The sequence below is a fragment of the Lissotriton vulgaris genome, chromosome 4_1 (assembly GCF_964263255.1).
Source record: "Lissotriton vulgaris chromosome 4_1, aLisVul1.2, whole genome shotgun sequence".
Taxonomy (NCBI): domain Eukaryota; kingdom Metazoa; phylum Chordata; class Amphibia; order Caudata; family Salamandridae; genus Lissotriton; species Lissotriton vulgaris.
This window is the reverse complement of record NC_141691.1, coordinates 1,330,570,181-1,330,642,269: the sequence shown is the minus strand read 5'-3', so window position 1 is coordinate 1,330,642,269 and position 72,089 is coordinate 1,330,570,181.

Sequence of the window (72,089 nt, the reverse complement as noted above, 5' to 3'; positions counted from 1 at the left end):
TGGAGTTTCTATTGCCAGTAAGGAGATGAGAGCAACCATAAGGCCCCTAAAACACCCAGAGCAGGCTATTGCGCATCCTAAGGATGTGCCGCTCACCAGTTTTGGTGGGTGAGTGCCTCAGGCTGTGCTGATTGGTTTTGATTGCCCAAGGCTGCGTTGGGTTCTGCCTCACACCTCATGCCCTGACAAAGCAGGGTACAAGGGAGGGCATAAGTAGTTCATACTTTATCCCAAATTATCAAAGTGTCACTGCAAGGTGTCAACTGGGATAATCACTTAGGAGCCCTTCTGCCAGCCTTGCAAGTTCTTGCCCCCAGTGTGTGCAAGTGCCGCTTGGGCTACTCCCTAACGAGGGAGGGGACCCACTGCAGGGCCTCTGGCCTCTAAATAAAACAGCATGCCCAGTTAATCCCCCACACACGAAATCCTACTATGGTTTTCTTGGAGCCTTCAGCAGGAAAGCTGCCTCACTGCGTGCCGCTGGGGTTTGCTGTGGCAGTCAATAACAGTCAGGGTTGTGTGACAGGCCTGCATTCAGTGCTACCTTTGGGCCTTAGTTCAGTCCCTTAGTCACTTGGTAGGTGCAGGAGTGCCCAGTCCTCCCCCTATCGAATGCCTAGCCATGTGTCCCAGCAGCCAGTGCCCTCCAGAGGCCTGACACAGTCCAGGGGGCACAAGTAGAGAATCTCTATTCATGTGGAGGCACACCAGTACTTACAGATCATTGGGGGCACGCACAGTCTCAGTGCACCAATTTGAATAGGCTAGAGTCCCTGGGGCGGGGCACGAATGAAGGGGAGGTCCCTCAAACAGATGTAGTGTTCACCATGAGAGTGGGAGGAAACGCAACAGGTCCCTAGGTCAAGGAGGCTACCTTTGACATAGTGCAAGTGCTGACTGGCTATAGGGAATCTCGCAGTACAGCCTCTAGGGCTCAAGGGTTCCTACCTGCAGCTCCGCCCTTGGCCACCTGCCATCAAAGTCTCTGCCTCATTGTCCACTGATGTAGGAATGGGGCTGCAGGATCGGTATCTGCAGGGGCTGTCACAGGCCACATGCCATGCAGCTTCTAGAGCTGAGCCCACTCCCCAAAAGGGCTATTACACCAGCATTCAGGGCCTCTGTAGGCTGCTCCACAACTGCGCACCATCAACATCCTGTCACTGCCCACCATCCACAAGCCCTGGTTCCGGCCCAGACCCAGCAGGCTGGACTAACTGGCCCCATCACAACTCTGCAGTCCCCTTGGACTGAGGCAGACACTTTGATTCAGTTTCTTCACCACCCATGCCAGCCCCAATTGCAGTTGTGGCCGAATGCTGTTCTGGCCTCAGGTCCAGGACAGGTCCCCGACTTGTGGTTCCAAGCCGCACTCAGTTAGAGAGCTGGCAGATCGTATCTTCACCGACTCAATTACATGAGGTGATTCCACAACTCCATGCTGTATACATTATTTCTCACGGGCCAGTGAGTCATGGATTGCGGCGATTGTTAACGGATTGTGGGTCATGAAGCAAACAAAGCTAAAATGCACCCGCCACCTTGCCTTGCCTGGCCTCGCCCGTCTGGCCTCGTGCAAGATGGCTGCATTATAAAAAAATCTGCCAAACCCGACCTTTTCAGGAATGAATTGCTGTGCATCCGCTGCCAAAACTTAGGGAAATATAAGTCCCCAATTGCTTACACCACAATGAAAATGACATAGCCTGAAAAAAGCCAATTCCCATACTGCCCTGAGGCAAGGTAATACTGGAGGGCTTGGGGATTACTGTTGGCAGACTGGGAATAGAGAAGAACCACCACTTCCAGACTCTGTCTTTTCTGTTGTTCACTGACTAGAAATTCCCCAATTGGAGCAGGGAGGTGCTGGTGCTGCCATGGCCATTGCTGAGGCCCAGTAACCCATCTACGCTCACATTTGTGGGCTGTGGCCTGCACTCCTTTCATGTGGTGACTGAGATAGTGGAAAAAGGAGAAGAGTCTGATGATGAGAAGCACATGGGTGCCTTTGAGGCGATGACTGTGGAACTCTCTGTGGTATACAGGGAGTATTTAAGCGCCTGATTATGATATAATGATCTGCAGGCCTTAACTCAAGTGCCTGCACTGGCCAGAGGACCTTGTCATGACTGATATGTTTTCACTATAATCTACACCTGTGGCATACAATGTACCAGCTGTGTTACAGCTCATCCCTATTCATAGGAACTGTCTGCTTTTTCAAAAATACTACATAAATTGCTTTTCATTATCTGCATTCATTGCTTTCAACATATGGACCATCCACTCATCTACCTACTAGTATAAACTCTCTCCACAATTGCCCCATATCAGTGGGGAAGACATAGAGGTAACTTCTTTATTTTCAGAGGTGTGTCAAGGAAGATGGTCCAGTAATATGCCGCATCAACCAGGTCTCAAAAATACTTAGCCCCCACCCCGAAGAGATCATTATTGCAGAACTGAAGCCCATTAAGTTCTCTATAATGATGGTGAAGGCAAGCAACAACAGACACTCACAAAGAACTTAAAGGCATGCATGCAGAAGAGGCCTCCAGACACCAATGATTGAATGGTAGCCAAACTGAAAGAGAAGATGACAACAGTCACAGACTGGGAAGATTAAGATCATAACAGGAGTGACAACATTCACATTTTTCTGAGACTCAGCACTTTCTTAATATTAAATTTGACCAAACCCTGGAATTCCAAAGGACGCACTGAACCTGTGTCGGACAAGTGATCACTTAAGATGCTCTAAGGCCAATAATTGCCTATTTGCTGCACCATGAACTTACAAGGGCAATATTAATACAGCTAAGCAACACAGAACAAACCAATATTATGGCCACATGATTTCTTTCTCTCCAGACTTCTAGCAAGAATTAATGTGTTTACAAACCTTTCTGGCTCTATGCTCTATTCTTAACAAAAATATTAGGAAAGGACTATTGGACCCTTCAGTGATAATTGTTACCTTGATGGTAGATCCAGAGAGTATCATAATTCTAATGAACTGGAGCCTTCTTAGAAGCATTGGAAATCCATTATATGGATAAAGTTCTTTCCATCCAGCGTGCATGAAGGCAAACAGACCCAAACAGATTCTTTAATTGAGAGCTCTGGACAACATTGGAAGACACGGGATGTGGACTACCCATTGAATAGAAGTAAGAGTGCTGTCTCCAGGAAGCCACCTGGCTCCTCCTTAATAGAAGGGGAAACATCAGGATCTCCCCATAAAAATATAAATAGTGGTAATTGACTTTTAACTAAATGGTAACTTCACTTACATACGGAGATTCATTTGTGAATCATCTTGAGGCTTATAGGGGCAAATGTATGACATTTTTTAGTTTGCAATTCTCTAAATGCGATTTTTTGTGAATCACATTTTAAGAATCGCAAAACGAGATGTAAATAAAAATCGCTAAGAATTAGCGATTCCCAAACATTCGCAGAAATATATAGCGACCCCGCAAATAGCGATTCCTTAATTGCAAATTCGCACTTAAGGAGTCACAAAAATAGAGAATCTGCAATTCAGATGCAGCTTGATGACATCACACCCAGGAAGTGTGACTGCCCATGCTGCACCTGGTTGCTGGAGGCTGTGTCAGAGGCTGGGAGGAGAGGAAGACAACTGAGTACTGCAATTGCAACTATTCCTAATGGATCCTCAGGAGAAAGAAAAGGACATGGAAAGGCTGGGAGAAAAAGAGAACAGTATTCAGCGAGAGGGAGCAGGAGGTGCTGATAGAGGAAATGGTACACAGCCATGAGTTGCTCTTTGGAAAGAAATCAAGAAAGAGAAACATATGGTTGGACATACTGGGAAAGGTCAATGTAATCAGTCTGACCCAGTGCTCTGTGGAGGACCTGCGCAAGCAATGGTATGATATGTGCTCCAGGTCCAAGGACAAGGTGGCAACCAGGCTGGCAGAGGCTAAGAAGACTGGTGGGGGAATTTCAACTGTAACAGAGTCTGCACCCCTTGAGGAGTTGGTGGAGTCCACCCTTCAGCCGAGAGCATCAGTGGTGTGGCTGACATTGACAGCTCTGACCCTCCCAACACCAGACAAGGTAAGATGCATGCCAAATCATGCCTTACACATCACAATCCCAATAACACACTTAGGAAAGCACCAACATAAAGTACATATGATACTCCAGTACACTTTTCCCAGCACACCCAGCAATGCATCATGGGAGATGTAGTCATATGCATCATACAGTGGAGCAATGAGACACAGCAATGTAGAAGCAGTTTGAGTAAATTAGTAAAGGCAAAAAACGCTGGACAGTACATAGCTAACGCAAAATCAGAACACTTTGTTCAGTGAACAATGCTTAGCAGAACACAAAATTAAAATGTGCCTTTTCATTCACAGTACCACCTGAAACATAGGATGATAGTGCAGGAGCTGAGGAGGCTGCACATACAGTGGAGCAGGCAGGGCAGGACAGCATAGATGAAACCACACTGACAATACCTGTCCCACCGGTATCAGCGTAACGTTGTGCCTCAACTACCACTGTTAGAGGCAGAACCACAGTCTGTAGGGGATGATGCCAAGGCTAACCCGGGCCAGTGTGCAGCACAGGTCCAGGAACAGCTCACTCTGCACCGTAGGGAGGAAACATCTGTGAGACGCAGGCCAAGGGCGAGCACCAGCACTGCTGCTGATGAGGAACACACAGTGTTTGCTGGACTAGAAGGCAGCATGGTCAAGATATAGTACCTATATTGAGATCAATATGGTCAATACACCGGCAGCTGGTCTCAGTCAATCACAAACCGTGAGACATGAGGGAGGGCATCAGGGAAATGACTGGCGCAATCAAAGAACTGTGTGCCACGCTGAAGCAAGACCAGGCAGCCAGGCACAGAGAGAGACAACATCTCTACAGCCGTTTGGACACCTACAGCAAGGCGGTCAACTCCCTGTGCACTGCCACGTCCCTGCTGTCACACCGCTCATTGAGCATGCAAGATGAGATGGCATAATTCAGCCAGGATTTGGCCAAAGGCCTGGTGCTGGTGATAGCATCGTGGAGCAGCTGCAGATAGCTACCACAGTTGGCACAGGACTCCTGGGCTCAGGGGATAGCGAGGAGCTGTCAAGCAGGAGCAGCATCACCCCACCAGTTACCGAAACCAAACTGGAATGGCATATTGAGCAATAAAACAATGGATTGAGACCCAGATCGCTGAACTGGGGTGAATGTATGACATTGTTCTACATTCTTTCCATCAATTGTTCTTTTTGCATTTGTCACCCCGAGTTCGACGGGTATGCCCAGACGTGGGTCTTGTGCTCTCCATGACACTGGAGTCAAGCTATCCTGGCTGATGAGAGCTGAAAGCTCAAAACCAGTCCTAGGATGCTTGTTTCCAGTCCAGGAAGGACCTGGCCTGGCAGTTAGGGCTCGATTGTTACCATTGGGCGCAGGGTCAAAACTGATTTCCATATGGCTGGGTCCAAACTGGAAGGGCATGGTGAGCAAAAAAAGATGGGTTGAGGCACAGATTGCTGTACTGGGGTGACTGTATGACATTGTTCTGCATTATGTCCATCAATTTTTCTTTTTGTATTTGTCACCCCGAGTGGTATGGGTATGCCCAGACATGGGTCGGGTTCTCTCCATTTCACTGGACTCAAGCTATCCTCGCAGATGAGGGCTGAAAGCCCAAACCTGGCTCTAGGATGCTTTTTTCCAGTCCAGGGACGACCTGGCCTGGCAGTTGGAGCTGGACTGGTCCCATTGGGTGCAGGTTCAAGACTGATTTGCATATGGCTGGGTCCAAACTGGAATGGCAGATCTCTGTACGGGGGTGAATGTATGATATTGTTCCGAATTTTGTACGTCAATTGTTCTTTTTGCATTTTTCACCCTGAGTGGGACGGGTATGCCCATGAGTCCTGTGCTCTCCATGCCACTGGAGTCAAGCTACTCTGGCTGATGAGGGTTGAATGCCTGAAACCAGTTCTAGGATGCTTGTTTCCAGTCCAGGGAGGGCTTAGCCTGGCAGTTAGGGCTGGACTATTCCCATTGGGTGCAGGGTCAAGACTGATTTGCATATGGCTGGGTCCAAACTGGAATGGATCTCTGTACTGGGGTGAGTGTATGACATTGTTCTGCATTCTGTCCATCAATTGTTCTTTTTGCATTTGGCACCCCGAGTGGGACGGGTATGGCCAGAGATTGGACCCATGCTCTCCATTCAACTGGAGTCAAGCTATCCTGGCTGATGAGGGCTGAAATTTCAAAACTGGTCCTAGGATGCCTGTTTCCAGTCCAGGGAGGAGCTGGCCTGGCAGTTAGGGCTGAACTGTTCCCATTGGGTGCAGGGTCAAGACTGATTTGCATATGGCTGGGTCCAAACTGGAATGGCATGGTGATCAAAAAAACGATGGATTGATGCCCAATCCCTGTACTGGGGCGAGTGTATGACATTGTTCTGCATTCTGTCTTTCAATTGCTCTTTTAATCATTTTCACCCAGACTGGGACGGATATGCCCAGATGTGGGTCCTGTGCTCCCCATTCAACTGGAGTCAAGCTATCCTGGCTGATGAGGGCTGAAAGCCTGAAACCAGTCCTAAGATGCTTGTTTCCAGTCCAGGGAGGGCCTAGCCTGGCAGTTAGGGCTGGACTGTTCCCATTGGGCACAGGGTCAAGACTGATTTGCATATGGTTGTGTCCAAACTGGAATGGCATGGTGAGCATGAAGACGATGGATTGAGGCCCAGATCTCCGTACAGGGGTGAATGTATTACATTGTTCTGCATTCTGCCCATAAATTGTTATTTTTGCATTTGTCACCCTGAGTGAGACAGATATGCCCAGACGTGGGACCCATGCTCTCCATGCCACTGGAGTCAAGCTACCCTGGCTGATGAGTACTGAAAACCGGAAACCAGTCCTAGGATGCTTGTTTCCAGTCCAGGGAGGACCTGGCCTGGCAGTTAGGGCTGGACTGTTTCCATTGGGTGCAGGGTCAAGACTGATTTGCATATGGCTGGGTCTAAACTGGAATGGCATGGTGAGCAAAAAAACGATGGATTGAGGCCCAGGTCTTTGTACTGGGGTGAATGTATGACATTGTTCTGCATTCTGTCCATCAATTGTTCTTTTTGCATTTGACAACTTGAGTGGGACGGGTATGCCCAGACATGGGTCCTGTGCTCTCCATTCAACTGGAGTCAAGCTATCCTGGATGATGAGGGCTGTAAACCCGAAACCAGTCCTAGGATGCTTGTTTCCAGTCCAGGGAGGACCTGGCCTGGCGGTTAGTGCTGGACTGTTCTCATTGGGCACAGGGACAAGACTGATTTGCATATGCTGGGTCCAAACTAGAATGGCATGGTGAGCAAAAAAATGATGGACTGAAGCACAGATCTCTGTACAGGGGTGAATGTATGACATTGTTCTGCATTTTGTCCATCAATTGTTCTTTTTGCATTTGTCACCCCCGAGTGGGATGGGTATGCCCAGACATGAGTCCAGTGCTTTCCATGCCACTGGAGGCAAGCTACCCTGGCTGATGAGGGCTGAAAGCATGAAACCAGTTCTAGGATGCTTGTTTTCAGTCCAGGGAGGACCTGGCCTGGCAGTTAGTGCTGGACTGTTCTCATTGGGCACAGGGTCAAGACTGATTTGCATATGGCTGGGTCCAAACTAGAATGGCATGGTGAGCAAAAAAATGATGGACTGAAGCACAGATCTATGTACAGGGGTGAATGTATGACATTGTTCTGCATTTTGTCCATCAATTGTTCTTTTTGCATTTGTCACCCCCGAGTGGGATGGGTATGCCCAGACGTGAGTCCAGTGCTTTCCATGCCACTGGAGGCAGGCTACCCTGGCTGATGAGGGCTGAAAGCATGAAACCAGTTCTAGGATGCTTGTTTCCAGTCCAGGGAGGACCTGGCCTGGCAGTTAGTGCTGGACTATTTCCATTGGGTGCAGGGTCAAGATTGATTTGCATATGGCTGGGTCTAAACTGGAATGGCATGGTGAGCAAAAAAAACAAGTTATTGAGGCCCATATCTTTGTACTGGGGTGAATGTATGACATTGTTCTGCATTCTGTCTATCAATTGTTCTTTTTGCATTTGTCACTCCGAGGGGGACGGGTATGCCCAGACATGGGTCCTGTGCTCTCCATTCAACTGGAGTCAAGCTATCCTGGCTGATGAGGGCTGAAAGCCTGAAACCAGTCCTAGGATGCTTGTTTTCAGTCGAGGGAGGACCTGGCCTGGCAGTTAGGGCTGGACTGTTCCCATTGGGCACAGGGTCAAGACTGATTTGCATATGGTTGTGTCCAAACTGGAATGGCATGGTGAGCATGAAGACGATGGATTGAGGCCCAGATCTCCGTACAGGGGTGAATGTATTACATTGTTCTGCATTCTGCCCATAAATTGTTATTTTTGCATTTGTCACCCTGAGTGAGACAGATATGCCCAGACGTGGGACCCATGCTCTCCATGCCACTGGAGTCAAGCTACCCTGGCTGATGAGTACTGAAAACCGGAAACCAGTCCTAGGATGCTTGTTTCCAGTCCAGGGAGGACCTGGCCTGGCAGTTAGGGCTGGACTGTTTCCATTGGGTGCAGGGTCAAGACTGATTTGCATATGGCTGGGTCTAAACTGGAATGGCATGGTGAGCAAAAAAACGATGGATTGAGGCCCAGGTCTTTGTACTGGGGTGAATGTATGACATTGTTCTGCATTCTGTCCATCAATTGTTCTTTTTGCATTTGACAACTTGAGTGGGACGGGTATGCCCAGACATGGGTCCTGTGCTCTCCATTCAACTGGAGTCAAGCTATCCTGGATGATGAGGGCTGTAATCCCGAAACCAGTCCTAGGATGCTTGTTTCCAGTCCAGGGAGGACCTGGCCTGGCGGTTAGTGCTGGACTGTTCTCATTGGGCACAGGGACAAGACTGATTTGCATATGCTGGGTCCAAACTAGAATGGCATGGTGAGCAAAAAAATGATGGACTGAAGCACAGATCTCTGTACAGGGGTGAATGTATGACATTGTTCTGCATTTTGTCCATCAATTGTTCTTTTTGCATTTGTCACCCCCGAGTGGGATGGGTATGCCCAGACATGAGTCCAGTGCTTTCCATGCCACTGGAGGCAAGCTACCCTGGCTGATGAGGGCTGAAAGCATGAAACCAGTTCTAGGATGCTTGTTTTCAGTCCAGGGAGGACCTGGCCTGGCAGTTAGTGCTGGACTGTTCTCATTGGGCACAGGGTCAAGACTGATTTGCATATGGCTGGGTCCAAACTAGAATGGCATGGTGAGCAAAAAAATGATGGACTGAAGCACAGATCTATGTACAGGGGTGAATGTATGACATTGTTCTGCATTTTGTCCATCAATTGTTCTTTTTGCATTTGTCACCCCCGAGTGGGATGGGTATGCCCAGACGTGAGTCCAGTGCTTTCCATGCCACTGGAGGCAGGCTACCCTGGCTGATGAGGGCTGAAAGCATGAAACCAGTTCTAGGATGCTTGTTTCCAGTCCAGGGAGGACCTGGCCTGGCAGTTAGTGCTGGACTATTTCCATTGGGTGCAGGGTCAAGATTGATTTGCATATGGCTGGGTCTAAACTGGAATGGCATGGTGAGCAAAAAAAACAAGTTATTGAGGCCCATATCTTTGTACTGGGGTGAATGTATGACATTGTTCTGCATTCTGTCTATCAATTGTTCTTTTTGCATTTGTCACTCCGAGGGGGACGGGTATGCCCAGACATGGGTCCTGTGCTCTCCATTCAACTGGAGTCAAGCTATCCTGGCTGATGAGGGCTGAAAGCCTGAAACCAGTCCTAGGATGCTTGTTTTCAGTCGAGGGAGGACCTGGCCTGGCAGTTAGGGCTGGACTTTTCCCATTGGGCACAGGGTCAAGACTGATTTGCATATGGCTGGGTCCAAACTGGAATGGCATGGTGAGCAAAAGAAATTGATGGATTGAAGCCCAGATCACTGTACAGGGGTGAATGTATGGCATTGTTCTGCATTCTGTCCATCAATTGTTCTTTTTTCATTTGTCACCCCCGAGTGGGATGGGAATGCCCAGATGTGAGTCCTGTGCTCGCCATGCCACTGGAGTCAAGCTATCCTTGCTGATGAGGGCTGAAAGGCTGAAACCAGTCCTAGGATGCTTGTTTTCAGTCCAGGGAGGACCTGGCCTGGCAGTTAGGAATGGACTTTTCCCATTGGGTGTAAGGTCAAGACTGATTTGCATATTGCAGGGTCCAAACTGGAATGGCATTGTGAGCAAAAAAATCCAATGGATTGAGGCCCACATCTCTGTAGAGAGGTGAATGTATGACATTGTTCTGCATTCTGTCCATCAATTGTTCTTTTTGCATTTGTCACCCCGAGTGGGACGGATATGCCCAGAGGTGGGTCCCGTGCTCTCCATGCCACTGGATTCAGGCTATCCTGGCCGATGAGGGCTGAAAGCCCAAACCCGGGCATAGGATGCTTGGAAAAAAAACATGGATTGAGGCCAAGATGTCTGTACTGGGGTGAATTTATGACATTGTTCTGCATTATGTCCATCAATTGTTCTTTTTGAATTCATCACCCCAACGCTGCCATTGTGGAAGTCCCTGTTGCATTGTGGGCTTATTTAAATAGGTTGCTCCTGGTTAATACCTGCTTTGAGTTGGTGGTAAAATCCATGTGAAAAATTGTGAATCTCATGGATTTGCAATTTGCGATTTTTTCATACATTTGTTTGCAAATTCACAAGTTGCGATTACGCTGTTTGCGATGTCCGCAAAATGTGTGTCGCAAATTGCGAATTTGCAGTGATTATTTGCAGATTTCAGGCCTTGCAAAATAGGTATTCACAATTTTTGTGAATACCTAATTTGCGATGAGAACCTATGTTATACATAGGACAAGTCTATTTTGCGGTAGCAAACACTGTTTTTTTGTGATTCGCAGTGTTTGCGGCCGCAAAATAGATTGATATAAATGCCCCATAATCTTGCTTGTCAAGCTTATTCAACATTCTTGGCATACCCCTATCTTGAAGTGCAAGCCAATAGTATGGTAAATTGGACAAGACAATCCTTAAATCACAGTAAATGTTTGATCACAGCACACTCAATTCAAAGAGCATTGCCAATTCTAACTTTTAGCAAGCTTCCTTATTATTATTTTTCTTTGCCAATGTTCCCATTATATGCTATAAATTTGCAATTATTTTTTTTGCCTAGTTCATCTTATACCTCATACACATATTTTCTCTACTAGTAACACAAACTCAATACCTTAGTAGCACAAAATGCGAAGAAACCTCTTCATTTGTAATCCTCTTTGATTATTTCAAAGAGCCCAGGTATGCCCACTTCTATACAGATCTCATCTACTACGGATCTTGTTAGATTAGGCCCATTGATGCTCACACAATGGCATGTTTTTGTTAGCATTCACTGTACCATTTTCTTCTCAGACTCCGTTTTGTATGCTGATCGAAACTAATCTTTCTTAGTACTGAGAAATGCCCTTTGCTAAGTTTTGTTTCTGCAATAAAGAACTGTTAGTGCCAGTGCATAGGTTTCCCACTAGATAAAGGTCCTCTCCAACCTGTTTGGCAGCTTGATCGCAGCCCAGGGTGAAATGGCCTTGGACTTTGCCGGGTTGTGCAAGATATGAGGACAGTAACCTTTTTTTGTCTGTCACTGCCCAATCACATCTGCCTGGAAAATTCCACTGTGGGCGTATTCTTACCTAATCTTGAAATGTACATAATGTATCTCTATGCTTACTGTTCTTTAGTTCCATCTGTAGCACTCCTTCGAGACTGTGCAGAAGGGCCCCGCTCTGAGCGTATATGAATATACAGTTATTGGCGTATATTTTCCAGTGTCTCCTCGACTCTTCATTTGGTACGAAAGGAAGAGAGGTGGTCAGTGGTGACCCGGGTGACCCTTTGCCGGTAATTCACTTAAATCTCAATGTGATTACCATGACTGTTAAAGGCTTACATAGTTATTTAGAGTAAAAAATGCTAACTTATCTCGCCTCCAAAATAACTGAAACAGCTCTAACACAGGAAAGAGGAAGAAAAAGGGCTGGAAATGTGCCCTATGCAACACAGCCATCTTGTAAAAAGGGCGGATGGTCATACTGCTCCATAAAAAAATGGGGGGGGGGATGCATATGCAAGTCCCGGTCTTTCCCTGTTGGTAGGCTAGTCTTCGTCACAAGGGGAATCCATCCTTCCGAAGCAGTAGTAGGATCGAAATATCCAATAGCAACAAACCCACCCTTTTTTTCTGATATGGTCAAGCTGTTTAGCAGAAATTGATCACACCAGTGTTATCTTGGGAGGACACTGGAACATTACCGAAGCCCCAAAGACAAGAACATCTTACACCCTAGAAAAAAGACAACATAAAGATAGACTATTAATCCAGGGTTGTGGGAATACATGTTCAAGTCCCATGTTTCTGGAACGAAGACTAGAATTGATCACTATCTGATCCCTGCTTCAATAATCGTGATGCTAACAGACTGAAGAATACTTGTTAGTGGCATATCAGACCACTCATCTATATACCTGAGAATTTAACTTGCACTTATTCAGCCTGGGAACCGTCTGTTTAGGATATTAGTATGGGAAATCAGAGACCAAGAATAGAAAAATATATTACGAGCATTTTTTGTTACATCATCACCAAGATTGTCGGCAGCCTGCGAAGTCTACAAGAAAGGTCACCATTCAAGGGTTCCACATTTGATCATAAAAAGCTAAGGAGTAGTAACAGCAATTGGTACAGAAATTTCAGGTGCAGTAAACAGAAATATCCTCGTCAGACACCCTAAAATGTTTAATCCGTGCAAAGCTAAACTGGAATTTGCTTTTCACGTCAGCAGCAGAGAAATTAAATGTTCGCAGCATGAATAAGTCAAAAAGGCTGGCATGCTCCTTGTGTTACAGCTGAAGCAGGAGTCACTACGTTTCGTTTTGTCTAAGAACCCCGGAAAGTAGGCTGACTGTGCTCCCAATACAGGTCACAGATTAATTTGCTGGGTTCTATTGGGACCTATATACCTCCAAAAGTGCTGACATTGACCATACGTCAGATGACAGCTTCTTTGATTGTCTGTATCTACTCATGCTGCGAGGTGTAGTGGCAAACCAGCTGGAGATGAATTTTACCAAAAAAAGTAATACAAGACACAATTAAATCCATGCCATCAGGGAAATTTCCTGGGGAAGTCGGATTTCAGTTGGAATTTCACAAAATAAGCATGAAATGTCTCACCCAGCTACTTTTAAAATCTTCAGAAATGTGGGGGGAAAATAGAGGACTGCTACAGGAATTCACATAAAGCAACCTAATACTTCTTTTTCTGCTGGCACTGAAGCACCATGTGGGAAAAAAACTGTTGTGGCTGGTCTTGCAAATGAGCAGTGGGACGGGGTGGGGGGTAAGGGTTGAAGAAATACAATTTAAAAAAAATCACTTATCTGTTGGCCAGCCGCCAACTGTTTTCCATCCTCTTCCTGGCTTCTCCTGGAATAGGAAGCAGCAATGCTGTCATGGAAAGGCATTGGAAAATGCACATACTAATTTGGCAGGCGGTGTCTGATAGACACCGCCACCATAGAGAACCCTTTTCCGCCCGGTCGCAAGGCGACTGGGGCGGAAAAGCGGCAGACAGTCTTTCCATCCGCCCCGGACCCCCATTCTGGCACGGATGGCGGGCGGATCATCCCCACCAGACCGACGGTGGCTACCGCCAGCCTCGCGAGGGCGATCCGCTCGCCATCCTAATGGGGGCCTTAGTATGGTGTCACCACTCCTCCCATGTGAGCAGCCCAGCCCCAACCCACAAAACTGCCCCAGCACAGGAAAAAAAATGGTAACATCATCACGTTATTATCAATTTATTTTACCTTATTGCTGTGCTGAAAGGCAGTGGGGCGACGTTCCTCCTCCTCAGTGGAGGAACTGCCCCTGGAAAAAATTATCCCCTCTGCATCCATAAGGCATACATCTAGTGGCAGGTGAAGTGAAGCTGCTCCTTTACTCAGGAGATATGTTGTTTTTCTTACAAACCACATTGAATCATTGCCTGGGGTCCTGGGCGTTGTATTGCAATTCAGCAGGTTCCCTGGATACATTATTTATTGGGCAAGTGTGAGGCACTACCTTTGAACTCCTCCACCAGATCTTCCTCAATAGCAGGCCTACCCATCAGATCGTCTACTCTCATGATCAAATACAAACAAATATATATTGGCAGGGGTGTGAAGGATCCTACTCGATAAGACAGTGTTTTACTATGCTAGGCAGTAAGGTCTGCGCTTGTCACCCTTGGATGGGGTGCTGATATTCAAAATGGTGGCAGCACCTATATTTATTTATATTTTTGAAAATCTCCTTCTGTCCTTTTCCAGAACTTTACAGCAGCATATTGGCAAGTTTGCCTAAGGATTATAAAATTACAGGTGACTATAAAATGTGAAGGTCCTATTTTGCCTCACTTGGACTTATACGATGCATATCATCTCGACAATCTTTTTTCCCGCTACCAAGGAGCCGCCAGACTAGGTAGAACTGGAGAAGCATGTGATGACGACTGAATCAGGCCTGAGCTTACTACACAAAGATGTGGCAACCTCAACAGACAGAATACATATTGACAAACTCATAAACAACTAAGGGGCATATTAGCAAGAACCTCGTTAAAATTATCGCAGTTTTAGAGGCAGGAAACTGTTAAAATGGCGATAATCGACTTGATGATATGCGTTACTGATTTCAAATAGAAGCCCAGGTTAGATGTTCGGCACATCTAACCTGGACTTCTATTGGAATTCTATAACGCATATTAGCAAGCTCATTATCGCCGTTTTAGCAGCAGTTTCCTGTGACTAAAATGGCAATAATTTTAACGAGGTTCTTGCTAATATGCTCCCAAAAGTGCACAGGCTCATACATGCATAAGCACCCATCTGGAAGAACGCGCCGATAAGACCAGTGCATGATACACTGGAATGGGTGGCCTGATAATGAAATCAAAACACTCAACCGCATACTCATGGGAGGTAGGATTTAATTCTTACACCGAGCTTCAGGAAGAATTTCAGTTGGACCATTTAGAAAAGTGGAGATATATGCAGATGATTCAAAGTTTCTCACTTCTGGATTCACTGCCCCAATCAGCAATACATGTGTGCCTCCCAGGTAGGATCAACTTCAAGGGAGTCATTTCTGGCATGTAGAATGTTTTCATTCAGGAACTTCATTCCAATTCATTGCAACATCATTTTAGGGTGAACTGACAGGCTAAACTTACCAAAAGAAGACATTCTGGGTCACATTACTAGAGAATCATGACCGGATACTGGCGAAGCTAGGCTGAAATTGTGTTACTTTAGGCTATATCATGGCCGGCCTTGGTAGCCTCAAAGACTTGGCTTGCCAATGTGTTGCGAAACTCAAACTATTTGGGATGGGGGAATCCAGAGGAGATATGAGGCATGTGTTTTGGCCATGCAAGCCATTGCAAGCCCTCTGCAGTAAAGTAGGGAGCACTACGAATACTTCAAATGGAGCAACACTAAACCTTTCCTCAGCACTTATTTTTATGCATCACACATCGGAAATCCTGTAACTGACCCGACTCAAGGAAAGATGGAATTGATCCAGTGCTGGCTAAAATGGGCACTTTGAGAAGATGGAGACAATGTCATCCAACTACACATACTGACTGTTTGCAGGACATAACAATGGCAGCGACACATGAAAGAACTATTTACTAGTTTATGGATCTGACTCATATTTATGAGAGCACATGGGCTTCCTTTCTGTCTCTCTTATTCTAATCAACACTTGCCAGTGAAATATGTGTGTCACTTTCAGTACTAAGAGACCATACTATAAAACAAAATGGAACAGTTTAAGTACTGGATCTTATTGCAGCTTTTCTGTTTGGAAATTAGAACAATGTTTTATTGCTGACACCCTTCTTTCCTCCACCTCTGTTATGTGTGATGTGTTAGATCTGTAGTAATTAGAAGCTGGATTCTGTTTTGTCTTTCTTCCTAAAAGTGTTTGATCCTTCTTCTTAGTTAATCTCCTCGTGGAACGAAAGATGTCGCTTTCATATAGCTTATGTGTGATTCAGGTAAACTTGATTTAACCTTCCACTGCTATTGTCACAGTAGCTGCATTTGGATTACGTCTGATGATTTTCAGTTTTTCATATGAATGATTACTGTGCATATTGTAAATGTGGACATCCTTGAAAACCCATAAAATAATCAATGCAAAACAAATATAGCAGAAGAACAGAAACAACATTAACGGCTAAAATGCAAGTGGCTGTAGTTCGCATCACACATGATTTCGTACTACTTTTTAGTGCAAAATGAATCATCTCATCTATTTTTGGCCAGACAGGCATTTTGGGCGATTTTACATAATTTAAGAATAGAAATTACTCGAGTTTGTAATCGATTTAGTAAATTGCCAATTCATTAGAATACAGGGCATGTCATTTTCTGTCACATGCTTCTCCTAGCATTCATGGCTGCATGGCATTTTCAGGCTGCATTAAACTATTACAATTTTAAAACAGTAATGTTCTGGTAGGAGTGAGCAATACAAATCTAATTCTCAATATATAGGTAACCTGGGCTGAAAAGAACCTGGAATTGAGGTTTATTTTGTTTTTTATATTCATAATATTTTTATAAAATGGTCATAGGTTTGATTTAGAAGTTTGTGAACAGGTTACTCTGGCACAGTCATGACGGATTTCTGGAGACCATATTGCTGGTACATTACTATCCTATGCCACAGCAATAAAGCAAACAGTACCCATCTGGCAAGCTCTAAATCAGGTACACAGCCTGTCCAATCACAGCTCAAGGGCATTTCACAAAAGTATGTAATGCCTGAAATATCGTATTAAAAAGTTCTGTGAGGCTGGCAGGGTGACTGGGATCTTGGCAGTCTTGGAAATTAGCAGGAGATGTGAATCGTTAGCCCCATCATGTATCACAAGACGTGTGATGATTAATAGGTTTATTTTCCTCTAGGTATCCCCATTTTAACTTACATGGGTTCATCGTTTAAAAGTGAATATGTGTGATTAATATGGAACAATGGCTGACTTGCTTGTTTTATGTCACTTTGTTTCTTTGCTGTGAGAAGTGGTTCTGACCATCTAATCCACCTGGATTTTTCACATTTTGAACACCTGTTTTTTGTTCTTTTACTGTGGGAGAGCCTCAAAACTGATAACTCACTCACGGTAATCTCATGGTAAAATAAATTGAGAATGGTTACCACCAGTGTTCGCCTTCTAAGGTAAGGCCGGTGTGACGCAGAAGAGTAAGAGGCACTTGTGTGATTACACATGAACATGTGTGGGGGCTGCATGTGAGAAACTCCTGTTGGGCACATCCCACAAACTGTGTGTTCACAGGTAGCCTGGCTCAGAGGACTCTGCAGGGCTGGGTATTTGCCTGGGATAGGCATTTTAAAGTTGATGTACACAGATAAGGAAAGCTAGAGTGCTTTACTGCCTGGTCAGCAGTGACACATCATTATGCACTATTGGGAAGGCTGCCTTAGAGTGCAGTTCTGCTTCCCGTTGATCTAAGTAAACCAGGGTCATAACAATGTACAGTGTAACTTGTCTGAAAAGAACAATGCTGTAAAGTCCAAAGTGATATCTGTACAGCATATGGGACATGCAGGAGTTTCATGTTTCTCTGGCTCAGCTCAGGATTTGAGCCCAGGCCTTTTGTCATTCTCCCAGGGCAAAGGCCTCCACTCACAAACGGAGCAATTAATCTTGATTTGTTCAGCTCCTCAGAAGGATGGGGTGGGATGGACTGCTCTGCATCAATCAGCCAGCTTTTATCCTGTGGCAGGAAGAGGGCAGATCCAATCCCACTAAACAAAGGGAGGGAGTCCAGACCCTGGATCCAAACCAGGAGGGGTCTCCCTTGAACTTTTGATCTGGTAGTCTCTGGCAGTAGTGATGTCAACAAGGTGTGAATCTGAGACCCCCCAGAGCATGCGTGGTAAGTGACTCGTCGGTGATGCCATCTTGAAGTAACCCAGAAGAATTTTCAGGGAGTTTGTGACAGGGTTGGAGAATTATGTGGTACATCAGGAGAGGCCACGGGTGGATCCCTACTAGAACCTTTCTGCCCCATTTAAAAGGTCCTGTGTAAGGTGGAGAGCTTTCTCTTGGATGTGCTTTTACGCTGACTACTGGGACATTAGTGGACGTCATAGACAATTGAATGGAAGAACACCCTGACTGCCATCTGGACTAAGGACTCTGTCTCTGAACAAGCCCAAAACAAGTGGTGCCCTCCAGAGTGAAAGCAAAGCTGGTTCCATGACCCTGAGGACCAGTTGGGGGAAAGACTGGGCTTCTGCGCAAGGAGAACGAGATGCCAAGAGGAAACCCAAGCAAAAGGTTAATGACGGAAGCCAGTGAAACCAGGTCCCTGTAAAGTTTGTCACCTTTGAGGCAAGGACACTTGAAGAAAGTGCTCCAGGGGGCTAGGGATTACCACCAGGAGCAAAATAAGACCAGAATAGTTGAAATCAGCCCAACGGGGGCTGAGATATGGCCATGTAAGATTTTGGTGACCTTTGACCCCCTACAGGTAAGCAGGAGTGAGTTGAGCTTGTTTGCCAGCTGATGCTCAACCCCCAATATGAAGACAAAATGGGAAAGTGCTTTCGTGTTTTCCCTGCGAGAGCAGGAAGGGGCCCAGGACCCCATCCCAGGGCCCGAGAAGTTGTGCAGTGCGGAGGAGTGTGTTGCGCTTCCCTGTGAGAGGGGAGAAGGGGTTTTGGAACCCATCTCTGGGGCAGTGAAGAAAGATGGAGCTCCACGAGAAGGTAAAGGGGGCCCACAACCCCATCCATGGGCCTCGCGTACAAAACAAAAGGGGTGCGTGCTGCTGCAGCCCTCTTCCCATGGCCTGCCTTCCTGCCCGCATCCATGTCTCGGGGAAGCAGTAAGGCCAGTCTCACAATGTACATCTGCCTGCAGGAGTGGGCAGACCAGAATGTTGCTGCCCGCCTGGGGGGTGGTGAGGACAGTCAGGGGTGGGCTCTCCAGGCCACTTTCCAATGAAGTAGGTGTACCTGGGCTGCCCAGGTGGGACTGGGCACCCCCAAAAAAACTGCGCAGTGCAAGGCCTCTTAAAAATAGAAAGGAAATGCTGAAGAAAAACGGAAGATCTCTTCTCCCCGAAGCAGTGGGATAGTGTCTACTACAATATGCATAAAAAAAAATGAGGGCCGCAACATAATGGCCTGCAGGACTGGCCGCAATGTGTTCGAAAAAACACTTGTTTTCCACGTGTGGTGGCCCCAGGAAGATGGGGTCTTAACAGTAAGGCAGTCCAAGCGCGGGGGAGCTGCAGAAGCAGCTCAACTTCCCCCAGAAGGATCTGAAAAGGTCCCACCCTATGTTTGGTGGAACTCAAGAAGAATAACCTCCCATCATTTCTTGGCATTTTTAGCACCCCCCAGGCTGGACCTTTTGCTCTACAGCAGAAAGTGCTGCACTCTCTAGGGGCTAAGACTATACAGTTTATGTGGCCTAAAGTGGTTCAATGTGAATTTCCATGTTGTCAGTCACTCTCTAATGGTGAAAGACGGTAATTGCACATCTGTGCAATGCTAAATTTGATACCCTTTAGAGGCTATGTTTAATGTGCAGTATTTTATTGTGAATATTATTAATTGTATGCTGCAAATACCCTTTAGGGGTGAAGTAATATGATTATACTTATGATCATAAATGTGACCTTTGAGCTTTGAATGGCATTAATCATACTAAATAATGATGCGGATAGTCACTCATGACCCATTAAGTATAATGGGGTTTCCCAGTGTCCATCAGATCCTGGGTATATATCAAGGAACTACAAGTGGTTCTGTCAAGTGTCACAAATCAACCACAAATTGTGAAAAAATTCTATTCAGTAAGCATGAATATTAAGCGTCAATGACTGATCCCTATCTCAGGAAGAGGCTGTACAGCAAGATAGTAGCTGCTGACTTTGATGACTTTCCCATCACAACCACCACAAAGACATTTGATAGGGTGTTGTTTACCCAAGGATAAGGATTTCTTGGGTGATACCTACCCCATTTCACTTGCCTTGTGAACCTTGACTGGGGACCATGATAGAATGCATATAATTGGGTGATATTCAATAGGACACACTTTTAGTGGGCCTGGATTCTCCCACTGTAGGCTGTCCTTTTGGCCCTTAGTCCTCGGGAAGACCCGCTAAGATGTTTTACCATTGAAAGGTCGATGTTAATATTCTATTACTGAGTCAGCTATCCTACAAATAAAAAAAGGCACAATACAACAATATTTTGAGCTTCATAAATGCGGACATTTGACTACATGTGTTTTATATGTTTTCATGTCTGTACATGTGAACACTGAGAATTTTAGATTTTTCATGTGATATATGTCAGTTTACTGTATTGTATGCATTCTGTGTGTTGTGAACAGCCTAACCATACATGTCATTGATAAACTGCTCTTTAGGTTGTGTTTTATGGACAATAGGAAGTACATAGTGCAGAGGCTTGTAAGAAATTATATAAGCTCTCGAAATCTGCCTGATAGGGATCAGTCCTTGACCCTTCCTATTCATGCTTATTAAATAGCATCTTTTCTCAATTCTTGGCAGAATTGAGATAGCCACTCATGAGTTTTATTGCCAGTATTTAGTGCTCTCAATCACGCTTTTGAATAATTAACACCCTAACTCCTATGGTGAAATATTTGGTTGAGATATTGACGTTGACAGCCCCTCGTGATCAAAGTTTGCATGCTTTGTTGAAAGTATTCAGTGCTCTCACCCTGGGTTATGCTCAGTTATTGCATTTTGTTATGTAAGTGGATGTTTTGACATGTGGTTTGTTGGATTAGACCCCCTTTTGGGAGGGGTGAGAATGATTACACAATGCCATCAAGAAATATTTCCATCAGCTTGTGTACATTGTAAATTGTTGAATAGTATTGAGTAGTGTGTGTGTGGAAAATGTACTTTTTCGCTTTTTTTGAAAAAAAGTACAAACTGGGCAATCATTTATTGAGTGTTATTATTGTATATGCGCGAATGGCGATTACTAGCCCACACGACCTCCCATGAGTAGGCCTTTGACTGCTCTGCTTCACTACCCTGTGAGAGTCACGTGCTACAATGGGGTGTTTGGTTCCCAGTGAATGACAAATGAAGACCTATAACTTGTGCAGGCCACACAACTAATGACTCATTTTCTAACACTTGCAACGGTGATAACCAAGTATACCTGAATGTATTTCACAGTATTTAATCTGTGCTAAGGGCTCTGTTATAATAATTATAATTAAGTTGTGAACAAAGTTTCATGGAAATCTGATAACCACATGTCTTGTTAAGTGCTTTTATTGAGATCATCATGCAGAAGTAAAATCAGTAATAGGGCATCAGACCAATTTGTGTTTAGTGTTTAACTTGAAAGATTTAACAATGCCCAAATAATTTTGTAAAAGTTAAAAACAAGGTTAGAAGGGTCAGAGAGGAGCTTTTTTCCAGACAACACAAACAAGAGAGACTGTGCTGATTCCCTTCATCTACTTTGGCCGAAGGCTAACAGGAAATCTTCCAGTCTTCACTTATCAGTCCAGCTTCTATCACAAGACGACAATAGCAGGATCTGCTATTATATTGAACATAAAGTGCAACTTTCCAGACTGGTATGTGGGTATAAACCATATCTGAAATTCAAATAAGGTTTTCTTTTAGTGCTAAGATTAGCCTACCACATTGTATTGTATTGTATTGTATTGTATTGTATATTGGATTTATATAGCGCTTATCACCCAGGGGTCTCTAAGCGCTTGCCTTGGGAACCCGTCCTGGCTTTTCCCTGTGAGATAGCCCCTACAGGACATCCCCAAGGTGAAAGCCAGGCATTCCAGCTGCGGGGGGCCGTTGTGGAGATTAAGCAAGCTTAATGCCCAGAGTTGCAGAGTGTGAACCCGTGATTAGGTCAGGCACCGAAGCGAGAATTATCGAGTCCGTGGACATTTGAGCTCAAGACCCTGCCGCGTCGGGAATTGAACCCTGATCCCGGGTCTGACCTCTGCTTCAGGGTCTGCCTGCTCTAACCAGTGAGCCACACTTCTCCACTATTCTCTTCTCCACACATTGAAGGAAGAAGATGGTATTGCTATAGAGTTAATGTGTGTTGAAGTGGTTTTGTTGATCATGTGTTTGGTACATTCTGCAGCTACCATTCTGTTTATCTTTATTGGAGTTTCAAATCATATCTTATGTACTAGGATACGTTTTTGATTTTTAAATACATTTTGGAAAGCTACCCATAGTTTCATAGCGTTTTTGAGTGTGCTATTAATGAACATAATAGGGGTTTATTTCCACTAACTATCCCTGTGACTTCTCATAAGATTGATCATTACATCCCACTCAAATACTAGTCATTGGGTTGTGGCTTGTTACCATCCATCTGATTTTCTGTCTCGAGCTGGCTCATTGACTAAGTACTAGGGCTAGGGGGGTCTAGAAAATTTAATTCTGAGCTGTGATCTAGAGGATGATGTAGAAAATGTGTCAGAAATATGCATTCATTCAGAGATCCCAGGGTAGGGCTTGTTAGAAGTCATTGCGAAGGCTCTCACCAAGCTACTCAAGTGCCTTTCAACTAGGTTTATGTCCTATACATGCATGAATGCCAACATAAATAAAAACTACTAGGGTTGGCTCTGGATTTTCGCTTTCATGGCCTGAACCCTTTCAATGTTCCTCCTTCCTAAAATAGAAGGCCTGGATGGGGTGTTTTTCAAACCCATAGATATTGACGCATTCCAGAAAAAAACAAGTTCAAGTCAAACAACAATAGCATTTTAAACTAAAAATGAAATTGTGAAGCCCAAAGTAAAAAAATATATATACATATGTGATGCTCAGTCCTAGCTTAAATGGACAAATAGTGTTTTTTTATCATTAAACCACTTTGATATTAACAGAAGTTGGTTTTTCAACAGTAAAATGATTAACTCACTTAATAGTTGTGTACAAGTAATTTATTACAAAGGGTGACAAAAAAGAATTCAAGGCGTAATGCCCTGAAAGTTAGAGCACTGCATTACATATTCATTAATGGGTGTTGAAAAACTTTGGGGCATATATGAGTCCCATTGCAGCATGTACCATGGTGCAAGAGTGACACAAATGTAAAATGTGATTAATGAAGACACACAAGGCTGCCTTGCGGGCCCTGCATAGCTTCATAAATCTCGAGTAATGTAAAGAAGAGCAAATTGCTGCGTTGCATTATTCTGTGCCAGGGATGCATTTCCATCAGTTTTGCATGGGTGTTCCCACGCAACATTGATGGATTATGACTCATTCACAGGTTTACATGAACTTTTAAATCTGGCAATGAGCTAACAGTTGACGCCTCCGCAGGAGAGGCTTCATGAGGAGACATATCTTTCTTTCTCATTGTTTCTCCCTTTTTTATGTGTGATGCATTCTGCATTAAATAAATGTGTTAAATCCTGACCTTTTCCTGTGACTCAGGGCAGAGCAGCAAGGTGGCTTGCTGTGCTGGCCTGTGCCACAAACGTCATAAATATGCCCCTTTATCCCCACCCATTCCAAAAACGTCACATGTGCTGGTATGAACACTTCACAAAAACACAATTTAAAATAAAATTAAAATAAACCCCCCATGCTCAAAATAGTTGAAGATTTTCTCTTCTCGGGGAAGGGAAAAAAAATGTTTTCCAAGGGAGTTTGCAGGGAACACCCTCACAATTATTGGTAGCATTGAACAAAGTTTACCCACAGAGAAAAATATTTCCCTAGTGTCGAAAAAAGCATAATCGCCAAATCAAAGGAGAGAGAGAGGACTAGATAAGCTAGTCCGGATCCCCAGGATTATATGTATATATAAATAAGGACTAGCTAAGTAGTGAGAGGGAGACTCAATCAGGTACGTGTGCTAGTAAACCATTTGGTTTGTTCATAAAGCCCTCACCCGCCAACCTAGTTGGTGGTATGCTTCATCATCGGGCTCACCACAGTGACACCCAATGTGTCCCGGGTGTGCTTTAACGCCAGAAATACTGTGGAGCTGGTTTGATTGCTGAGTGTGCGGTGTAATGAGTGAGTAAGTGAAGGTTTAAAAGCTATACAGTGGGTCCCAGTACCCGAGGGTAAATAGATAAACTTTAATCACTGGGACCCTGTTAGCAACTAAAAGGCAGTCGGATGTGCTGGAGTGCGGATTATGCAGACGCAGGAGGTCATAATCAGCACTCCAGAACGTCCGACTGCCTTTTAGTTGCTAACAGGGTCCCAGTAAAGCCACATTCGGTGTCACTGTGGTGGGCCTGATGATGAAGCATGCCACCAACTAGGTTGGTGGGTGAGGGCTTCATGAACAAACCAAATGGTTTACTAGCACACATACCTAATTGAGTCTTCCTCTCACTACTTAGCTAGTCCTTATTGATATCTACTCGAAAAAAGCATAATGTCACTCATTCAAAAGGAATTTTACTTGCACAAGTATGCCCCCAGCATGCACAAAAGTAAGGACTCATAACTATTTTCAACAATTGCTTCTGAAAGCCTTTGAATATCTCCGGCGTATATTTGGAAACCTTTGAGTATTCCTACAATTTGGAAATCTGCACCTATCAAAGAAAGTAAACTTGGGGTTACAAATGTTCATTTTTTTAAAAAAGAATCAGACCCTATTTGAGAAGGATCTACCCTAAAAAAGTGTATGAACTCCCTCTGTCCAGAGATCACCATTTGAAATTCGAAAATGGAAGGAAAACAGAATGGATGTGTGCCTGAGAAGGCAGCTTCTGTATATTAAAAGTGTCAAACTATAGAACATGCATATTGGCATGAGTCCAAGTCATTGAAACAGAAGAGTAGGTGGTGGATTTTTCTACAATGACATTCTTTATAGTGGTCATTCACAGTGGGGAACTGTAAGAAATGTGGTAAATAGTTGAGAGGGGTGGAGTCCCTGAGTGAGCCACAACTGAATAAACCTGTGCTTTACACACTGGTAGCTCAGAACAAAAGCAGTCAGGCTTGACTTAGAGGCAAGATGTAAAGTATTTATGCAGCACTGAAACAGTAATAATGTGAAAGGACAACACATGAACAATTCAAAACCAATTTAGAAAAATAAATATTGGAACAAATACATTGACACCGAAATGACAAAAACACAATAAGTAGAGCCTGAGTTATGATTTTAAATGTTTTAGGTGAAAAAAACACCAAAAAGCACAAAGCACCATTCGCAGGAATCTGGTCGCACTGCCCCAGGATAAAGACAAATGTTTATGCCACCCTCGATGGAGCAGGCCTCCCTCAATGGAGCGTGGGTCAGATATAGGCTCCAGGCTTGTTCCAGTGAAGCGAAACCAGTGAAAAGCTTACCTTCTCCTAGTCCAAGTCTAAAGAGGAAGCCTCACCTGGAACTTTGCCTTGCCAAGGCAATGTGGACTCAGTTGTTGCTGTGGGGAGCAGGTCACCACTGGAGCTCTGTGTTGACAGCAGACACGGGAGGTCCCTGATTGGTGCAAACAGCAGGTTGTTGCCTGAATTTTTTCCTGGTGGGAGACTTGTTGGTCATTGCTGATGAGTAAGGTTGTAGCTGATGCAAAGAGCAGGTCATTGCTCAAGGATCGCACTGGTGGGCATGCCGGGCAATGTTTATTGGTGCAAAAAATTCACTCTCTGTCATGAGGAGCCCAAAACTTTGGGATTTTACCCTGGAGGTGTGTTTTGCGGCAGTAGGACACTCTGAAGCCAGCCAAAATTCCAGGACCTGGGCACCACCTCTTGAGGATCAGGACTTTTTTCATTAGAGGCCAATTGCAGGACTCAAGCCGGTCCAGGTGGTGCCAGCAAGCTGAGCATTTGTAGAGTGGCCTCTGGAAGCTTGTTGTGCCACCTTAGCTCAAATAGGAGTCACTTCGGCGAGGCCAGTCTCAAGGCAAGCAGGTCCAGTCTTCCATCTTTAAACAGCAGGCAGCTATTTTTCAAAATGTTCCTGAGGTCTAGCAGTGTCCTAATGATAGGTTCTGAAGGTTCGTATACCCAGTGCCAAACTGTAGGTGGGGGTTACTCCCACTTTCTAATCAACCCTCTTTCGTGGGTTTGGCTCCAATCTCTCTAGGAGGACAAGGGCTGGCAGGCCTATATGTGAGGTGTATTTGTCAATGGCTTGCAGGCAGCCCCTAGAAGTAATGAAGAAGGTGGACATATCCTGAGGATGCGCTTCGAAGCTAAGAAAGGGCTTCATACAACCCTCTCCCAGGACAATCTGCTCAGGAGAGGGACACCCTGCCCCTACACCAAACTTCCTTTTATCTCCATCTCAGGAGGAATACACAAGTGCCATTCCGAGTCATGTGACCCTGGACACTGAAAAAAGGCTCATTTGGTTTGGGCAGAAAAGCTGCCAATTTTCTAAAAGTGGCATCTTTAGAATAGTAACTTAAAATGCGGATTTACCATTAAATTGAATTTTAAATTCCAATTCAAATGAGTGGAAAAATGATTTTTCTGTCTGTTCCTAAACAAAAGTTATTACTTATTCAGTGTAATAAGGTAACCCAGTTTTAATCTATGAGAGAGATAGGCTTACAACAGAGAAATACGTCTTTAGGTGATTTCACTGTCAGGAAATGTAAAACTTAAATACACATGTCCTCACTTTTTAAATAACGTAAGTTGTGTTGTGCACACCTTACCTTCTACCTAAATGAAAGTATTACCAGCACATGTTTTCTCTTGGATGTGTGCAGATCAGGAAGAGGTTTCCTGCCTCTACTATAAAATGAAAAACAAGCAAGTGACACTTCACTTGATACCTGTCTGCACAGCTGTGAGTCAAACTCAACATTTAATAATACATTATATACAGTTGCAACATATAGAATTCTCAAATTTCATTCTATGGTTTATTTGATAAAAAAGAATCAATTGTGTGATTTGTATCGATTGAACAAACAAAAACAATAAAATACACATTTTTACAATATCCAATTTATTTCAAAGGATTGTATACAACATGATTTGTGTTCTTAAAAAAGTGATTTTGTTTTAAACATTCTGTTGATGGAGATGTCAATGCATTTCGGGATAGGGAATTCCTTCTTCAGGGGCCTCTATAAATACAAAAGAACAAAACTGGAACTAATGCTGTATAATAGTCAGTGAGGAATACCACAACACAGTAGTGTAAGTAGAGGGAAAATGGCAAAGAATGAGATAAAAGTTCACTGGTTGATTGTACTACCAAAAGTAAACCGAAGCTGGTGGCACACAGACTGAGTGGGTCCAGATTATCTAAAGATCCCAAGAAATGCTTGTAAAAGCATAAGATGTGTAAATCGATACACGTTATCATCATACATTAGCATCAAGTACCACCAACGCTGCTGTGATATGTGGCATGATAACAATGTGTAAAGAATGTCTGTAGCAATGTCCTGCTATTGATCGTGAATGATATTCATGGAAGTGGGTGCATGCAAGCGTACTCTAGGAGACAATAACAAAGATACAAATCAGTCACCAGCTCAGTATAATACCCAGGCTATATTGTAGTAAGCCTCTGACAATGTGCACGTACCTTGAATAGACAATAAGAAGGAAAGCGGAGTAGATGGCTCCACAGTAACACAGAGCCCCAGTTTAGGGCTGGTAACACTGAGGAAGACACATAAAAAGAGACATATGAATGTTAAGAACGGCATCAATTTGACCGCAATCCCACATCAACTATAACCTACCGGTCTGTCCGAGTGCTCGAGAGCCACAAGGCAGTGCTATACACTGGTGAACTCACGCTGAGTGCTCACCAATATTTGAAACGGCGCTGAGAAATAGAGGACATACTGGTGCATGTGAACCTAAACGTAATCACCATATTGAAACATGTCACCGGAGTTTTGAAAATCTATGTGCTATTCAAAGCGGCTCTAAAGCAATGGAGACAAGAACACAGAGAGACACTATGAGTAGTGTGAAACTGACCATGATGCCACCTGTACCATGCAGGGAATACTGAGAACTGAAAACCTTACAACTTCGTGGGGATTTGAGATGGCACTAAATGCTGTGAATGATAAGCGCCATCATGGAGTCAGGCGGGAAGATTAACTGACGGACATCAACAAATAATAAGACTCAATCACGGTTGCCATTATACAAAGTATACCGGTACAAGAAAACAGTGCTGTCAGCGCTGTAATTATATCAAAATGACAAGACAGAGAAATAAACTGCACACAAAAGAACTAGTAATCTGAGTACTGTCTTATCAACAATAAACCAACATCGCTAAGAGAAAGAAGATATAAAGACAGAATCACCATAGAAAAGAAATGGCAAGTGAAAGGAAACCCCAGTCACAAGAATAAAAGTTGTGAAATTGTATCTCATGTTGCCTTTATGTACTGCGAGAATGAAATGGACAAAATGGAGGCAAGAGTGGGTCCACTGCGTGCCATCGGATCCTAATCAACCTATTAATATATGAACATAAAATATGCAAAAGTGGCACAGGGTATACATGATGTCTATAACATATTGTAAAGTTAAAGAACATGAACAACCAATACACTGCACTTTCCTTTTCACAATGAGCGCCACAGTCAAAGGAAACAAATCATAGCCATTTTGTCATTCTGCCCATTAGGGGTCATAGTATTAAATTGTTTTACACACCAGATCTCCTATTGGGATACTAGTTTAGAATTATCTTTATGTACGCTGGTTTGTAAAGACTGCAAAATTAAGAATCTAAGTTGTGCTACATTGCGTTTGTGTTCCAACCAATATGCAACTAGATTTGATTTGGTGTTCTTGTTGCAAATCATACTCTCAATTTAATCAGTTTCCCTGTCTGTGAATGGGTGGTGGTATTACCCAAGATCACATTTAGGTATATGCATCAAAATTCGGTAAAATGAGTCCTTATTAGCGAAAAATAAGGAATTGCTAATAAGGAGTCGCATACCGCGATGCATCAACAGATTCGGTATTAAATACCGAATCGCTAAAAATCGTTAAATAATTCGGAAAACACGTTTGCGAGACTCCAAAACAAAGATTAGCAAATACCGAAGTAGCAAATACCGAATCGGTATTTGCGATTTCGGTATTAGCGAATTCGCTAAAAAAGATAAGTCGCATCAGAAGCAGGTTGATGACTTCACAACCAGGAAGTAACACAGTCCATGCTTCATTCAGTGCCCTGAGGAGCTCAGAGGAGGAGGCAGAGCACAGGAGCTGAGTAGTGAGACAGTGACAGCGCAAATCAGCTATTGACCAGACAACCAGGATGGAGAAGGATGCACCCCAGGACAAGGAGAAGCCCAGGAAGAGAAAGCGAAAGTTTTTGGACAAAGAGCTTGAACTGCTTTCTTTTTGAGGGGGTGAGCAGCAAACACGACAGGCTTTTTGGCAAGCTTTCCCTAAAGGTGCCAGAGGCAGAGAAGCGCAAAATGTGGCTGCGCATCAAAGAAAGAGTTAATGCTGTAGGAGTCAACCACCTCAGAATTGACGATTTGATGAAGAGATGGTATGACCTCAGGAAGAGGGCAAAGAAGAGGATAGCAGAAAGAGTGAAGGATGGAGCTGGCATCCAGCGTGCCACCAAACACAGCCCTAGAGGACCTCATTGAGGCTTCAATTGAGCCAGAAGCTGTTGTGGGGGTCACCCAATTGGACACTTCTGGCACTGCAGCAGGAGGAGAAGGTAAGATGCATGCCAGCGCAGATATGCAGTGTGTTGTCCACCCCTGTCCATTCCCCCAGGCCAAACACAGCGCATATGTAGCCATGCCTAACGCATATCCCCTCACCAGAGTGTTGCATCATGGGAGTTGTAGTCGTGTCATGAAAGAGTGCATGTCTGACCCCTAATGTAAATGGAATGAAACCAGCAGCACACAGCCAAATGTCAGCACAAAAGGTCCTTTATGTAGATGAAAGTATGCAAAACAGATACATCATGGCATAATAATAACAATGCATTGTTTCACACACAGATGCATCACCCCTTGATTCAGATGACAGCGGACGCCTCGTCTTCTCTGAAACCGCAGTGGTGACCCGATGCTGAGACCCCGCAGGGATGTGAACCCACAACACCAATATCACCACTGCTACAACCATCCCCACCAACCCCACCACCACCACCACGGCGGACAACCCCACCACCACCACCACCGCGGACAACAACCCCACCACCACCGCGGAACACTACACAAAGCCGCAGGGCAAATGTCCCCTCCCTGTAGGTGATGGAGACAGAGCAGAGGCCAGCAGCCACAAATGTCCCACAACAGACAGTCTTTACTCCGACCGGCCAAGCACCAGCACGTGTCTGAGTCCGACAGCGGGCCAGGCCCCTGGGTAGAGCTGCAGAGAGATCTGATGATCCAACACATGGATACGGAGTGGTTGAGACACGGATGCTGTGTGTCCAGCGCCTGCAGGGGAGACATATGGGTGTTATTAACATTAACATTTCAAAATTGACAAACAAAATTGGCACCATGACTGACGCTATGCGTGAGATGACCACAGCCGTTGCTGAGGGGAACAGACACATCAAACTGTGCCTGCAGGAACTCACACGTGCTGTAATTGCAGGCCAACAGAGCGAGCACCGGAGGCATCGGCACACCATGCTCCATTCCAATGCCTCCATTAGGGCCATCACTAAGCTGTGCAACAGCACAATTGTGCTTTCACGCAGATCAGTGTCCCTGCAGGTCGACTTGGGCCATTATTGCGGAGATGTGGCAAAGTACTTAGAGAGAGTGACCACTACAGTGGAGCATCTGCAGTCTGGGACTTTCAGTGCCAGCAGTTTGGGAGGGGAGGAGGGGAGTGAGGCTGCTTCAAGCAAGAGCAGCATCTCTGTTCCAGAGGCCAGCGAGAGGAGGCGCAGTGTGCGCAGCACCACAGCCACAGAAACACATTGCGGCGATGTGGAGGAGTCATGGGACAGGAGGCTAGGGGTACGGGGCAAGCGCAAATAGCCATGTTCCATTGGCTCCCTGGCCATGGTGACGTAACCGTGGGCTAAATATACTGCAACATGATACACCCATGATGGCAATGGTCAAGTATCCCATTATTATTTTGATTCTGCGTCATTTTGGCATCTCATTTATATGCACCTGACAGGTGCTCATGTGCATTAAACATTTGCAAACCAGAACATGTTGTGATGGCTCATTCATACCTGTCTCAGAAGTGACGTAGTGTGATGTATGACCGCCTCCTTTGTCAGCTGTGTTAGGCACGTGTGCCTGTTGGTGTTGGGGGGGTTGCTGTGCACGTAAGTCATCCTCTCTGTCCACCTCTATTGGTATCCCCCTTCTTGTGGCAATGTTGTGTAGCATGGCGCAGACTGCTATTATCCGGCAGCAGGTAACTGGGTCATATTGCAAGGCACCTCCTGTCTTGTGTAGTATCCGGAAGCGACTCTTGAGGATGCCAAAGGTTCGCTCTACCACATTCCTGGTACTGATGTGTGCTGTGTTGTAGCGCTGCTCCTGAGGTGTTGCAGGGTTGAGGTAGGGAGTGAAGAGCTATTCATGCAAGGCGTAGGTGCTGTCACCTGCAGGGTGGGGAGCAAAGGGTTAGTTGCATGAATACATTTACATATGTGAGGATGGAGTTAATTTTGAGGCATTTATATGTACCTAGTAAGTGTCCCTCTCCAAATTCACCATTGATCAGACGCCTGTGGATGCCACTGTGTCTGAATATGTATGCGTCGTGTGTGCTTCCTGGAAATTGGGCTACAATGTCCATTATGATGTGCTTGGCATTGCACACGACCTGCACGTTGATGGAATGGTATGACTTCCGGTTGCGGAAGATGTATTCATTGGCTGATGGGGGATAGATGGGGACATGGGTGCAGTCAACGCATCCTATCACATGTGGAAATTGTGCCACCTGGTAGAACATCCTGTTTGGTGCGGTTCAACTGCTGCGAGGTTGTGGGGAAGGTGATGTGGTGATGTATCAATGTCAGCATGGCATCTAGGCATTTGTGGAAGAAGCGTGAAAGTGCGCTTTGCGACACACCTCCAGCTTCTGCTATGACCCCCTGGAAGCTTCCTGAGGCCAGCAAGTGCAGGCTGCATAGAACCTGGACTGGGCTGGGATGGTGTTGGTCCTACGGGTCTGGTGCTGCAGTAGTGGTTCCAGGTCGGCAATGAGGTGCATGATCATAGCCCGGTTCAGCCTGTACTTGTCGTAGATCAGTTCCTCTGTCTTGCCCAGCAATGTGATACGCACCCTGAAGACTCTGTCCTGGATCATCCTCCTGCGCAGTGTAAGAGCGTTGATTTTCCTCCTCCTAACAAGCACGTAGGGGGCAGCCATTTTGGTAGACATACAGGGTCTCCAGAGGCATCTTTGAAATGGGTTTCTGAATTCTGATTATCTGCACCTGTGTTAAAAAAAATTCTTCCTTCCAATACCTTTACCTCCAGTTTGTGATTCCCCTTATTTTGCTCATGCAAAATAGCGATTTTGGTCATTTTCGGTATTTGCAAGTTTTGATGCATTCCTTGCGATTCTTTAATAGCCATTCGGTATTTCCGGAGGCTGATTTCTCTCTCGGTATTACCGATTGGCTATTTTGCTAATCGGTAATTTACCGCGGGGGTTATTTAGCGATTCTTTGTTTTTGAAGGGATTTGGGTTGATGCATTGCATTTTCAGGTTTTGCGTTTAGTATCGGCCTGTTTTACCGAATCGCAAATTTACCGGGAGGTATTTTGCTTGATGCATCTGCCAGATGATTGCAATGAATGCAATTTTGACATTTCCGCATGCCTGTTTCTGAAATACCTTGGGTTGGTTTGGGTTGTGTTAACATTTCTTTAACCCCTTGCATGCGGGGCTCATTCCCCCGCTGTGCTGGGGGGGAGGGGGCGCGCACAGCGCCCCCGTGCTAATGACGCGTCATGAGCCACGGTGTTCGTGTGCTCATGACGAGCTGAGTTCGTCATGACCACACCTGTTTGTGTAGAACGTTCGCACAGCAGGGGAATTAGCCCAGCGTGCAAGCGTTACAACGGTCATGACGAGCTCAGCTCATCATGAGCACACGAGCACTGTGGCTCATGACAAGCTGAGCTCATCATGACCGTTCAAGGGGTTAACGTTCCGTCTTCTTGTGTATGCAAATAAAGGCTGTTCATCAAACAATCTCTGAAAGTTAGGCTCATGCTGTAGTAGTTCCCACTGTTTCCTGATAATCCTTTTGATTGCTGCTGATTTAGTGGAATATTTGGATACAAATACCATGCGGTTTTGCAGTATTTTGGTTTTTGTGGTGAGCAAGTCACGTCTCTGGATAAAAGCAATTCTTGTCTCAGCTTCAGTTATTATGGAAAGGGGGCTAACCCCTTTGCTTGAAGTTGCATTTGTGAATCTGTATGGCTGTCTCAAGAGCTTCAGGTGTTCAGGTGTAGACACAGTTCTTTTGATCATCAGCATTTGAGAATATGGTAAATTGTGAATGAGACTTGGAGGGTGAAAACTCGAAAATAATAGCAAATTGTTTCTGTCGTTTTCCTTCTTGCAGATTGTTGTGTCCAAATTGGCATTGGATTTGGTTATCAACATGTCCAAAAATGGTAAGCTTGTGGTGCTAATAGAGTGTGTGAACTGAATATGTGCATTCCTCTGGTTCAACTCTTGAATCTTTAGATCTATTGCCGCCTCGTTGTTGTTCCAAATTATGAAAATGAGTTCCATTCCAAGTCTGTGAAGATGTAGCCCTGTTCAAATTTCGACATGAAGATATTGGCATAGGATGGTTCCCCAGAAAAACCCTATGGAGGTTCCTTTGACTCACTTTTTAAATGCCATGCATGCTGCCAAACAGGCTGTAAGGGACAACCTTAGGGGTGACTTATTAGTATTAAAAAGGTTGATTTTGGCCTGACAAAAGGTTTATTGGGCCAGGTTGAAATGACATTTTTAAACGGTTCTACAGGTTGCAGTGAAAGACCTGAGACATGTTGAACAAGCTACTTTAGTTGGTGGCACAAGGAATGCAGCAGTCCACTCGTACCATTTCATTTGCAGGCTCTGGGAAAATATGGTAGCATATACTGGTACTTAGAGGTAAATGAATGTACCAATCAGGTGCAGGACAGTTTTACCATGTTTAATGGAGAGAGCACAAGCACATTAGCACTGGTTAGCAGGGGTAAAGTGTACAGAGTACTAACACCAACAAAACGAAATTCTGTAAAAATAGGGTACCTAAGGTAAAATGTGTGGGGGAATACCATGCCAAGGATGTCAGATCTAACAGAAACGTTCTCATTTGATCAAGTGGGTGCAGAAACACTTTTCCATCAATTTCAAAAAGAAGTAAATTAGTAAGTTATACGGTTGGGGTGGAAATGTTCCCTTTATGGTACATAGGCATATAACCCTGCTCTGATTGCTTAATTCATTTGTGAAAGAGGTATTTTGGCTTTATGTTTGTCCTATGGTCACATTAATTCAGCATCTGTATATTGGCCTAGGGCTGATAGTATTAATGGGAGGCTCAGAACATGTTTTGTGATTTGGAAAGGTCCACAAACCATCCCTTTATAAGTGGGAATAATACTGTCAATAACCTAGATGAGACACATAAAGCAGTGGTGCCTGCATACTGTGTCTTGGAACTCTTAAGTTTGCCCAAACACTTTTCTCTATATCTGAAAGAATGCAGATTACTGACACTCTCTTTGCAAAGTTCCTCAGTTCTGTGAAACTCCTGACGATTGCGCTGTGTATGTCGATTCATTGTGGGTGCAATAAATTACATTTGAAAGCGTACCAACCCAAACTGGTTCTGAATCCCTAGACGGTGGATCTACAGCCTTTGTCTGGAAATGTGTATCAAAGTGGGAGCCACACCATAATTAGTTTTAGTTGCACTTTCTTCTCATTTATGGAATACTGTTGGGGGCTTAATTATGAAAGCCCTGCATCACTTTTCCACCATGTAAAGTGGTACATGCCTGACACAGACCTCTAATTCAGATTTGTGAAGCCACTCAAAGCCAAATTGCGTGACTTGGAGTGCCCTCATGAAGGGAAACATCCTTTACAACGCAACTTTTACCACGCAGTGCTATTACAACGCAGGTTTTACAACGAAAACCATTACAACGCATTGCACTGGGGGGCGCTCTAGGATAGGGAATAGATTAAATTTACTATCCAACACCTTCCCTAGTGTCCACGGGGACTGGAGTTGGAATAGTAAATTAAACTATTCACTATCCAGCACCCCAGAGCGCTATGCGTTGTAATGGTATGCGTAGTAAAATCTGCGTTGTAACAGCGTGTGTGGTAAAAGAATGCGTTGTAACGTCATAACACCCCTCATAAATCTTGAGTAAGGCAATGCAGGGCAAATTGTGCGTCGCCTTACTCTATGTCAAGGAGGCCTTCCATGTGCGTTGCAGTGCTTTTTTCATGCAAACTAATGGATTTTGATGCTGCCCCAGAATTACAAATTCATGTAAACCCGGGGAAGGGCCAAATACTTACGCCCCCTGAGATGAGGCGTAGCAAGGATAAATAACTTTATTTCTCCTTGTTTTCTCCTCTTGGAATTGCTTTGTGTATGAAGGTGCCCCTTTCTGCACAAAAAACAATCCTGCATGCAACGGAGCGCAAGGGTGCATACATTGGCGCTAGGCTGCCGCAATGGCACCAGCTCAAGGAGAAAGGACAGGTATGCATTGTATTGCATAGATACAATGTTTTCCTGCCCTTTCACTTTGGCATAGGGCAGCACAGCAAGATGCCTTGCTGCACTGCCTTACACAAAATTCCTGTAAATGAAGGACATCACCTTAAGTCTTCACTTTCTGCTGGAGGTGTGTAGGGTCTTCCTAAGGTGCGGAGAAGGCTGCCTGCCTTGCTGCTGATGGAAGAAAAGACTTTGCCTGGCCCGGCAGGAGGCTAGATTGTCTAGGAGGTAAAAGCTTTCATATATATTCGGCATGAGGCGCTCCCTTGAGAAGGTTGACTACAACATAGAGGCAAACCGAAGACAACTTGTTCAGTGAAAAAGTTCCCTGTCTCTGACCATTTTCATGTGAACTGCACCAGACTTTTGCGATACTAAGTACCACTGTGTTACCAAGCAAACTGCTATGAGCCAGAAAGACTGGTACTGCTGCTGTATTTATCCAGAAGAGGAGCCCTATCTTTAAAGAAGAAAGCACTCATGGCTTCTGAGGCTGCAATTACTGCAGACACAACATATACAGTGCCATATTTATGACACGATTAGTGTTCCTCTTTCACCATGGAAGGTGGTAAAAAAGCGACGCAAACCTAAAGTCATATTTTTTAAGCCATGCAAAGCCACTTTGAATGGCCTAAAAAATATGGAGTAATGCAACACAGTACAAATTGTGTGTTTGATTACTTTGCACAAGGAGGCGTTCCATGAGCGTAGTGTGGGTGTTCTCATGCACCTCCATTGGTTTCTGACAAATTCCCATATTTACCAACCCTGTAATCCTGGGAGAATGCCAGAAAAATACACCTCCCCAAGTATGTATGTATGTATGTTCTTATATAGCGCTCGACTTACCCTAGGGCATCTCGGCGCTTGCCTTGGGAACCCGTCCTGGCTTTTCCCTGTGAGATAACCCGTACTGGGCATCCCCAAGGTGAAATCCTGGCATCCCGCCGCAGGGGGGCCGTAGTGGAGATTAAGCAAGCTTAATGCCCAGAGTTGCAGAGTGTGAACCCGTGATTAGAGTGGCCACCGAAACGAAAATTATTGGGCTCCGGACCCTGCGGCGTCAGGAATTGAACCCTGGTCCCGGGTCTGACCTCTGCTTCATGGTATGCCTCCTCTAACCAGTGAGCCACACTTCTCCACAAGTGAGACATAACAAGGAGAAATATCTTTATTTCTCCTCTTTTTTTCCACTTTCTAAAAGTGCTGCATTCTGCAGCACAAATAGAAAGAGGAAAAAGCCTCTCAGGACAGTTTCTGTGTAGGAAAGTGCCCCTTCCTGCTCAAAACAATACTTACTACAACACAGGCAGCCTTTCACCATGGTGCAAGGCAATGGTAGAAGTGCATTATAAACAGTACGTGAACTGTAATGCTGCGTTCAATGGGGGTGGAGTTAATGAGTGTGGGGGCGTGGTCAAAGTTCTGCCTCAAAAAACAAAATATTCTGTAACTTGTTTCTGATCTTTCACCTTCAGGTAGGTAACTAGATATAAAATAACACGCAGCATAAATGAAAATTAAACAGAAGTTATGGTGGTCAGTAGGAAAATGCACTATTGTACATTATTAAACCTATGTTTGTTAATGCACTGCACCAGAGAGCCACAGAAAAGAACCCTGATTGGTGATAGTAGAGATTAGTGACTTGTGCATGTTCAGTGCCACAAGGTCCCAGCCTGTGACAGAAAGCACTGTGATCATGTAAGTAATTGTTTTAAGCTTGAATTACACACAGTATAAGATAGACTGCTACACAATGTGCACAAAGGTTTAAGATGAACAAATATAGATTTTAGTAATACCTGGACTGTACATAGTGTATTTTTTTATAATTGTCTTTAAAAGCACACACTTCAGAGCTTAGCTAGTAGCTCCCTCACACAACGTCTCATAAAAATAAATGTGTCATCAGAAAGTTCAAGTGATTCCATCAATTAAAACCAATACAAGCTTCCAAAGACCCTTTACATTTGCAGATCAGCCAGTTGTGTACATTCACATTTTTTATTAAATAAGCGGGCACCCAGGCAAGAAGCTTCTGCCTACCCTCGCTTGGTTTCATAGCACAGAAGACACTTTAGTAGAAGCATTTCAACTATCGGAATTAGCCGTCCCTGGACGCTTGGCGTTAAAAAAAAAAAGTAGGGAACTCTTTTTCTTATATTTAATAAGTGTGGGCATGTCGTGCCCCTCAGATTCCCCTCACTTCGACCATTGGCACAAAGATGCCTGCATTGGCGCTAGGCTGCCAGAACTACACCAGCACAATGGGAAAGGGCAGGAATGTGCCCTAGTGGATATATACAGTGCTTTCCTGGACTTTCCCTGTGAAACAAGACTGTGCAGCAAGGTAACTTTCTTCACTGCCCTGAGCCGCATTGGCCATACATTGGTGCTGTGTTACAGTTATCTGGACCTTAATGTTATAGAAATTTTAAAGTAGGGAAGCTCGAAATAAATTGTAAATGTGGATAACACACAACAATGATAATAACATTCAACTGATTACAGTTCAATCCACACCTTTTGTATTTGAATATTGTTTTTTCGGGTGTATATTGGTTTTGACATTAAGGAAATAGAATTTAAGATGTGTGATCTCCTTTCCAGCTAGAAAAACTACGGGACTCATTTATGAGGCCTTGCGTCAGTTTTGCTCTTCCGATGCGTCACGTTTTGTGACGCGTCGGCGGCATGAGACATGCCTCCTGTTGGGCAATATTTACAAAGTGAAGCAGATGCGTCACTTTGTAAACCCCTGCCCCACATTATACCTGCGTCAGGTATAATGTATGCAGGGGGGCGTTCCCCGACAATAAGCCTCATAGAAGTGACGCAGTGAAATCTATGAGATTTCACCGCGTCACTTCTAGGACGCTGTTGCGTCAAAATCTTGCGCCTGCCTCACAGCAGGCGTAAGACTGACGTAGGCCCTTTCACATGGGGCTTGCCCCATGTGAAAGGATGTATTGCTGGAGTTGCATCACTTTTGTGACACACTCCAGCAATGCATCACTTTTGTGCTTACAGAAACGTCAGAAATACTGACATATCTGTAACTCCGTGCGACATGATGAGTCATATATTAAATATGACACATTAGGTATGTCACAAGAAGTGCGCACTGAGAAGTGACGCATTCCTGCTTTCACGCAACGATGCGTCATTTCTCATAAATGAGGCCCCCCGCATTTAAGAAACTTGTTGGCCTGCAGCACATGCATGTTGCGATTGTCCTGGGTCATCCTGGGCAGATCTATTTGTTTCAATTTGGGTCTTTTCTAATGCTTAGTTGGCAGCCATTTGATCAGTGAATTAAAAATGTCTCAGCAAATAGCGTAGAATATTCTACTTCTTTTGAGTTGCCCTGCTTGCTTATTGCCGTCGAAGACAGAGTATATACAGGGCAAAATTCAACAAAAATCAGCGTGAAATTAGTTCCCCTCCCAAAAAAGGTCAGTTATGCATTAGCTAACGAATGAGATGTTCTTTTCCTCCATCAGGCAAAATCACTTCCCCTTGGAATTCGATCAGTCCATCACTATGGCAACTGTCCATCAAAATGGCAAAATAGGACATTTCAATTGCTTGCTTAGAAAGTGAATTTAATTGCAAATGTAAACCTTTAAAAAGTCAGCGGTATCTTTTTTTCCGTGGTGGAAGGAAAGTTAAAATGAGTAAATGTATTATTTTTGAAAATGATAACTACATGGTACATTAGCATGATAAATAAAAGATTATGGTATAGATGCATCAACAATGCCATTTGCGATTCCTTCTTAGCGAAAAATAAGGGTTCGGTAATAAGGAATAGCAAAAGGCTATGCACGTAGAAACCGCAAAAAAATAGAGATTTCTAAACATTCCTTAATTGCGACTCGCAAATTGCGACATAACGTTTCCAGGTCACTGATGCTTGTGTCATGCTACAGCCGAAATAATCTTTGTAAATTAGGCCTTCATGTAAGGGATTTTGGTGTAGGGCAGCACAGAAAGGCACCCTGCTGAGCTGCCCTACGCCAAAGTCAAAGGGCAGGAATGCACTGTGTTCATGCAATACTGTGCATTCCTGTCCTTTTTATCCATGCTGCTGCCATTCAGCAGCCTAGTGCCAACGTAGGAAGCCTTGTACCATGATGCAAGGGTGCCTTCCCTGCATGCAGGGTTGTTTTTGTACAGCAAGGGGCACCTTTCAGCACAAAAACAATCCTAAGAGGCATTTTCCTCTTTCTATGGATGCTTCCGAATGTAGACCTTTATCTACTTTAGTCTCTGGGAAGATTTCCCTGTCTTGCCTTTCTAAACTATGGAAAAATCAGTGTGGTTAAATTCCAAATAGCCAGACCTCCATGAGTTGCAGAATCCATTGGCCCCCCATCCCGCAACCATGCCACCCCTGACCATACAGGGAGCAAAACAGAGTTATCTAAAGTAGGGGAAAATCACTAAGGAGAACAACCACCAGGAGGAACTGACTACCAAGGACCACAAAAGAGAGACTAACTAGTGGAGAACTGTTCCGTACACCCACCAGTCTGGCAGGGAAAACCCCAGCTACCATGCCAGAGAAAGAGGAAAAAAACAGAGTCCAGGCCACTCCCCAAGAGCAGAACAAAAAAGTGCAGACCAGACTCCTTCAGCTGAGGAGTTTACAGCACTGCAAAGAGTGAAGGCACATCCCAGGATCAAGCCCAGTAGAGAACACATACAGAAGGGCCCCTATCCACCACTCCCAAGAAAAAATAATGGCCTTTAGCAACAGCAAGGAGGGCTATCATAAATTTAGCTTTGAGCCAGTGAAGAACAGAAAAATGCTTCACCTGCGTATGCCTTTTCTGGTTGTCCTGTTGCCAGGAATTATAAGAAGATATCACAACAATAATATAAATACAGAGAAGAATTATTATAACATGAACAGTGAAGGTCGAGTGGGAGTGCCAGAAACCACCACACCTCCTGAAGGACCATTGGAAGCTAGCAACAAACAAAAAGATTAAGAAGAGAACCCCATCGTAAAGAGCCCATTGGCTTAAAAGCCCAGAACAGGCAGCAGCGCCCACAAACAAATATGAATCCATACCTGCCTGGGCCCCCAAAAGCCCTGACTGCCAAAGCTCAAGGACACTGGTTGCGAACAGACCGTACAGAAAAGGGAAGGGAAGGGCCATCAAGGAAAGCCCTACCCACAATGTCCGTCAAAAACATACATTAACTCACTAGAGCTGCAAACCACAGCTACTCCACAGACCATTGCGAACATCACAGCATAAGTGAGAATTTAAGGGGTGAGGCACTTCAAATGAAGTCTGTTAGCAGGAGGAACCAGAACCTAGCCACCCACTAAAATCTGCTCACAGATCAAAAAAAAGGCAAGGAACAGCAGTTAATCAATCAATCAGAGTACTTGTAAAGCGCGCTACTTACCCGTGAGGGTCTCAAGACGCTATGGGGGGGGGGGGTGTGGTGCTGCTATTGCTCGAAGAGCCAGGTCTTTAGGAGTCTTTTGAAGGTGAGTAGGTCTTGGGTCTGCCGTATGTGGGTAGGGAGGGTGTTCCAGGTCTTGGCGGCAGGGTAGGAGAAGGATCTGCCGCCGGAGGTCGTTCGTTGGATGTGGGGGACAGCGGCGAGGGCGAGGCTAGCAGAGCGGAGCTGGCGGGTGGGGGTGTAGAAGCTGAGTCTGCTGTTCAGGTAGGCTGGTCTCGCATTGTGGAGTGCTTTGTGTGCGTGGGTGAAGAGCTTGAAGGTGATCCTCTTGTCGACGGGGAGCCAGTGTAGGTCTCTCAGGTGGGGGGTGATGTGGCTGCGGCGATGTAGTCGTCGTAGGTGTTTGGCTGGGATTCCTGCATAGAGTGCGTTGCCGTAGTCCAGTCTTGTGCTGACGAGGGCCTGTTCACCGTTCTTCTTGTTTCAGTCGGGATCCACTTGTAGATCCTGCAGAGCATGCAGAGGGTGTTGTAGCAGGAGGAGGAGATGGCGTTGACCTGCTTAGACTTGGAGAGGGAGGAGTCGAGGATGAATCATAGGATGTGTGCATGGTTAGTGGGTATTGGTGCTGTTCCCAGTGTGGTCGGCCACCAGGAGTTATCCCAGGCTGAGGGCGTGGGTCCAAGGATGAGGACCTCCGTCTTGGCCGAGTTCAGCTTAAGACGGCTGCTCCTCATCCAGTCGGTGATGGCCTTCATTCCCTCGTGGAGGTTGGTTTTGGCACTGTGTGGGTCCTTGGTGAGAGAGAGGATGAGCTGGGTGTCGTCGGTGTAGGAGATGATGATGAGGTTGTGATGGTGGGCCACTTGTGCGAGGGGGGCCAGGTAGACGTTGAACAGCGTTGGGCTGAGAGATGAGCCCTGGGGGACGCCGCAGATGATGTCAGTGGCTTCGGATCAGAAGGGTGGGAGGCGGTCGCTCTGGTTTCTGCCGGACAGGAAGGGCGTGGTCCAGTCAAGGGCTTTTTCTTGGAATCCGGCTTCTAGGAGGAGTGTCTTTAGAGTGCGATGGCAGACCGTGTCGAAGGCGGCTGACAGGTCCAGGAGGATGAGGGCTGATGTTTTGCCGTTGTCTAGTTGGCGCCTGATGTTGTCTGTGGCGGTGATGAGGGCTGTCTCGGTGCTGTGGTTTTGTTTGAATCCGGACTGGGACAGGTCCAAGATGTTGTTGTCTTCCAGGTGGCGGGCCAATTGCATGTTGATGATTTTCTCGATGACCTTTGCCGGGAACGGGAGCAGGGAGATGGGCCGGGAGTTCTTGAGGTTCTTGGGGTCCACCTTGGGCTTCTTGAGGAGGGCGTTGTTTTCAGCGTGCTTCCATCTTTCCGGGAATGTTGCTGTTTCAAAGGAGATGTTGATGACCTTCCGTAGTTGGGGTGCGATGGCTGCGTCTGCTTTGTTGAATACGTGGTGTGGGTATGGGTACGGGTCTGACAGAGATCCTGAGTGGATGGAGTTCATGACCTTGCGTGTCTCGTCGTCGTTGACATTGGACCAGGAGATCAGGCGGTTGGCGCTGGTAGTGTTTATAGGGGAGGTGGAGTCTGGCGTAGTCCGGTGGTTGTGGTGTTGAAGCTGTTGTGGATGTCAGCGATCTTGCGGGGGAAGAAGATGGCTAGTGAGTCGCACAGTTCTTGTGAGTGCGGGATGTCGTTGGCATTGGTGCTGGGGTTGGAGAGTTCCTTTACGATGCTGAAGAGCTCCTTGCTGTCGTGTGCGTTGTTATCCAAGCGGTCTTTGAAGGAGGATCTCTTGGCTAATCTGATGAAGTGGTGATGTCTGCGGGTGGCGTCCTTGTGGGCTGCGTGGTTGTACGGTGTGCGTTCCTGAAGCCATATCTTCTCTAGTTTCCGGCATGCGCGTTTGGAGATCTGGAGCTCGTTGGTGAACAAGGTGGCTCTCTTACTGGCGTGGCTGTTGGAGGGTTTCTTGAACGAGGCGAGGGTGTTGGCGCAGTCATCGATCCACTGTCTGAGGTTGCAGGCTGCGGCGTCTGGGTTGGTGGGGTCGGCCGGTGGTTTCTGGGCTAGGGTGGTGATCAGCTGGTTTTCAGTAACTTTGCTCCAGCAGCGGGGAGGCAGCTGTTGGGTGCGGTGGTGTGTGGTTGGTTTCTTGAAGGTGAAATGGATGCAGCAGTGGTCGGTCCAGTGGAGTTCGGTGGTGTGGTCGAAGCCGACGTGGGTGCCTGTGGAGCAGACGGGGTCCAACGTGTGGCCGGCGGCTTGGGTGGGTGCGGTGACGAGTTATCCGAGGCCAAGGTTGGCGAGGTTGACGATCAGGGTGGCGGAGTTGGTGTTGTTGTTGTTCTTGAGGTGGAAGTTCAGGTCCCCGAGGAGGATGTAGTCGGTGGAGGCGAGTGCGTGGGTGCTGGCGAGGTCGGCGATGGAGTCGCTGAACAGAGCCCAGGGCCCGGGGGGTCTGTAGATGAGTGTTCCTCTGAGGGTGGTGTTGGGGTCGGTACGGATCCGGAAGTGGAGGTGTTTGGCGGTGTTCAGGGTGTCGTCTGCATGGGTGGCGACCTTGAGGGTGGATGGCTATGGTGATGTCGGGTGCCGAGGAGTCAATCCACCAGGTCTCAGTCAGAAAGACCACGTCTGGGGCGGAGGTGTTGAGCAGATCCCAAAGCTCGACGGTGTGTTTGCATGCAGAGCGGATGTTGAGGAGTATGCAGCGGAGGTGGTTGGGTCCAGTCCTTGGAGGTTTGGTGGCTCTGTCGCAGGTGAAACTGCAGGTGCGGCAGGGTCCGTTTTGGGGTGGCCTGGAAGCAGGTGTGGTTTCACCCGGCGTTGAGTGCGTGGAGGGTGCTGGCGTCATAGTGGAGTCTGGTGTTGTGGCGTTCACGGGGTCCATGGGTTCTGGCGCTGGGCGCGGTCCAGGCGTGCATGGGCGCAGACGGGCTTGTCTTAGGTGGACTTTGGTGTGCCAGCGGCACACCTGCTGCGTGCGTCCGCTGCGCGGCTCTGCAGCGTCCGGCATATATGGGGAGGTGGGAGGGAGGAGCATCTGGGAGGCGGGTGCAGCGAGTGGGCAGGGGGCAGGCCGCAGTAGGCACAACGGCAGGGAAATAGTGGTACAGAAAGCAAAATGGGGCAAAAGGGGGGGAACGAGTGGGACAGAGCAGAAAGCGAGGCACGAAGAGGGGGAAAGTGGTACAGAAGGCAAAATGAGGCACAAGAGGGGAAACGAGAGCAAAAAATGAGGCACAAGAGGGGGAGACAGTGGCACAGAAGCAAAAAGGACGGGGGACACTTACCAGCGGCAGTGGCAGCGGCAGCAGGAGCACAGTCGCAGCTGCGTGGAGGGGAAGCGACCTACCAGGAGGGTTAGGGGTCGCTCACCTCACCGCGCAGTGTCCGGCATATATGGGGAGGCGTGTCAGGTCCCAGATTCTTCGCAGAGGCAGAACCGATGCTTGCTCCCAATGCCCTTTCCCCAGTGACGCCGCTTAACAAGCAACTGCACCAGAGACAGGGAAAGGGGAAGTGGACAGAAAAGGGAGACACTTCAACTACAGCTGGCACCCACTAGTCCTTCTAAATTCGACTGGTTTTCAGGACTGCACTTGGGTTTCTAATGCAGAGAGAAAAGAGAGAAAGACAATGCAGCAACTCCAAACTACTCTTCCTGGACATACAGTTCGAAATTCCAATTTATCCTACCAGCTGTCTTGGGAGCCTTTCCCCTCTCTGTAAGTGGTTGTGAGCGGTTACCATGAAGGAGTTGATATTGCTGGAAAAGGAAAACACCTCATTTAGTAAACTGAACTAGTGAATATTTCCTTATACCAAACCAAGAACCCTTCCCTACCTTCTTCATTGATAAAGTCTCTTTCAGGTAGGTACAGTTCACAGTTAATAGTAGATTGCCTTGGTACTCTTGTAGACAGTCTTAGTACTTTGTAGATGCGCGCAAAAAGAAACCAGGAAGGGAAAAGAGGGAGGGAAGATAAGGATAGCGCAATGGGGAATTACTGGTGAGGAGAACTTGGAAGCTTTCCAAATAGGTTTTGAATTGTCTTACTTTATCCTCAGACACTTGAATGTCCGCTGTCGAAAGATTCCACAGCCTCACTTACTCACTGAACTGATAGAACTGCAAAGTTGAGGATACTTCTCCTCAGGAAAAGTTCACGAATATTTTCTCAGTAAGGTAACTCCTCTGAAGCTTTCCACAGGACCTTCTGCATAAACGCTGCCTCTTCATGACGGTCTTTTCTCACTGACGACATCGGAAGACTCGAACCTTTCACAGTCTCTGCCTAAGACGCACCCAACACAAGTTCGTCTTATTTAACAAATAGTTTCCTGAAGCGGTGCTTCTATTTACACCCCAAAACTCAACTGAAACTCGAAATTCCTGTGAGCGCCTTGGATGACGGCCACTCACGGCAAAGTCTATTTTGAAGTGTGCAGTGCTCTGCGCGCTCGCTCCTCAAGTTTACAGGAAACTAGAACGTCTCTAATCTTTCACCGCGGCAATAGCGGTGGCCATCTTGGAATTCCGGACTATATCACATTTACCCAGAAATTCACCAACCTAGGTTTCACCACCACCCTAGATCTTTTCCTAGACCGAAAGTGTCCTGTATAGTGTAAAGAGCGGACAGAATGATTCCTGACAGTACCCCCTCTCAAAGACCGAGACATCGGTCCTGGCTTTGATGGGAATTGAGAATGAAAACGTTTAACCAACTGAGGAGCATGTACATCTTCAGCTTTTTTCCAGGACCGGTCCTCCGGACCATATCCTTTCCAGTCGATCAGATAAAACAACCTGTTGGAACGGATCTTGGAGTCCAGAATGCCCTTGACCTCATATTCAGAATGTCCTTGAACGAGAAGAGGTGGAGGAGGTTTCCCTATTCTAACATGAGGGGAAGTTTTCTTCAATAATGAAACATGAAAGACAGGATGAATCTTCATATTAGGAGGAAGCCTTAATCTCACTGTGACTGGACCCAAAACCTCATTGATTACATATGGACCCACAAAACGGGGCTGAAACTTCCTATTTCCTTTGAGACGCAAATGCTTCGTCGACAACCACACCTTATCTCCTGCCTGATAAACTGGAGCTGGTTTGCGATGTTGATCTGCATTCTGCTTGTACTTTACTTTTGCCTTAATCAAATTCTCTTCTGCCGATTTGTGAAGGGAAGACATGTCTTTCAGTAACTCCCCTGCTGCTGGCACCCCCAACTCCTCTTGAACACAGAAGGGATTAGGATGTCTACCATAATTGAGATAGAAAGGAGAATAGCCAGTAGATGCACTTTTAGCGTTATTACATGCAAATTCAGCCATCCACAACTGATCAGCCCACTCTCCTCCCTGATCCATAAGAAACATCCTCAAATATTGTTCTAGTTCCTGATTTTGACGCTCAGTTTGGCCGTCAGTCTCTGGATGGTAACTAGTAGAATACCTAGTCACCACCCCTAACCCATGGAGAAAAGCCTTCCAGAAATGGGAAACAAACTGAGCCCCCCTATCTGATATTACTATCTTGGGAACTCCATGTACCCTCACTACGTATTCCCCAAACAATCTCGCCAAATCTTTTGCAGAGGGAAGTCCAGACAGAGGGACAAAATGACACATCTTGGAAAAGGTATCCACAAAAACTAAAATGGTGTTAAACCCTTTGCTGAGGGGTAGGTCTACAATAAGATCCATGGACACAGTATGCCAAGGACAGGTAGGAGTTGGTAGAGGTTGCAACATACCCTGCGGGACTTGTCGTGTAGCCTTACTTTGAGCACATAAATCACAAGACAACACATACTGTTTGACAGAGGAAGACAACTCAGGCCACCAAAAATAACGTTGAATTAGGTGTAGAGTTTTCATAATGCCCTTATGGCCAGCTAACGGCTGATCATGGCACATTCTCAAGGCCTTTTCTTGCAATGGCAAGGTCGGGAGATACAAAGCTTCACGATAGTATAGCAATTGTTGATAACACTTGCGTTCTGGGTCTTGAGCTACCCAAGCATTGATTTACTCTGTAGTCAGACTTTTCCAAACTTCCTCTTGAAAACTATCCAAAGTGATAGTGCAGATAACTTGAGTCTCAGGAATAATGGGTTGAATCTCCACCACATGCTGCGTTTCTACTGTATCTATTCATGACAATGCATCTGCTTTCCCATTCTTGCTGCCTGGTCGATATGTAATAACAAAATCAAAATCAGAAAAATAGAGAGACCAACATAGCTGCCGGGGAGTTAAGGTTTTTGCAGTTTTCAAAAATTGCAGATTCTTGTGATCAGTGAACACAGTGACTTTATGACGAGCCCCCAAGAGATAATGTCTCCAATCTTCAAAGGCGTCTTTGACTGCCAAAAGTTCTTTTTCGGCAATGGTATAATTGATTTCAGCCGAATTCAATTTCCGTGAACGGAAAGCAACGGGATGCAGTTGCCCTGTTTCTGGATGTCTCTGTGATAAAACCCCTCCAATAGCTTGGTCGGAAGCATCCGCTTCCACAAAAAAGGGTTCAGCCGGATCAGCATGACGTAAAAGTGGAGCGGACGTGAAACTTCTCTTCAAGGTAGAGAAGGCATTCTCAGCCTCAATGGACCACTGAAATTTAACTCCTTTCTTGAGTAGTCTAGTAATGGGCACAATCAACTGTGAGAAGCCGGAGATAAAACGGCGGTAAAAGTTAGCAAAACCCAGAAACCTCTGAATTTCCTTCACATCCTTTGGCGATGGCCAATCCTCAACAGCTCGTACCTTTCCAGATCCATCATTACTCCTTGCGGGGACAATACAAATCCTAAGAACTCCACTCGATTGGAACTGAATATACATTTTTCCAACTTTACAAATAGGTGATGAGTTTGCAACCTATGCAACACTGTTTTCACATGTTCCTGATGCTCTTGAGAGTCTTTAGAAAAAATCAAAATGTCATCTAAATAAATGACAGCAATCTTGTCAATCAAGTCTCCCATAACGTTGTTAATAAAATGCTGGAACACTGCAGGTGCATTGCAAAGGCCGAATGGCATCACGCAATATTCGAACAAGCCAAACTTAGTTCGGAATGCAGTCTTCCACTCGTGACCCTCCTTCATCCGGACCAGGTGATAGGCCCCACGCAGATCCAGCTTGGTAAAAATGTTAGCATCTTTTCTCTGATCAAGTAAGACCAAAATTAAGGGCAAAGGATATCGATTCTTGATTGTGGCTCTATTCAAGGCTCGATAATCGATGCAGGTTCTTAAAGTTCCCTCTTCTTTCTTAGGAATGAAAAACAACGGTGATGACACGGGGGATTGGGAAGGTCTGATGAATCCATTCGCCAAATATCGGCCCAAATATTCCTTCAAGTATAGATTCTCTTTCTCCGTAAGGGCATAAATTCTACTGCAAGGAAGGACCGCCCCAGGCTCCAAATCGATAGCACAGTCATAAGAGCGATGCGGAGGTAATATCTCCGCTTCCTGTTCACTAAAAACTTCCTTGAACTCTTGATACTCCTCTGGAATTTCCATGGAAGTAATCACACTGATAGTTTGCCCCCCATGCGAGAGCAATTGAGACTGAGTCGGGATGAGACTTGGCGTATCCTTACTATAACAGTGTTCCAGACAAAAATCAGATTGCATCTTCACCGTTCGGTTCTCCCAATCAATTGTTGGATTGTGCAACGCAAGCCACGGCAAGCCTAAAATCAGCTGAAACTGCAGCGCATCAATCAGGTTAAATTGCACTTGCTCATGATGACCATCGGCTTGATAAAGCTCCACTGGTTCTATGTGGCAAGTGATGGGGCCTGAAGACAGATTGGTTCCATCCACCGCTCTCACAGGTTCACTTTTAACCTTCCGGATGGCTTGTATGCCCATTCGTTTTGCATACTTAATATCACAAAAATTGCATGTAGCTCCTGAATCCAACATTACCGCCACTCCATGGAATTCTCGACCTCGAACCTTTAACGTCAACTGCAAAATAAGATGCGGCATCAAGGTTTGCAAAGTATTTGAAAGGGAATGACTTTCTGGGATCGTCTTTTCCACTTCCGCCATCAGAGCGACCCCCTCTACTGATGGTTCATGGCGTTTCCCTTCATCTGGATCTTGGGTCGTTTTGTGCACTCTTTAACAAAATGTCCCGGCATTCCACAGTACAAGCACAATCTCTTCAATCGTCTCTGTTCTTTCTCTTCCTTACACAGGGGTCCACGAACTGCTCCAATCTGCATTGGTTCTACATCGGAGTGGGCACTACCACTCTTGGAAACTTCAGTCTTGATTCTATCGAAGCGTGGAATGCTTACCCGGAAATCTCTTTTCTTTTCACCTTTCCTTTCCACATTACGAAAATCCAATTCCAGTACCAAATCTACCAATGCCGAGAGCTCCGTTGGCCGATTGGGAATCTGAGCGAGAGAATCCTTCAACTCATCACGAAGTCCTCGATAAAACAAGGCTGCTCTCTTCTCTTCGGGCCATTGAGTTTCAACAATAAGTTTGTTAAATTGTGCCAAGTACGTAATTAAATCTCCAGACCCCTGTCTAAGCTCAAGCAATTCATTATCAGAGCCTGAGATATCCCCCTTCTATCAAAAATGCGGAGAAACTCCGTTTTGAAACGATCAAACTCGTGCAAGAAGGGATCATCTCGTGTTACCAAAGGCATTGCCCAATTAGCAGCATCCCCCCAAGTATGACAAAACAAACGCCACTCTAGACTGGGCATCAGGGAAGAGGGTGGGGCGACACATAAAATGTAAAGAACATTGGGTCAGGAACAACTGAGCCTTTTGAGGGTCCCCATGAAAACGCTCCGGGCCGCTAAAGGAATTAAAGGGGAAACAGAATGAATAACTTGTGCTACAGTTCTAGTATCAGATTCTGTTGTCACCTTGCTAGAACTTGGGGAATGCCCCACTGGATTACTCATAGCCAACCCATCTACCTTCCGGGATAACAGCAAGGTTTCCTGGCGAGAAACTACTAATTCCTGTTTCAAGGTTTTATTTTCTCCCTCACTGCCCCAATCTCTCTGAACCCCTACTAACATTTCTCCTAGAGATTTTAAACTAAACTCTTCAACCATTCCGCCTGGGCGAGTGAACCACTTGGGTACTTCAAACTGTCAGGTCCCAGATTCTTCGCAGAGGCAGAACCGATGCTTGCTCCCAATGCCCTTTCCCCAGTGACGCCGCTTAACAAGCAACTGCACCAGAGACAGGTAAAGGGGAAGTGGACAGAAAAGAGAGACACTCCAACTACAGCTGGCACCCACTAGTCCTTCTAAATTCGACTGGTTTTCAGGACTGCGCTTGGGTTCCTAATGCACAGAGAAAAGAGAGAAAGACAATGCAGCAACTCCAAACTACTCTTCCTGGACATACAGTTCGAAATTCCAATTTATCCTACCAGCTGTCTTGGGAGCCTTGCCCCTCTCTGTAAGTGGTTGTGAGCGGTTACCATGAAGGAGTTGATATTGCTGGAAAAGGAAAACACCTCATTTAGTAAACTGAACTAGTGAATATTCCCTTATACCAAACCAAGAACCCTTCCCTACCTTCTTCATTGATAAAGTCTCTTTCAGGTAGGTACAGTTCACAGTTACTAGTAGATTGCCTTGGTACTCTTGTAGACAGTCTTAGTACTTTTGTAGATGCGCACAAAAAGGAAACAGGAAGGGAAAAGAGGGAGGGAAGATAAGGATAGTGCAATGGGGAATTACTGGTAAGGAGAACTTGGAAGCTTTCCAAATAGGTTTTGAATTGTCTTACTTTATCCTCAGATGCTTGAATGTCCGCTGTCGAAAGATTCCACAGCCTCACTTACTCACTGAACTGATAGAACTGCAAAGTTGAGGATACCTCTCCTCAGGAAAAGTTCACAAATATTTTCTTAGTAAGGTAACTCCTCTGAAGCTTTCCACAGGACCTTCTGCATAAACGCTGCCTCTTCACGACTGTCTTTTCTCACTGACAACGTCGGAAGACTCGAACCTTTCACAGTCTCTGCCTAAGACGCACCCAACACAAGTTCGTCTTATTTAACAAATAGTTTCCTGAAGCGGTGTTTCTATTTACACCCCAAAACTCAACTGAAACTCAAAATTCCTGTGAGCGCCTTAGATGACGGCCACTCACGGCAAAGTCTATTTTGAAGTGCTCAGTGTCTGCGCGCTCGCTCCTCAAATTTACAGGAAACTAGAACGTCTCTAATCTTTCACCGCGGCAATAGCGGTGGCCATCTTGGAATTCCGGACTATATCACATTTACCCAGAAATTCACCAACCTAGGTTTCACCACCACCCTAGATCTTTTCCTAGACTGAAAGTGTCCTGTATAGTGTAAAGAGCTGACAGAATGATTCCTGACAAGGTGGGAGGGAGGAGCAGCTGGGAGGCAGGAGCAGAGATTGGGCAGTGGGCAGTCAGGGGGCAGGGCTGTAGGGGGCACAGTGGAGGGGGAAACGAGTGCAACAGAAGACAAGAAGGGCACAAAAAAATGAGTGGCACAGAGGGCAGAAGGGCACAAAAAAACAAGTGGAACAGTGGGCAGAAAGGCACAAAAAACGAGGGAAAAACGGGTGGAACAGAGGGCAGAAAGGCAAAAAACGATGAAAAAACAGGTGGAACAGAGGGCAGAAAGGCACAATAGATGAAGGAAAAACGGGTGGAACAGTGGGCAGAAAGGCACAAAAAACAAAAGAAAAATGGATGGAACAGAGGGCAAAAAGGCACAAAAAATGAAGGCAAAACGGATGGAACAGAGGGCAGAAAATGAGGCACAATATGGTGGAGACAGTGGCACAGAAGCAAAAGGGACGGAGGACACTTACTAGCGGCAGTGGCAGCGGCAGCAGGAGCACACAGTCGGAGCTGCGTGGAGGGGGAGCGACCTACCAGGAGGGTCAGGGGTCGCTCAGTCAATGACCAAACAAACCAGTCCAGGGAATGCAGGAGAAGGTGTCCCACTACAAACAGTATGTTTGAAGGAGAAAAGCATAGACCCAAACAGGAGCAACACAGGAATTCACCTAGGGACCTACAGTAAGGACTTTCCCATATCCAAGCACCCAGCATAAGACTCCCAGACCACAGGAACAACAGAAACAGAAGACGCCAGTCCACAACTGGCTATGGAGGAAAGGCAACTTCAACAGAGAGAGGAACAGAAAGAAAGCTCTTGCACATACCCATGACAGAGCCAATAAGGAGAAGACCAAGCCATAATTATCAAATACTTACCAAAGGTGTGCAGAGATGTCAAAGCAGTAGAAACAGTCAGCACACCAATAATTCATACTGAGGCAGAATAGAGTCACCCATGGAAAGACAGCAGAATGGACACAGAACCACAACATGCCAGAAATAAATCAAAAACCAAACACAGGAGCACAGAATACTAGAGGTAAAACAAATAAAGATAACAAGGCAGCAACAGGTCAAACACACCACCCCTTGGTAAACCACCACCAGGCAGAACAACCACTACAATCAGCAAACCCCAATGGAAGGTCCTCAATCAGAAGGGAATCCCACTCAAAGAATACAAACCACACCAAACCCCAGAGGTAAAAGAGAGCAAGTAAGAACATGCTCTCATAGGAAAAAAGAAATGTGAAATACTGAAATTGATCAGGGCTCCCCCAGATCACTAGAATCAACACATAAAAAAGAAAAGGAGAGGACTAGGCAACCGAGGGCCACAGCACACTGCCGGAGTGCCAAACCCCTGCCATATGCAAAATATATATGCAGGTAAAGACCAATAACTCACAAAGGACAGCCTCCTACTGCCAAGAAAAAATAGATTGCCAGTCCACCTGATGAACCATAACCCCAACAGAGAGCACAGAGAAAAGCCAGAGAAAAGTCTCAGACTAACCCAAGCATCAGGATCCTGGGATCTGGTGAACATGCAATTAAACCCCCTCACCAAGCCCCTATTCATTGTAGGAAACCCAAACACTCCTACAGAAGTTTCCACCCTTCATAGGGGTAAGAAGTAGAGAAGCTGAGAAAAGTTCACCCTGAGCCCAGAGCTTAGCAAGGAGACATAAAATAGAATACCAAACAGGTGGTCAATCACCACACAGCCCCAAAGCCTAGCAAGGAGGGAGGACATTAAAGAACAACAGGCAGAATGAGGTTGGCAGTAACAAGCATAGTGGAAGAGCCTCATAGAATACTCATCGCCCCTAATATCAAACCCATATTCAAGTGGGGAAAAGTGAGTGCAAAAGAAGCCAACTAAACTGGCACAGCCCAACCCAAATAAGCAATTGAAGGTAGGGGATCAGACAAGGCAATCAAATTGTAAAAGAGGAAGCCCATGATCCAAAAACACAGAGGTATCCATGGAAAAAAACTAAATCCTCAACCCAAAACCAGGAGAGTCAGGAAGTGAAGGCATACACCAGAACTAGCACAATTCATCCCTTCAATGCTTTGTGGGGATACGTTTACTACCAATATACCAGACAAGTAGTCAGGTAATTCAATCCCAAGTCCAATGTCCCAGAGGAAGCACAAGGGAAAGCCCATAATCTAGGATCAAAGAGGCAGCCAAGGAAAGAAAACCCAATCCTCAACTTGAACCAAGCAGTGCAAGAGAGTACAGAAACACACCCAAAACAGCATCACACACTCCTTCAGGAAAGAGAAGGGGGAGGGACACTGTCAAGCATACCAGATATGAAGACAGTGCACTTAACCTCCAAACCTCGAGCTCGGCAGGAGGAAAGGGGGAAAGTCCAAGGTAAATGTCTGGTATGGAAACCTACACCTCAACCAAAACTAATGGGCCCTCAGAGGACAAGAAAGCATCAGAAACAACATTGTAAATGTAAATGTATGTATACTTGTAAAGCGCACTGTTACCCCATTACTCGGGGCATCCTGGCGCTGTATACCGCTGGGGAACCTGTCCTGCCTTTACCTGTGAGAGAGCACCCCCAAGGTGAAGCCAGGCATCTCCGGCGCTGATAAGGCCGTTGTGGAGATTAAGCAAGCTATTGCCCAGATTTGCAGAGTGGGACCCATGGTTAGCGTAGGCACCTAGGCGAGAATTATCGAGTCGGTGGACATTGACCCAAGACCCTGCTGCATCGGGAATTGAACCCTGGTCCCGGGCCGACCTCTGTTTCAGGGTCTGCCACTTCTAACCAGTGAGCCACACTTCTCCACTTACACGGCCCCAACACAAAGCACCACTGGGGCAGGTGCACCAAGAAGCATGCAACAGGAAGACAGAGCACTCAACCCACGAGTCTAGACTGAGGCACAGGGATAAGTCCTTGATGCAGATGGAGTAACACAAGGAGGAAAAGGAATTTTATCATTAACATAAACTAAGAAAGGCCAGGAAGCGTAGAAAACCACCATACCAGCACCACAGAGTCCCCTTAGATCTGCAGGGTGAGTTCAGGGCACAGATAAGGATATCAGGCAGGAAGACAAGGCACAGCACCACAATTCCTGCAGAAAGCACCGGATGGATTGGAGCCTGGAACTCTGGCACAAAGAGTGGAAAACAACCCTCAAGTGAAGCCTTCAAAAGAACCTGTCATGTAAAAAAAAAAACAGATAAGCCAGCATCAAACATTCCTAAAAGACAAAGCAGGGGTTACAACATACTGAGAATATCGAGGACCAGTTCACACCAAGGAACAACAAATGAGCCATTGAGCCTGATAAAAGCTTGGAGCACCCAACGCCTATTCAAATCACACAATAAATAAACCACAAGAAGCACGGTCCTTAGGTTTCAGGAATGTTATAGGTATAGTTATAGTTAGTTGAACATTTGACTCATACAAACCATAGAAATTCACCTGTTATAGATAGTTGAGCTAACTATAACTTGCGCCCCGCAATGCACTGGTGATGACGTCACATACTACATCACTCATGACATGGTCAGTGGCATCACTGATGACATCACTGATGGCATTTCAAATTACATCGCTGGTGACAGTTTAAATATTTTTCAAATATATCTATGCCAAGGTGTATTGAAGAATGAGTGGATTTACAAGTATCCGAATGGAAAATTTAGAAGGTGTGTGACTGACTGTATAAGTTAGTGATTGAACATGTCTTACTGAATGCATGGGTTAGTGACTAAACTCTGTGAAAGTCTGTATTAGTCACTCAGTTGGTGTTTAAGCGGCTGCATCGGTTGGTGTCTAGCTACATAAGTGTCTAAATGGGTTATTGATTTGTTGTCTGAGTACCTGTATGGGTGCCTGAGAGTCTGTGTGGGTGGGTGAGTGCGGGAGTGTGTGACTGTGCATAGATGTCTGAGTATGTGATTCACTGGTTGTATGGATTCAAAAGTGCATCTGGGAAGGGCTGTATGGGTGAGTTAGTGTGTGTATGGGTGTGTTGGTGAGTGAATGAATGTCTCAGTGGTATATGTGTGAGTAACTACATATGTTTTAAGGCAGTAAATGGGAGTGTTGGAGTATATAAATGACTATACGTGAGAGTAAGTTATTTGAAGAGTGGGTGTATAAATGAGTGTCTGCTTGTATCAGCAATTGTATAAGACAGTAAGTATGTGTTAGTATCTGCATAAATAAGTGATGCTGTGTGGGTAAAAATAACAGAGTTGGTGTGTATAACTGTATACATAAGTAAATTGGTATGTGATTCTTTGCATGACAGACTAGGTGTGTGAGTAACTCTATGGATGTGTAGCGGAGTGTTTCTGTATGTATAGCGGCAAGCGAAGAGGAAGTGGAGACAGGCGTACTTGGACAGGGACAGGCTGGCATGGAAAATAAAGCGGACAGAATATAAGAAGGAGATGCATAGAGCTAAAGCATCGTATTATTCCAACAAGAATATCGATGCCCAAAATAGCTCCCGCAGTATTTTCAATATCTTAAATAGCATTATCAGCCCTGACTGTGTCAAGAATGAGATCCCCCTCTCCCCGGAACTGTGTGAGAACCTAGCAGGATTCTTCCAGGATAAAATCAATAAGATCATTGATGACCTGGGGATGGGTCAGCAACAATCCAGAGCCAGTCTAGACCCCTCGGTACTGGCTGAGTGTTGTAGACCTTTGAAGCTGGTCCTAGTCACCCCTCCCTCCCATTATTACAATCTTGGAGTGGCCTGCAAACAGGGAAGAGTTCAGTCCCTTGTGGAATTTCCGCAGCTGACTGCAGATGAGTTTAGGAGTGTGGCCAGGGTTATTACATCTGGGTTTCCACTTGATCCGCTCCCATTGAAAATCTGGAAGGAGTTTGAGGATCAGCTCATTCCCATGCTTCGGCTTATTTGCAATCAGTCGCTCTCCACTGGAGTGGTTCCTTCACAGTGGAAGAGGGCATTACTGAAAAAGCCCACCAAGTGCTTGAAAAACTTTAGACCTATCTCGCTCCTACCTTTCCTAGCAAAAATCGTTGAGCGGGTGGTGGCAGGCACTCTTTCCAGACATCTTGAGCAATACAAGCTCTTGGATGAAGCACAGTTTGGCTTCCGGCCAGCCCATGGTACCGAGACGGCCTTGGTGACCGTGCTGGATGAGCTTCGTTGGCGAGCAGACAGGGGTCAGGCAGGTGTGTTGATACTGCTAGACCTGTCTGCTGCCTTCGATACGGTGAACCATGCCATCTTGTTGGACAGGCTGAGAGAGAGAGGGGTTGCTGGCAGAGCGCTGGAGTGGTTTGAGTCCTTCCTCAAGAACAGGGAACAAGCAGTGGCCCTCCCTCCCTTTCAATCCACCTTTTCGGCTACTCGGCTCAGCAGTCAGCCTGGTGCTATTTAATATCTATATGAGGCCCTTAGTTGCTCTCATTCAGAAACATAATGTCAAAATTGTCAACTACGCCGACGATACGCAGTTGATTCTTTCCCTGGAGGGAGATAACTCGACCTCCTTGGAGGAATTTCATAACTGTCTGCGAGACGCGGCCAGGTGGTTGAAAGCCAATTCACTGCAATTTAATGCAGAGACAACGGAAGTGCTGTACTGCCCTAGGCTTAGGGTGCAAACTTCTTTACCCTGTAACTTCTGGCCTGGGGATTTCTCTTCAGAGGCACAGCCAGTGAAGGTAGTGCGCAACTTAGGTGTCATGTTCAATACGGAGCTTTCTCTGGAGGCTCAGGTATCGAAACTAGTAGTTGGCTGTCTAGCTGTCATCAGACTTCTGAGAAAAATTCTTCCCCTATTTCCGCGCCCAGCCCAGGTTGAGGTGGTACGTTGCACTGTGCTCAGCAGGCTAGATTATTGTAACTCCCTGCTGCTGGACTCTCCAAGCTTTCTTATGGATTGACTTCAGAGAGTCCAGTCTGCGGCAGCTAAACTAGCCCTGGGGTGGGCGACGAGAGCCTCCTCCTCTACGGCTTTGGCCCAGTTATACTGGCTCCCGGTGAGACAGAGGGTACCATTTAAGTCTCTCTGCCTGACCTTTAAGGCCCTGCATGATCTTGGTCCTGTGGGCTTACAAAGGAAATTTAGATGGTATGTTCCAGCCCGCAGCCTCCGCTCCTCCTCTGCCAGGTTGGTGATAATTCCTCGGTTTAAGAAAATTAAAGCAGGAGGAAGAGCGTTTGGCGTAGCCGGAGCGAAACTGTGGAATGCTCTCCCGGCTGAGCTCAGACACATTTCCGATCTCCTTCTGTTTTGGAGGAGATTGAAAACATTTCTCTTCCCTAAACTTTAGTCCGATATCGCCCTCCTCTTACTGCTGTCTTGAGTCTGCTAGCGCCAGGATGCCTTTTAGGTGACAGACGCGCCTTATAAATAAAATAAATAAATAAATAAATAAAAATGAATAAGTATAGGTGTATGATTGCATATTATAGTACTGTATTGATGAGTAATTACATGTATAAGTGACTGGATGTGTGTACAGACCTAGGAAATAGTGGGTGTTATGTAGTATCTGACATTGTTGTGTGTATGGTTTCAAAAGTAGTAGTCTGTATTTTAAAGTGCGCGTATTAAACTGTGTATTAGGGCATCAGTATATGCATCAGATCTTCACGTGGATGATGTCATCAGTGATTTCATCAGTGATGTCATTTGAGATGTCATCAGTGATGCCATTATTAATGTCACTGACCATGTCATGAGTGATGTAATATGTGACGTCATCACCAGTGCATTGCGGGCGCGCGAGTTATAGTTATCTCAACTAACTATAACAGGTGAATTTCTATGGTTTTATATGAGTCAAATGTTCAACTAACTATAATGTCCCTGAAACCTATGTTTTTTCAGTAAATTTCTAAGGTTTTTTAAATGCTAAACCCTAACTATAAAGTCTGTGAAACCTATGGTTTTTTCAGTGAATTTCATAGGTTTTTCAAATGTTAATTTCATATTTTAAAATTTATAAAACCTATATATTTTCCATTATATTTTTAAATATTTTGGAACTCTATTATACTTCTTGTTTTTAAGTTTAAAAATTATGTAATGTTTTATACCTTCCCCCAAAAATATTTATCTCTTTGTCTTTTTTGTTGAGAAAACTGCACTCCCATACCAGTAGCGTACCAAGCTCCATCACCACATGAATTCGATCCACCATATTGCTAAACTCGTAAATGATATACATTTTGTATCTGATGGGCTCAAGACACATGAAGTCGCTCCAGCTGCTAATTTGGTATGCGACACGTTACGTCATGTACGTATGGGTCCCGCCCGGTGCGCGCTGCGTATGCGACGAGTGCAAGCCACCAAGACTTGTGTTACGTCACAAATGTATAGCGTTGCGTCGGGTACTCCATTCCCTCTTTTTTTTCTGTCTCAAAAGTATATCTAAATAACTTAAAACAGTATATGACAGCAAGCAATAATCTAAAATATTTTAAACATTTATTTGTTTCTAACTGTAATAAAATTATATTATGTTAAATATATTTTGTCAAAGTCGAGTCAGGTGCGGCCTCCTTGCCCGCTCGGTGCGCCATTGCCGTGTGACCTTAAAAAAAAACCACTTGCTTGCTTCATAACATTTCCCATTGTAACAGTTAGAGGACCCAACCTATTTTAGTCATTCTCTCTACAACGTTTGATGAGAGATACCTCTTCTGCTTACAGAGCTTATTTGAAAAGTTGTTTTGCTGTGTACGCATATTTTATACTACACACAACATGCAACGATCATCTTGATCAATATTCATGGTCTGTACATTAGCCTTCCACGTGTGATGGCCATGCATCTCAAACGATACATCAAAAAACAAATCCGTGTTACAGGATGCCCCTGGTGTGTGTGTGTGTGTGCATTACTGTGCTGCCTTTTGGCCTGGGTATTGGTGGCTCTAAGAAGTATCAGAAGCCATGGGCCATGGGCAGAGTGCACATCCTAGATCACATGTGACAAACCATAAAAAACAATGTGTAGATTTTATTTGCTGTATGCTCTGTTGTCAGGCTTTACAGTATAGTCGTGTGTCATATATGAGACTTTCAGATTCACATTTGACATGCATTGCTTGACTGTAATCAACGATATCACTGTGTATGACATAGCCTCACTGCTGATCCTTCCTCCAACAAAGCACATTTACATGTGTGCGCTTCGCGATAGCTACACTTTCAATAATACCACACACTATTGACATGCGTGTCTTCGCATATCCACAACCTTGACAACAATACGTAACGTTGCCATTCAATCTTTTCAGCAGCATCTCATTAGTGATAGTTGACACCCTCCCGACACATGCTACATTAATGTAAATTATGCATTCTATGATGTCAATACTACAAAAGAAACACTAATAAGTACACTTCCTGGCCAGGCAGGAACTGAACAACGGCCAGGTCCCAGGAATAATTATTCACACCCCTACGCTGGCCTGGCATACGCAAGCCCAGCCCACTTTGGGTACGTATAAATAGGATAATGGCGATACCACATGTCCTATTCTTCCATAGTGCCTCAGGTGATATGGCCGCAACCACCTTGTATATCACAAGGCGCAATAAAAAAAAGGGATCCATGAGGTGTGGCGGTCAAAACTGGACATGAATTGTGAACCCTACTGGACGTTGTGTTTCCAAAGGAATCCATGAGGTGTACTCCGTCCTGCAATCAACAATACAACTGAATTGTGAACACAGCTGCTGGTAGTGTTTGAACACACAACAATGACAGCAGGTGAGCAGTGGGGCCTGGCTACACAGGGCCTGCAATTGAGCTCAGTGCTGCGGGAGGGGTAGGGTGCATCAGCCTGGGTGCGAAGGTCTGAACAAGCGATGTTGCCCTGCATAATGATGTGATCAATGACCTCATTCAGTCACATCTCTGTCTCATTTTAAAGACCTGCTGGACCGTACTGTAGGCCTGAGCCAGCAGGCAGCGCTGCCCAACAGACATTTGTTGAGCGCGGTGCTGCAAGAATGCTGGGGTGCATGAGCCGGAGTACACACTTGCAAATAAGCGATGTTCCCGCAGGTAATGATGTGATCTCTGACCTCATTCAATCACATCTCTGTCTCATTTTAAGGACCTGCTGGACCGTACGGTAGGCCTGAGCCACCAGACAATGCTGCCCTACAGACATGTGTTGAGCGCCTTGCTGCAGGAGGGTTGGGGTGCATCAGCTTGAGTGCACACGTGCGAATAAGCGATGTTCCTGTGCGTAATGATGTGATCTCTGACCTCATTCAGTCACATCTCTGTCTCATTTTAAAGACCCGCTGGACCATACTGTAGGCCTGAGCCAGCAGTCAGCGCTGCGCTACAGACATGTGTTGAGCGCGGTGCTGCGGGAGAGGTGGGGTGGGGTGCATCAGCCTGGGTCCGCAGGTGCGAACAAGCGATGTTGCTGTGCATAATGATGTGATCTCTGACCTCATGCAGTCATATCTCTGTCTCATTTTAAGGACCTGCTGCATCGGACTGTAGTGGAAAACAAATGTGGGGAGGGTCAAAAGGGGGTATAATTTAATGACCTGTCAACTTATGCCCCAATAATACATATAACACACAAAAAAGGAGACCAGGTCAATGTGTGGTGTGCTGTCCTAAATGGTGTGTAGGAATCACAAGGATACCCATGCGGATGGATGTGTTAGGTTTCACTGGGCTGAAAAAGTCCCATCAGACCACCCTCTCGGCGGTATATCATCATTTGGGGATGGCAGTTATTCCATAACCCGCCTATGTAACAGTGCGGGAAAGGAAATCAACCGTATTCTGCCAACGTAGTGCCCAAAATGAAATGTGTAACGAAGGAAAGCAGTGCTGTGAAATAAGTGATACTTAAAAATGACTACCTAGACTACGGGGATAGCTTGACAGCAAAAGTGTAGGTGTCATTATTAAAAACACGCCTAGTAGCGAAAGAGTAGAGCTACATTATGGCGCTGTGTGGAATGGTCGACTAGTTTCAGCTGTTTAGAGTAGTGCTCCAGCTTTCATCAGGACCTTATATAAAGTGCGCTACTGCCAGATTAACTAAAGGGTGTACAAGCATAAGGAGGCATAGGTTGCATCAAAATACTATATAAATGGAAACGTATCACCCAGACTTGTAAACTCTGTGTCCTCTGCAGACAGGAAAGAAATGTTCCACCCAGCTTTGTGTGGGTAATAACCTCACCTTACCCGGCAACCGCTCGGGAAATTGAGGCCCCGCTCTATCCGTCGGTGCCTCGGCTCGGAGTCGAGCGGAAGTGAAGGCCTTCAGTGTCTCTTGCAGTGGCATTTAAAGTGAATTGCCCTGAAGAAATTGCCTGATAAAAACCAAGGCAATGAAACATGTCGGCTGTAAGTAGAGTGTGAATCGATAGGTAGTATTCACTCTCTCCTTTTTTAGTATATGTGTGTTTACTGTCTGCAACAAAGAAAGGAACGAAAGTAAAGTTTATTGTCCTAGTTGCGCAGTGACTTATATGTTAAATGTTACATGTTGTTAGTTGTGTCACATATAAGTTGTGTCCACTGCACCATCCACTGTCTTTTTTATTTTTATTTTTGGGGTTCGAGACACGTTTTTGTTATAGCTTGATGGCACCAATGATGAGAACAGGGCCATCCTGGTGAGTACCAACCAGGGGTCCCATTGGTGGTGCGCCCGTGAGGTGCCATCTCGCTTTTCACACATTTTTTTGTTTGTGCTGTCTTGTTTGTATAGATCAGAGAGGTTGTTGTTTTAAAGAGGCAGTAGATTGAAACATTTGGATTATCTTGAGATTAAAGAGATCCCTTGGGTAACGAATGTCGACCATTGATGTTTACAGTCCAATAAGTGAATATTGCTACAAGAACTAGGACTGGTGTTGTTGATTAGCTTACAGAGTGGAGGGCATCCTAGTTCTGTTTGTCTTTCCCTCTAGACTCCTATTTTTGTAGTACTGAATTGATGGACCCAAAATGGGCGGAGTGGGAGCTCACCCCGCGATGATGCCCTGGGCATTCTGACACCTCCCATAATGGTATCAAGACACCGTCCCCGACCAGGGACCTGCTCTCCTACCATACAAACAATACCCCGACTCGGAGCTTGCACCAACACGTCGTTGGACACACTGATGGTGGCAGGTGAGCAGTGATGCCTCGGTGAGCAGGACCCACATTTGAGCACAGTGCACGGGAAGGGGCTCGGGTGCAGCACCCTGGGTGCACAGGTGCAGGCAAGCAATGTTCCCATAGCTAATAATGTAATCTCTGGCCTCATTTATATGTTTCATTTTAAGGACTTGCTGGACCACACTCATTCTCTCGGAACCCATCATCCTAACAACAATGAAGCCTGCATAATTCTACAACTGCAAGGGTTCTTTCTATGTGTGTATCACTTGATAACATCATGAGCAATGCCCGTGTGATTACAGAACCAATAAGGCACTGCCTAGGACCACCGCGACTTCAGGGACTGCTGAGGCCCACCCCGCATCTTTAAGTAAAGCCCTAGATGGTGTCGATCCCCAGACCTCAGTTGGCTTCAAAGCCCCCCGAACAATTAGTAAACAATACACGAGAAGGTGATGATCCCCTAGGCTACGCAACGTCTATGTGCACTTCTGCACCTTATTTACATGTGACATTAAGATCCCCAATCCTAGAGAGACCTCGCAATATAATAGTTGGATTAGCCACCGAACATTACCCACCAGGAGCTTAATTTAATTCAACGAGTGAGACCCCGCTTTTTTTCCCCTCCATTTTTACCATCTGAATCCTCTCTATTAAAGCAATACGAGGTTTTCCTCCTCTCGCTTCAAAAAGTCAAACAAGCATTTGCTATCACAGGGTGGAAGCCCTATCTAATAGCAATCATAAATGCCCTTCGGATGCACACCCTGGGACATTGTATGAGAGGCGCCTGGAAGGTCACGCTACCTAGGACCATGAGGCATTGGTTAGTATAAATGCATACTAAAACTACTTACATGAGTGTAGTACAGTGACCAGAGTGTATGAAGAGGCAGGGGAAGCGCAATCTCTAAAAATATAAATCCTACCAGAAGTCGGATGACATAGTTCAATTAGCCGACGACCGTGGGATGAGTAGAAACAGCTACACAAAGAAAACAGGTCTTCAGCACAATGCAAGAAACTTTGAAGTATTTGTGAGTGCTGCAATTTTTTTACCTTCTCCCGCTCGTCGCCAAATTTATGTGGTGAAGAGACACTCAGCAGTGGATCTGATAAGCAGATTTATGGCAGGAAAACAAGAAACCTTAAACACCCACCAACAGGAGCAGACAGCAAGGCAACCATCTTCCCCAGCACCATGTACAAACTCCCCAATGTTCCACTCATGACAGCCCTACATTCTAATATCACATACTTACATTCTAGTATATTTACATACTAACATTCTACTATGTCTTACATTGGAATACTACACAGAGCACATGACTTTACAGCGATGAGCTCATGGTTTCATCCAGCAGTCTTAAGACTGGAAGGGGTGAGTAGTTTGCTTCCCACTCCCTGTATTATATAAACACAAACTAACACTACTTCCACAGGTATACTACAGCACCCAGAACACATCACTTTACAACAATGTGCTCCTTATTTAGTCTCATGGAATAATCCCACAGTCTTCTGGACCAGTAGGACAAACTAGTTCGCCACCCACTCCCTGTATACTATAAACGCATACTAACACTACTTATACAGTTATGCTACAGCGGCTAGTATCCTACAGCGCCCAGAGCCCATCACTTTACAGCAATCAGCTCGGTTTGATTCCTGAGTCTTTACACCGATAGGCGTGTGTACTTTGCTTCCGGTATAGTATAAACGCACTGTAGGGGTCAGTAGTTCGCTTTCCACTCCCTGTATGGTATAAATGCCTGATAACACTACTTGCAGACATATACTACAAAGACCAGAGCACACTCAGTTTGATCCTCGAGACTTCAAACCGGTAGGCGTGAGTACTTCGCTTCCCGCTTCCCGTATATTAGAAACCCACTATAGCAGCAATAGCAGTCAGTAGTTCGCTTCCCACTCCCTGTATGATATAAACACGTACTAACACTACTTACACATGTATGCTACAAAGACCAGAGCACATCACTTTACAGCAATAAGATTAACGGTTTAGGCTCTCGGTTTCATACCCGAGTGTAGCAGCATTTTATCTCAGCACCATATCACTCTGAGCAACACCGCACTTTCAGACCGGAAGGAGAGACTACTTCACTTCACACTTCCCCACAGAGCTTACAGTATTCCTACCCTCTTTCCTACTTTTTTCGTCCTTTTTCTCCCCTTATTCACTTCAACGGAATCACAAAGTGGCAACCAACACTTCCTAGTTGCAACCGCTCGCAGCGCTCGCACCCAATAAGCAGCAAGCTCATGCTCCTAACGCTTCAGCCAATCAGATGTCAGAATTCCCAAATATCAATATCTGTAACTTTAAAAATTTCTCCAAAACTACTGAATGGTTTCCCACCAAATAAACTAAAGCGTGCTTTCTAGACAAAGGTCCTTCTCCCTGCCAAATTTGGGGTAATTCCGTTCACCCGTTCATCCTGTAGCCTTGTCTAAAGTTTCCTATCGAAATTAACATGGAGAAAACACGTTTAGGGACCTCCTTTTTTATGGCCCCCCCTTGACGAATCACTCCCAAACTTTCAACATAGGAACTGATGTCCACAAAGAATTTCTTTTGAAAATATCATGATGATTCATCAAACGACACCAAAGTTATAGGCAAAACAAAAAATGCTCTTCCTATGGAAACTAGGTCCTAACTAATACTACCTACTGGCGACCGCCAGTAGGTAATAGTAATATATATACAGTAATATATATACAGTCAGGTAGAAAATAAAGACTCGCACTCCAGGGTCAGATGTACTCAGATAGATTTACAGGCAATGAGTTTCGATCAAGCACTCTTTTTCACAAAGCCCATATACATATATATATTTATATAAGCCAGTGACAACTAGTATTGAAAATGATGGAATACATAGAAAATATGGTGGTTCACGATAGGGATTTTCAGGGGTAGTTATCATGTTATTATTTAGAATCATGTTTTGATATGATATGATTTTAAGGGCCGTTATTATATGAATTGGGATTTAGCCAGTGAATTTTATTATAAATATGGTCTTATGAATGTACAAATGTTAATTAGCATTTATGCTTTGAATCTTTGCATTTAACATGTCTTCTATGTCTATGACATAACTGATTGCATTAACACTTTAAAGTGGTAGCACTGTCTGAGGCCGTGTCATGTGATCAAGAAAGTTTTCCGGCCGAAACACGTCATGGAGGGCAAGTTGATGGCAATTAAGTAAAAAAAAATTACACTTATTGAATGGGTCCACTCTTGTTTTTTCTGGTTGAAAGCAGAAGCGAATTTGAGTTTCTCTCATGTGTACCGGATTGACTTCCTCCCACTCGTGAACCCCCTCCCTGTAAGCAGGATCCATAACAGGCAAGTTTTGGTCCCTGAAGATCTGTCTGGCAGCAACATTGCAGGCTTGTGTTGTGGCGCAGGCGGGAACTTCTATTCACTTATATTCACAAACTTATATTCACGCTTAACTTCCTAAGGGACGCCCAGGTACACTAACTCTCGACTGAGGCGACCCCGCAATCTACACCGCCAGCATCCCAATCTACTGCACCACTGAGTTTGCCCTCTTCTACTAGTCCTGGTAACCTCCCTAATCTCTCCAATCTTGAATCTCTCCTTCTCTTTCCTACTAATGTCCGAAGACCCACCTGACACTACCTCCCGCCCTCCAGTACGGAGCCTGCCCCATCCACACACAATGCCTTCTGACACGATAGCCGACACAGCCCCCTCCTCTACGAACCGCATAATTCCGCATGGCCCGAACTTTAAACAGAAACTGATTAGACAGTACCCGAGTCACTTTTCGCAGACACCTACCACTGCTACTCAAAAGGAAAGGTAAAAACTGACCTTATCTTCCACACTGAGAGACACAATGCATGGAAATCCATTTTCAGATCGCAGCTCAGCATTACAAAAACCACCAACACCTCACACAGCTGAAAACTAACAATATCACTCCGTTACTGATCAAGGTGTACTGGTAATACCACGGTGACCATCTATTCCAATGGCACCGTCCTGATAAAAGCCAACAGCAATAATCTAGAGTCGTTTGACACCATCTTCCTCTCCCTCCGGAATGCACCCTCTCACGCCCCCCTTTCCCTCCTGTCCCTACTCCCCCCCAGAGGAACTGGACCAGTCATCTGAACTCAGCTACCGCTTCGGCACTCACTAACAACAGCACACAACCCTCACCATGCTACATCCTCTCCACTACCCCTGTCCGGCCCTCACCACACTTGACACACACATATCCGGCACTCCCTAAATACCCCACATGCCCACCTCTCCACAACACCCACCACGCCTCCCCCAGGGTGAACAGGAACCCTCCGCCCCCTTCAGCTCTCACGGCTACCCGCCTCCCACCGCTCCGAGATTACCTAGCAACCCCACACACCCCAACAACATGACATCCCTCTCACCACCCCAGGAATAACAGGACCCCCCTACTTCCCCACCCTTGGCTCTCACTCCCAACCACCACTTGCTGACTCTCAACACCACCCACCACCCGCCCCCCCCACCCACCCCAACCCACTTGAAAGCAACAACACTTCAACAAGGCCCCTCACCACATGACATCCCCCTCACCACCCCCATAGAGAACAGGATCCCCCTTATGCCCTCTGCTGGCTCTCGTCCCCAGAGGTCCCCTGGCGGCTCTCACCCCCACCCTCCATGTGCCCTCCACTCGCTCCAACTCACTCCTAACATCCAGAACACCCATACCCCTAAACCCACAGACAATATAATCCTCACACCCCAACAAGACCCCCACCACCCTGCACTCTCGGCTACGCCCAAACCCCACACGGATAACACAACCAATTCTAGGATACCCATCTCTGTAAAGATACTCTCTCCCCAGACCCGAAATGGACAATACAGCCACCACTAAGTTGCCCAACACCCTGAGACTCTCCCCCCTAGGCCAAACACAACCACACAGGTTCAGTCCCGTTACCTCAACGAATTAGAGACTGGGCAGCGACTCTCCATGCTCGAAACCCAGATAACAACTATAATCCGGGGCCTCAGTGAAATACTGGACAACCTCACAGTGCCCCAGCAACCACATCACACCCACCCCTTTACCACCCATAAACAACCTAGACCGACCACTGTTCCTCCCCAGAGATGGATAGCTAACCCTCTCCCCAATCTGACATAGAGACCGAAAAGAACCAGCGACGCCATGTCTGAGAGTGATGCGGCGGATCTCGCCTCCTCGTACGACAATCCTATTGTTGTCACCCTCCAATCCAAAATTCAAGTGATCACCAGACTAGGAAGAGACCAAGCCCCCTAAACTCACCTAGGCCACCGACCACCTGCATTAACATCCCCACGGTCCCCCTAATGAAGAAACCCAAAACAGTGATGACCCCCACTAACTGCATGCTCATAAACTGCAGACCAGTCACCAAACATGCCACTGAACTAGCAGAATCCATCCTCACGCACGACATAGACATAGCATTCATCACCGAAACCTGGCTTAATGATTCCTCCCTTCCACTCCTGGACACTCTCGTCCCCCAGGCTTTACAATCACCAACAAAGACAGAAAAGACCAGAGAGGAGGAGGTTTAGCAATCATCCACAGAGAAAATATTTCCGTGACGGAAACCGACTGCTCCAACTACAGCACCTTTGAGTGCCTAAATGTCAACATCAACACTTGCCAAATCCAAAACCTGAGTGAGCTACTATGTAACAACAGCCTCACGCAACTCTGCACAGAAACAACTCACAAAAAAGGTGCAAACCTAGATGCCATCATAGCCAACCGTGACGTGGTGACGATAAACCACACCCTTCCAGTCCGACCACCACTTAATCCTACTCCACCTCACACAGATATCCACTATACAACCCTCCACCCAAGAACAGCCCAAATGGACCTGAAATCTCACTCAGATTAACATGACTGACCTAGAGGAAAAAGTCAACTCCCTCCTCACTGCATCCTCGGATGATCTATCCACGACAGAACTCACTGACTACTACAGCACATCCATTCTAGATCAGATAGCCCCCTGACACTAAAAAAAGCAGGAACATCCCATCCAGATCCCAATTCAATATGGACATCAACATCAAAAGAAGACAACTTAGAGCAATAGTAAGACTCTGGAGAAACAACCCCTCCGCAAGCCTCCTAGAACAACTCAAAGCAGCTCGGAGAAAATACAAAAAACACATCCGTAACGAAAAAACGAACTTCTTCTGCTCTGCCCTAGACAATGCAAAAGACAGGCCAAATGAACTATTTAAAATCATCAAGCAGCAAACCACCAAGCCTCCTGTAACCCTCACCCAGGGCTCCAAGGAACTGTGCGAAAAACGTCGCCATCTTCTTCGAAGAAAAAATCTCCAAGATTGAACACTCGCTAGACACCAGCACCAACCCAGCCGGCAAAAGCCTGTCCCCAGCTCCAATAGAAAGCACATGCCTACACCACACAAATACATAGAAGTCCTTCAATCTCATCACGGAAGCCAATATTATCAAGCTAATCTCTACCTCCAAACCCGCCTCTCACGTCCTGGACCCTGTACCAACTCAATTGACCAAAAAACTCAAACTCTCCATAGGCCGACTCTGGTGCAGAATCATCAACAGCTCCCTGAGATTCGGCATCATACCTGAATGCCTTAAAGTCGGACAAGTAACGCCACTAATAAAAAAAAACAGGCCTCGACTACATGGACCTGAACAACTTCAGACCCATCTCCAATCTCCCCCTCCTATCCAAAATCCTCGAGAAATGTGTCCTTTCACAATTGACTCAACACATGGACAACATCAACCTTCTTGACCCCCACCAATTCAGAAAAGGTTACAACACTGAGAGGGTCATCCTCAATATCACAGATGACATCCACAAGTCACTGGACTCCGATCCCTGCTGCCTTCTCATTCTCCTCGACCTATTGGCAGCTTTTGACACAGTAGATCACCAACTTCTCATCAAGGCCCTACAAGAAAGGGTAGGTGCCGATGAGAAGGTCCCCGATTGGTTCACCTTCTTCCTCCAGAACTGCTTGCAAAGGATACAAATCAAAAACGTCAACTCTCACCTCCACCCCGTCAGCAGAGGTGTGCTCCAAGGCTCAGTGCTCTCACCACAACTGTTAAACATATACATGGAACCCCTCACCACAATACTCAAAAAGGCGAATATCCCCTTCCACCTATATGCTGATGACATCCAGATCTATCTGGAAACTTCCTCCTCAGACTAAAAAATAACCCCTAAAAGAAATTCAACACTGGCTCACCTTAAATCACCTTAAACTCAACCAAGACAAAACGGAGATCCTCCTCATCTCCAACAAGGAAGAGAACCCACAAATTGCAGAATGTCTTAAAGCTATGGATGCTCTAAATGGCACTCTCACCTGGCTAACTCCATAAAATCCCTAGGAATCACCCTGGACCCTAAACTGGACATGACCAAACACATCAAAAACTCTGCTAAGACTGCCTTCCTCAACCTAAAGCTTCTCTACAAAATTAAACCATTCATCCCTACTAAAGACCTCAAACCAGCCACCCAATCACTGGTGCTATCCAGACTCGACTATGGCAATGCAACCTTAATCAGCACCACAAAATCCCACCTGGCCCCCTCAAAACAGCCCTCAACACAGTAGCCAGAATGGTCAACGGAATCAGAAAATACGACCACATTTCTCCAGCAGTAAAAGAACTAAAATGGCTTCCAATCGAACAGCAAGCTAACTTCACGCACAAAACCCCTCACACTCTAAAACCGGATTACCTGGCCGCAAAACTCAAGAAGGTCGGGCAGACAAGAAACTTCAGGAGCTCGAACTCCCTCCTTCTCATCCCCTTGAGAACACACAAACACAAAACCGCGGCAAGGTTATTTGCTGGAAACGCACCAAAAATCTAAAACTCCATCCCAACAGATATTAGAACTATCCCGTCCTTCACAAAATTAAAAAAACACCTAAAAGCCCTCCTCCTAAACCGTTCCCTCTCAAATGGATAGCTGCCGTCTGCATGCTATCCCAGATGCCAATGCTCTCTGATTCTATATCGCTCAGATCCACCTCAGCCCGCTTCTAGGCAAATGTGCAAACAATTAAGCTGCCTCAAGACCTCGGACTACCTCAATAAAGCATTCAACGAGGCTATCTCAGGACTCAATCACTACCTCAAGAAACCTATGCCTCGAAAAGCCTCTGCACTCTTGGACTGCCAATCTTTATGCCTTGAAGACTGCTCTACTACGTAACTTTTATGAAAACACTGCTGTAAAGTGCTCTGATACCCACGGGTCAGGTCAGCGCTATATAAAACTCCAAAAATAAAAAATAAAAATAACCCTAGGGGCTCTCTTAATATGCAAAAACGAAAACGTTGGTTCCCCCTGCAAGCAACGAACTCAAAGTAGGCAAAAGATATATGGTGGATTGAGTGTGAAAGTTTCAGACCTTCTGTGGGGTACTCTGAGGAGTGAGCATCAGAAGGAAGGAGCTACACGTTTTTTAAGCTGGACACAAAAGGTACACAGTTTATTGCAGCAAGCAGGTTGGAAGGTGTGTAATCCTGGTGCTCCCTTGGACAGGAGAGGGGGAGAGCGTGTAAGAGCAGCCAAAAGAAAATACATTAATAAGCCACTATTTCCGCAGACACACTCAGAGACCGCGAGCTAGCCGCAGACTCTCCCTCGGAACCGCGAGGTACCAGCAAGGATGCTAATGAGGAATTGAGGGCAAGATGAAGAGTCTGAAAGAGAATTATCGGTGCTCGAAAAATTAAAACGCCAAGAACAGTCCAAGTGATGGGAAGGAAGGTCATTACAGAGGTACTTCGATATGGGACGGGTACCTAGGGGACTCAGAATTATGATCACTCTCAGGTATGAGGCACCAAACCCACTCATGATGGCAGAGTGGGCGGAATGCAACTTGGAGTCATCTCGAAGGTTAGAGGTGTTATTGGTAAAATATGTAGAAATAGACTGAAATGAGCTGCAGACCTAGATAGAAGCGTTTGAAAATTAAATTAAATTGCAAGGTGATCCCCAAAGCAGGAACAAAATTACATGAGGATATGGCAATACGATTGCAAAAAGAAGAGGATAAAATAAAAATGAGAAAAATTTATAAGTTCAAGAGGGATCGTGAGGACTATG